General features: G+C 33.3%; 1 long non-coding RNA gene across 1 annotated transcript; it reads right to left on the bottom strand.

The window, feature by feature from the left end:
- Positions 1-23,900: 23,900 nt before the first annotated feature.
- On the bottom strand, positions 23,901-66,190 carry LOC144378980 (uncharacterized). Its single transcript, XR_013440944.1, has 3 exons — positions 65,964-66,190; positions 64,909-64,950; positions 23,901-23,967 (listed from the first exon to the last, which is right to left on the bottom strand). It is a non-coding gene; the product is annotated as an uncharacterized LOC144378980 (long non-coding RNA).
- Between the last annotated feature and the right edge of the window lie 5,899 nt (positions 66,191-72,089).

Here is a 72,089-nt window from a genome sequence, read left to right as displayed (position 1 = left end):
CCTACAGTAGGCACAATTCTATGTGACCATAGGTGATAACTTAATTAGCTACCATGGAATATTATTTTTATATCCCAGAAAATCAATGAGATTACCACTGCATTTTGCCCCATGTCAGCTCAATAACAAATTAAAAGTTGTTCCCATCACTGGGTTTTGTCCATTCTATGTCCTTCATTGCATAGCAATTGCAGACAACACCAATTAACTTTGGCTAGCATATGCATGATAAAGGAAATTCAATAAATCTATAGGGCAGCTCACACAATGAAAGGAAAAACTGAAGAGTTCTGCATCAGAAAGAATAAGAACACTAGTGCAGTTCCCGGGATGTAGTAATTAAGGGACAATTTCTTCATTGTGTTTTCTAACTAAAACCAAATTCCTATAAGAGAGAGACTGATTGCCATAGACTGAAGAAGGTGAGGAACATTAATTGACCCTTAAGTTTAAACTATAAGCAATGGAACAAGGGTAGTTACCCAAAGGAAAATTGAAGTGTCATTACATGAAGAGGGATCTCAGGCAGGCAAAAGCAACTAATGCTGCCATTTTGCACAATAGTTTAAAAATTCAAAAGTTAATGAAAATTTAAATGTCATCAGGGAACTGAGTCAGCAATAACAATAAAGATCAAAAGCGACATTTCAGAAAAATAATTCACTGGTAGGCTTTATTCACCCAGAATTCAGAAGAATGGGGAAAACCAGTATTAGTACAAAGAATAGCAACAGATACTTAATTTAGAATCCATCCGTACCTAACTATTCAAAGTCCAAACAACAAACTGCAGACTAAGCACTCTTGCCTACTTTTATTTATTTACACCCAGTAATGGAAAAGGCATCGTATCCCTAATATAATTAATCCCTTCACCCATATTCTGGATCCAAATCTCTCTGACTTTTCAAAGATCACACTGTATTTATGACATCTCTCTTTTTGATATGGTGTGAGGATACATTTTGTAAATATGGCATCTACTCAATATTTAAGTAGAATAAACTTAAACCCCACAAAATATTAAAATATATTAAAAGGTAAAGCCATTCTGAGGAATACTAATTGGTTAATGAAGCATAAAATAAGTTTACAATCAGACAGAATTATGTGTGTGTATGTCTATGTTTGTGTATGCAGTTACTTCTTGAGGCTTGTAGAATTTCAACTAGTGAGAAAGTGATAGATTATTTCAATAAAGACAGTGACACAATCAGTTAGCCATTTGGAGTATCAGCCTAACACCAAAATTAATTTCAGATAAAATAAGAATAATAAAGTTGAAATGGAAAAATGAATAAGTAAATAAATAAATGGAACCATATCAACAAATGAAAATGAGAAGCTTTATCACATAGCTATAGGTAAGGCTGCCTTGACTATGATGTCAAAGGAAGCTCCAAGAAAAATTTTAATTGAAATTACTAAATAAATTTTAAATGATTTATATAGAAACATATCATGAAGAAAAGTGGTAATTTGAAAATATTTGCTGAAGGAATGAAAAGTAAGACTATTGTTGAGAGATGATTTTCCATGCTTATCTCACATTTCCACTTGGTTCAGATCCTCTGAGAAAGGCATTTATAGTTAAGTGGAAAATGCTTGCATAGGGAAAAATTCCAGGATAGTAATGTTTGAGACATATGTCCCTCCCTGGTCTAGTAGGAAGTATAAAGACATTTCCTTCTCCTCCCTAAAGTAGATTTGCTGTTTTCCAGGATAATAAATCTAGAGATGTCCTGCCCATCTCCCTGGAAGCATTTGCTAGAGTAAAGACAATGTTTTTTGTTTTTTGTTTTTGCTTTTTCTCTCTCCTCTCTGAGTCTCTCTTGAAAAAAAAAAAAAAGGATGGTTGAATAGGTCACTAATAGTCCTATATAATCAGAATTGCCTAATTTTAAAGATCTTCTGTGATATACCCCAAGTAGAAAAGAGAAAGAAAGAAAGAAAAAGAAAGAAGAAAGAAAGAAAGAAAGAGAGAAAGAAAGAAAGAAAGAAAGAAAGAAAGAAAGAAAGAAAGAGAAAGAAAAAGAAAGAAAGAAAGAAAGAAAAAGAAAAGTAAAAAGGTAGGAGAAAGCAAATTAATGAATCAAGAGTCCATATGAAGTCTGTGTGGAATAATTTGCCAAGATCCAGATAATGGAGTAAACAGAGATTATGGATCAGTTGGTAGTTATGAAACAGAAAGATAGATGAATTAATGCTTACTGGCCTCAATTTTCTTTTTAAATTGTGTGCAAATGGTACTGGTTGGTAAAAAAAAAAAAAAAAAAAAAAGAAGGAATAGACACTAAAGATGCTGTATAATATGAAGGAATGAATTTGTCCTGAACACATAAAGGAACTTTACACTAATCCTAAGTTTACAGATCATAAATTTTAACAGTCAGAGGGGTGCTGGGTGGCTCAATGGTTAAGTGACTGACTCTTGATTTTGACTCAGGTCATGATCTCAAGGTCCTGAAATCGAGCCCCACATCTGGCTCTGCACTCAGCAGGGAGGCTGCTTGTCCCTACCCCTCTGCTCCTTCCCCTGCTCACACTCTCTCTAATAAATAAAAATATAAATAAATAAATAAATAAATAAATAAATAAGTTAACATTCACAATATTCTGGTTTATGTAATTTTCTATGAAGCTTCTCAGAAGTTAGAGTATAGCAAAGAGAACCAGACACTTGAATTAATTCAAACTGAAGAATTTTTGTATCTGTGCATCAGAAGGAAAAAAATGATCACATTATTATTTGTAAAAGTGATGGTGAGACTGAGGAGATATAGGTAATTCTCTGCTTGAATAGGAAATAATGCAAAATAAAGGGGAGCAGAAGAGATAGTGGGGTTCCTAGATGACAGTAATTATAAATACAAAAAAAGAGGAAAAATGATATAGTATAGCTTTCAAAATAGAATTTTTTTAAAGATTTTATTTATTTTAGAAGGAGAGAGTGCCCAAGAATAGGGAGGAGCAGAGGGAGAGGGTGAGGGAAATAATCTCCAGCAGACTCCCTGCTGAGCCCAGAACCCAATGCAAGGCTCAATCCCAAGACCCTGAGATCATGACCCTAGCGGAAACCAAGAGTCAGATGCCCTACAGACTGAACCACCCAGGCGTCCCTCAAAATAGAATTTTGAATAAGAACAGTAGTTATTTGAAAGACTGAATAGAAAAGTAGAGAATCTTTAACCTGACTCTAGGATCACTGTATTTACAAGAATGAGCAGTATTTAGTTGATTATTTCATGAGGGAAAGGGAATTCAGAAAGAGAACCAAGTTTAATTTAAAACTCATCAGGACATGATGGTACAGAGAAGTTTGTGAAAAGAATGCTTATGTAGGAGTATTTACAATCGAAAAAGACTTCAGAGGGTACTGGAACAAGTAGAAAAGTTGGGATTGAGGGAGAGGAATGACAGTTAGGAAACAGGAGTACACAAGCGTACTGGAGATAGAGGAACTTGCCTTTGAGAAGCAACAGAGGATGGCAGAGGAAAAAAAAATTTGGATAGACTGACTCTACTAACAAGATGACATAGGCTCATATAGTCCTGGAGCTTATTGAATGTCCCCCTTACCGTTTTAATGGAAAAGATTAACTGATTGATTGAATGCTCAAAAATAGACTATAATAATTAGGTCTGAGTGTAACTACAAGAGCCTGGAGTACTGCTGGGAAAAGTCATAAGGTCAATGAAAATATCATAATACATACCATAATGACTACAATTATTTGTCATTGTATTTTTAAAAAGGAATTAAAATCTGAAAAGCAGCTATAAATATGATACACACCTGGTAAGAGTGTAAATTCATACAATTGTTTGGAAAATGATTTGTCACTGTCTACTGAAGCACAACATAGACAAACTCTGTGACCTGGCAATTCTACTCCTAGTTCCTTACCATAAATGATTACAAATGTTCAACAAAAAACTATATGAGAATGTTTATTATAGCACCAAAGAACAATAAAAGAATTTAAGCTCTCAATATTTCTAATATTTGGGGCAATATTAGAGAAATAGATAAAAAGATACTGTGAGATAAAAATTAAATGTAAAAACCCTCATAAAAACAAACATGACAAGACTATATATATAAATATTTGGTAGCAAGTTATTTCTAAGATAATAAATTCTAAAACTAAAAATTCGAGCATATTATATTTAGAAATTTCTGTATTTCACAACACCAAATAACAATTAAATGTAAGAAGCAAATTACAAATTGTAAATATTAGCTGCACATGTGGCAATTTAAGGATTGATATTTTTAATATATAAAGTTGTCTTAAAAAGTTTAAGAAAAAGGTCGAAAAATAACATACACCTTACACAAACATATAGGAGATATATAGAAAGAGAGAGAGAATCAATATATCTAATGAGAAATGTGTTTCCAAAATTATTCAATTATTCTGAAAATAAAAAATGTTATGTAAAATAATCATATACTATTTTAGTCTTAAAAAGTTAAATATCATTGTAACAAATTATATTGGAGGACATATAAATCTCCATGCCTTACTACTGGCAATACAAATGATGCAATATTTTTGGAAGGTAATTTGACAAATGGATAAAATATCTTGAAAACATACTTAACTTATGACTAAACAAATCCTTTTTATTTCACCTTGTCCAACAAATATGGTCAATGGTTTATTATTACTACATTAATGTGCCATTACTTATAATGGTTAAAAGTAAGAATATATTGCAATATGCATCTGTAGTGGCTAGTGTAATGAAGTATTTGAAGTTTTATAGTGAGTGACTTTCTGGGTATTTTATCCAATGCAAAAAGAAAAAAAAAAAATACATGTATATATCACATATATAATGTAATTGGTGAATCCACAGTGCTTGGAAGATGAAATTAAATTTTCTTAGTAGGGCATATAAAGTACTTCATAACCAAATACCTCCTTGACTCCACCATTAAGTCCAATATTGAATAGCAAGCAATGGCAATCTATTGCTGGGGAATAGGTTGAACCTAGAGTGAGACCACCACCTCTGGTGCAAATGTAAGTAGACTTCCAAGAATTGCAGGCCAAACAAAAACACCGAGAAAAACTTACCAGTACCTCATGCCTACAAGATCCACAGAGCAGAAATATTTGTTCACTAAAAAATATTGAAGCCAGGGTATACTCTGAAGTTAACTCTATCAGTAAGAAAACTCAAACCCTGCTTAACTGACTAGATTGACTCAACATCCCATCCTAATAAACTGACAAGAGGAACAGGTGTGCTTATTCAAATAACATCTATCTTTATCTTGACTTTTCTGTACAAAATATTGAGCACTCGGTCAAAAATTATGAGACAACCCAAAAAAGCAAATGGACAAGAAGACAAAATAGTCCACAGAATCATACCTGCAGATGCCCCAGAAGTTAGAACCACATACACAGAATTTAAAATAACTTTGACTAATATGTAAAGAGATCTAGTCAAAAAGGTAGACAACTATGTAATACGAATACACCTATATAATCATCATCTCAATAAAAATAGGGCATTTTACAAGCATCTTATGAACATTTCTCACGATTCATTTTAGACAATAGCCTTTCAAAGATCACCACTATAGGCTTTATCACCATAGATCGATTTTTGTCTGTTTTTACAATAGATAGATATAGATATATAGACATAGATGTTCATATTATGCAATATTGTGTATCTGGCTCCTTTTGCTTAAATAACATTGGTGATATTCATTATGGTTTTACATTTAGCAGTAGTTTGCTCTTTTTATTGTTATTCAGAGAAAAGAAAATAGATATGAGAGAGGTAAAAAAGAATGGCAAGTCATGAAAACTTTTAAGGCTTCTACTGCAAAAAAAAAAAAAAAATGGATGGTCTCATTAAGCTGGATTGAGAACTCAGGGTGGGAGCTAACAATCCATATAGTCAGCAACAAATAAGTTAAATATGAGATGCCTTCAATACATTCAAGTACAGATTCAAAATCTGTTACTTAAAATCATTGGAGCCAAATGTGTTTTGAAATTCAGACTTTCAAAATATTTTGGCCACAAAATAAATTTCATTTTCATTTTTTCCTTTTCCTAAGTTTTTGTAATAGTGAATAAGAGATTTAGAAAATGAAGCATTTTCACTAGACATACCAAATGACAAGCCCCCAGTAAAATCTGACTGCTGGAAATAGACACTCTGCAGTTTTCAGCATGCATACCATAAATGAAACCACTGAAGTAAGAATTTAGAATGAATACAGGAAATGAGAAACCAAAGATAGATTAGGGAAGAGCCCTAGGGAGCATGTGCTTGACCACATACCTGGGTGCCACGGCATAGCAACATTTACACATAAAATTAACCATCACAATGGTTAAATTGTCAAATGTTTACAAAATCAAAATTAAATAAGACAAACTCTTCTACTGAATTAAATAGTTTTTATTTACTAGTTACACACACCATTTCACTTAAACATAAAAACACACAAATTTTATATAATTGCTTAAGATCCATCATGATACTCTCTTACCTCTTTCTCCTCTTCTCTGAGGGCCTTTATATTCTCTTGACTTTCATTAGAGCTTGTATTTCTATCATTCTTTAATTTGGTTAATTGCATTCTGAATCGCTCAGGGAGAACATTTGACTTCTGCATCACATAACCAATAAATTGTTAAGTTGTTAAAATTCTACCTCTATGTTATTTCTCATATTTATTTATATTCTTCTCTCCATTTCTAATTGTGATTAATTATTTCCCTATAGAACCTCATTATTTCTAATCTAGAGTATGGAAGTAGCATAATAAGCAAGGTCACCACCTACCCTCTCTTCACTTCACAATCTTTTTACATAGGCCCTTCGTACAGCAAAATTCTAATCATGCTGTTACCCCTAATTTTGCAACACTCCTTATTACTATAGTATAAGCTTCTTTGCCATCAGTTCAGAACCTCCCAAGATCTTGCCATATCTAATCTACAACTTATATACTATATAGTTTTGTCACTATTGTAAATCAATAGATCTTATTATATTTAATTTATTAAAGAAACTATTATGTTTTATTTATCATAAACACTATTGTTTTTTGAATATTAATTTTTTTATCTTTCTATTGCTGAAATTGTCTTTTAGTTACCTTAGATTATCTGTAGATTCCTTTGGATTTGCTAAGATGGCAGTCATATAATTTGCCAAAAAATCTAGCTTAGTTTTCTTCACTTATTTTCCATGGTTCTTATGATTCCAGATATAAGACTAGTTGAGAGACACTGAATAAATATGTTGAGTACAAATTATGATATTTTTAATCTTTGTCTTGCACCTCACTTTAATGGGACTGTTATCTACATAGCTCCCATTAACTATGTCAATGTTTGGTAGATATTCTATCAGGTTGAGAGGTATCCTTCTATTCCTAATTTTGAAATTATTTTTATAATAAATTATTATTAAATTATAGAACATTATTTTATTCTTTTTGAGATAAATACTACTTTTCCCTTTTAATCTGTTACAGATTTTCCTATTCTGAACCAAATTTTCATTAGTCTTAATGTGTTAACATTCTATAAATATTTGATTTTGACAATTTTTACTAACAACTTCTTTACTTATGTTGAGAAACAAGATTGCATTTTTCTGAGAGAGCAGGAAGATGACAGAGTAGGAGGATCCTTAGCTCACCTCCTCCCCCAGATACTCCCAAGCAATAACTATGTGTATTGCAACTCACTCTGAACATGACCCAAAGACTGACAGCACAGACATTCATAGCAAATTATAGAGAGAAGGCCACATGAAAAAGAGTAGGAAGGGTGGAGACATGGTCAGGAACCAAACCCCTAGGGTAATTACTCACAAATGGGAGTGGTATCACAAGTACATAGGAGCTAGAGGATCAGGCCCTACACTAGGCATTCCTGGGCCTGGGGACCCACCGTGGGAAGATGTGTCCCCATAATGTTTGTCTTTAAAAATCACTAGGGCTTACTTCGGGAACTTCACAAATCAGTGGAGCTTAACTCAACTTAATTTAGATAGCTGGATGCTTGCAGAAGCCAGTTCTGATATTCTCCATCTACCTTGTGAGCAGCACTTGCTCTGCCTTGGCATTCCCCTGCAGACCCAACCCAGCAGGCATTCCTCCAAAGCAACTACCATCCCACCACAGCCAGTAGGCAGCCCCAGCCAGGACTGGCACCTCCTCCAAAGCAGTTCCTTCCCTGAGGAGGAGAGCTAATCCCCAACACCAGCATACCCATAGTTGCAGCAGCCAGGCCTTTCAGCCAGTTGCACAGAGAACAAGCCCTAATCATCAGTTCACCCTCAGCTGTCAGAGCAGTTGTAGCAACTGTTGGGCTGAGGGAAAACCTCACTCACCAGTGAGCATGCAGCAGCTGTGGCTCAGCCACAACAAAAGGACACATGCAGCCCACACAGGGGACAGACCTAGAATGTCTGGTTCTGGTGACCAGGGAAAATTGCAGTACAGCACCACAGAACCCCTTCTATACAAGGCCACTACTTCAAGACCAGGAGACACAGTTGACTTACTTAATATATAGAAACAAACACGGAGAGACAAAATGAGAAGACAGGGAATATGTCTCAAATGAAAATACAAAACAAAATCACAGATAAGGAGCTTAAATAAAACAGATAAACAGTGTGCCTGATAAAGAGTTCAAAGTAATTGTTATAAAAAGACTCATCAGACTTGAGAGAAGAGTATATGAACTCAGTGATAACTACAACAAAGATATAGGAAAAAAAAAAATATATATATATATCTTACATATATAAGATATATAGAAAATATCTTTATTATATATTATATATTATATGTATATTATAAATAGCTATATATTTATACATAAATATATAACTATATATTATTTATATATATCATCTATAATAACTAAAGAATATAACTAGAGAATACAATAACTAGAAATGAAAAATACACTAGAGAGAATTAGCAGATACAGAAGAACAGATCGGTCATCTAGAAGACAGGATAATGGAAAGCTATCAAGCAGAATAGCAAAAAGAAAAAAATAATAAAAAATGAAGACAGGTTAAGACCTCTGTGATATCATCAAGTATAATAACATTCACATTATAGGGGAGAAGAAACAGAGATAGGGGCTATTATTTGAAGAAATAATAGCTGAAAACTTCCCTAACCCAGGGAAGGAAACAGACATCCAGATCCAGAAGGTGCAGAAAGCCTCAAAATGATGAACCCAAGGAGGTCGACATGAAGACAAATAATTAAAATGCAAAAATTAAAAATAAAGAAAGAATCTTAAAAGTAGCAAATGAAAAAATAGTTACATACAAGGGAAAACCCATAAGGCTATTAGCTGATTTTTCAGCAGAAACTTAACAGGAGAGAAGAAAGTGGCATAATATATTCAAAGTGCTGAAAGGAAAAAACCTACAACCAAGAATACCCAGCAAGATTATCATTCAGATTTGGAGGAGAGATAAAGCTTCCCAGACAAAAGTTAAAGTAGTTCATCATTATTAAACTGGACTTACAAGAAATGTTAAAGATAATTTTTATAGTGGAAAGAAAAGGCCATAGCTAGAAGTAAAAAACAAAAAACAAAACAAAAAACAAAATGTAAAAGGAAAAAAAAAATCACTATTAAGCAAATATATAGTATAGGGGGTAGATCAATTACTTATATAACTAGTATGAAGGGTAAACACCAAAGTGGCAAAATCAATTATACCTCCAATGAGTCAAGGGATATACAATTTTTTTAAAAACAATGTAAAATATGGTATCATATACATAAAATATGGAAGGGGAGTAAAAATGTAGTGCTTCCAAAATTAAAAATTAGCAACTTATTATAGACTGCTATACACATAGGATGTTATATATGAATCCCATGGTAACCACAAACCAAAAATCCTTTAATATACTTGTCTCTCTAGTACAGAAAAAAGAAAAACAAATGTGGATTCTCCCATCACTTTTCAGACTGCAGAGATCCCTTTTCCTCTGTTTATCTTTGCAGAGAAAGAGAATTTCTAGTGGAGCTTTAGCTGCTACCGCTACATACTAATACTGACTGCTCAGCTCTCAACAGAGGGTTGCCTTTGGGATACTGTCATAAGTGCAGAGAGGGAGAGTCTCATATATGTCTAACCCTTACTAGTCATGTCTACAGCTTTTGACTCCCCTTTGCAATCTATGTGCCTTTGATTTAATTTTCACAGTTCTCATAAGTTGTAGTTAACAAGTAGAGATAGAGTGTACTTGGCTTTTTTCATCTGGCCAAATATCTCATAGTAATATGACTATATAAACATTGATACTGGTTTAACATTTTAAAGAACTTAGTTGGCAAAAACTCCCTTTGGTATCACATAAGCATATTGATCTTCTGAAATTATACACTATAAAAATAAATCTAAAATCTGTAATTTACTACCTAAATTATATATGAATTTTCTTTCCATCTCTTCCATTTAAAAAGCACTTAAATATTTTAATGATCCTGGGCGCCTGGGTGGCTCAGTCGTTAAGCGTCTGCCTTCAGCTCAGGTCATGATCCCAGGGTCCTGGGATCGAGTCCCACATCAGGCTCCCTGCTCAGCGGGAAGCCTGCTTCTCCCTCTCCCACTACCCCTGCTTGTGTTCCCTCTCTCGCTGTCTCTCTCTCTGTTGAAAAATAAATAAAATCTTTAAAAAAAAATATATATATATATATATTTTAATGATCCTAATATTATGAATACTGATGCTCTGGTTGGTACATTTCCTACCACTGTACCTTAGTCAATACATACAATCAAGAATTTTAAACATGGAGGTTTCCATATCTACATGAAAGATTTTTTTTCTCTTTGCCACAAATCCTACATGCTCCAATAAGTTTATGAAATATAATCTAAATGCTCTATTCAGTAATTTTAAAATCCAACTCCAATATGTCTTTTGTTTCGGGGTTGCTGCATCTGATTGTTTAATGAGATTTAATGCTTATAGCAGCTTAATTGTAATCACATGGCTGATAGAGAATGAATAAATTATATGATTGCAAGTACTATTTGAAATAGTTCTTGTAAAATATACAGATATATTTAGTTATCATTACCTCCAGCTTTCCTTGTTTTAATGTAAATCTTAACTTAAAGAGTAGAATTCTTTTCCTTGGTTAATCCCAAATTCTAAGAGGTCTTTTCTGAACATGCTGAAAAATACTGCTTAAGAAGATTTCATTAAAAAAAATAAAAATAAAATAAAGCATATGAACAGGGCAGTATTTTCTCCTCCTTGGAAAATTCCTGATAGAAACCAGGCAACATATAAAATTAAGTATGCACATCAGGGAATACCTTTGCATCCCCAAAATAAAATTAAATTAAAATATATTTATGTAATAGAATTCTAAGTTAGATTTTGTGCTAAAAGCTTTATGAAGGAAAAATGTCATCAAGACATTTGGTCATCACATATTATATGAAAAAATATTTTCAAAATATAATTAAAGGTATTTTTCTTCCTTTTATTAAAAGAAGAAAGTGAAATATTGATAACATACTCACTTAACCTTACTCTCACTATATCAAATTACTGCCAGGGATTAAACCTCCAGAACAGCCAATGAAATGATTATTTGAAATATTGTTACAAGAACTGGTAAAGTGAACTACAGATCTTTTCAATCAAATAGTTTCCAACATTTTGCTTCCAACTAATTTAATGAGAACCCATTCTAATATTCTTTATTCTAATTAATGTCACTGATTTCACAAATAAAAACATATTTCAGATATTCAGTAAGATAATTACCTTACTGAATGTATGTGATGAGGTTTTTAGTTTTTTGTTTTTCCTTTTTTGGTAACCTCTGATTTAACATTTGCTGGCTAGTACCCAACAATGCATTTCTGATCAGCATGTTACCATGACTAGCTAACTCCTAGATTATTAATCTTTGATTAAAGCTTAGCTTAATATCTCACTCTATGTGCAGAAATATTTTGGAGTAAATTGCAGATATCGTAAGAAATTTTATATAGGAGCATTACAATATCAATATATCACCATTACATGTCAATCAAAAATCTAGTTTAGCTAAGTTCTTAAGACCTATCACAGGGGACTATTCCTTAAAATGGGTTAAAAAATAAGTACCCAAATATATTTCTTTTTATATCATAGAAAATTTGTAAACAATATAAATATTAAAAAAATTAGGCTTAAGTAATTTTTGGTATTTCTACTTGATGGATTTTTTTATGCATACACGATTCTCAATAGTATTTGGAAAATGCTACTACTTTAAAATGCAAATGTTTTAAAGATTCAGAAAGAAGCAGATATTTTCTTTTTCTTGTTTTTTTAAAGAAGACTTTTTTTTTATTTTTATTTATTTATTTATTTATTTATTTTTAAAGATTTTATTTATTTATTTGAGACAGAATGAGAGAGAGAGAGAGAGCACATGAGAGGGGGGAGGGTCAGAGGGAGAAGCAGGCTCCCCGCCGAGCAGGGAGCCCGATGCGGGACTCGATCCAGGGACTCCAGGATCATGACCTAAGCCGAAGGCAGTCGCTTAACCAACTGAGCCACCCAGGCGCCCCAAGAAGACTTTTTTTTTAAAGATTTTATTTATTTATTTGACAGAGAGACACAGCGAAAGAGGGAACACAAGCAGGGGGAGGGAGAGGGAGAAGCAGGCTTCTGCTGAGCAGGGACCCGGATGCGGGGCTCAATCCCAGGACCCTGGGATCATGACCTGAGCCCAAGGCAGACGCTTAACAACTGAGCCACCCAGACGCCCCGAAGCAGGTATTTTCAAAAATGAAAAAACTCTGGAGATTTCTCCTAGAACCTCTTAGGTTTTTAATGTTAACCTTGATTTCAGTTAGAACATTTTTTACCTCCAAAAAAGGTATATATTATTTCTCTTTCATATTTTAAAAACAATATTTGAAGCTCTCAAATAATTTTCAAAGCAAATTATTTTTTTTTTCCAAAGATTTTATTTATTTATTTGAGACAGAGAGAATGAGAGAGAGAGAGAGCACATGAGAGGGGGGAGGGTCAGAGGGAGAAGCAGGCTCCCTGCCGAGCAGGGAGCCCGATGCGGGACTTGATCCAGGGACTCCAGGATCATGACCTGAGCCAAAGGCAGTCGCTTAACCAACTGAGCCACCCAGGCGCCCTCAAAGCAAATTCTTAATTTTAGGCTTAAAGTTTTATTTTCTTGGTTTAGAAAATCTTGATCATATTTAGAAATTACTTTCATTATTTTACTGAATTTTTAATGAAAGGATAATGATTTTTATCAGAATAATTTTCTACATTTGATATGATGTTTTTCTCTTCCCTATTTTTTTATTAAATGAATTAAAATAATAACTTTCTTAATGATGACTGACTGTTCCTTGCTTTCCAGGTCTGTACCTTACTTGGTCTTTGGACATGATTCCTCTGATATACTGCCAAACTCCACTTCCTGTACTTTATAGTTTTGATCTACATCAATCATCACTCTGTTTTCAGATTATCTTTATCATTTTCAATACTAGTAGTATGCTGGTACCATAAAATGTAAGAAACAGATTTTTTTTTTTTATTTTTCTGGCCTAAAATAGTAGGTAACATTCAGAATTATTTTTATGGAAACAAATTAAAATGACTTAGAAAAGTTCACATTGAAAGAAAAGGGACTAATGTTTGCAGATCTTGGAACAAATAATTATTTCTAATTTTGAATTCCTGCTTTCTCTTCTACTCTGAGATCTCTTTGAAGACACAGAAACTGATCTGCTTTGTTTACTTACCACCATCAGATCATGACAGTTGGCATCTTCCAGAAAGTTTGACTTCACCATAAAGCTTGGAATTCAAGACTTGGGTCAAGCCATGTATGTCATTTGTCAAATGACTTTCACAAGCCATAAAATATACCTAGAAAAAAATCTCAAATTGCCTTCAACTGAGGAATTGAAATAATTATCCTAAAAGAATTAACTCAATAAAGAAATCTTGAGAAATTTCAGAAGAAAATGGGAAAGACTATAATTAAACTTTGTAAAAACTATTACTTATTTGTAATTACAGCACTATAAATTGTATAAATAAAGTAGTCTCAGTAAAATACCATACAGATTATTCAAATAAGTTTGAATGGTGCAGCACTAGTTCAATGAACTACTATGAAAGCATTCTACTTAAATCATCTATTACAATAAGATCTTTTTACAACTAAAATGCATACAGAATTTCCTTTCAAAGTTTTATGGAATTTAATCATGATTAGAATAAAACTTAACAGTCTAAATTAAAATATATACTTATTCTAGTCATAATTGTATTTAATTATTTATTCAATCATTGACATAAATGACCTGGAAAAATATATTTTGTGAGGTAAAGTCTTAAGCAAATAAATCTTATATATTTGATGAATTTAACCACAATTTATTTGACTTAAATGCTCTCATTGCAATTAAGAAAAAAGTCTAAAAACCACAGTGAAGAAGGCTATGTAACCGTTTCTCCTTTGCAAATTAAATGGCACTTCCAGTAACCTCCAGTCGCAGAAAAGTCAAGACAGTGAGTGATTGCTTTTTACTATTCAAATATTCAAGTGTTATATTAAATGTTTCACCAATCCATTGATCTCAGGTGACTTAACCACTGAGGCAGGTCACAGCTTGACGAATTCAATTCCATCATGAAGTTAGCCAAAAAAATCAAATCAGCTTAAGTATGACAAAACATGTATTATTTATTTATTTGGTATTTATATAACAAAATAACTTATAACATTCATGATACAATGAATCTCAGGCAAGAAGCTTAATTTCTAGAATCACCTTATGGTTTGTTTCAACCAGCCAAATCAGCATTTACCTTGGTCAATCTGAAGTGGGTAAATACTAGAACAAGCAAACTTCTTAAACCATTACGAAGCAATAGTTCATGCTACTGGCTCAGTGTCTTTGTTCTTCCCTCCCAGTGAAATGTTATTTTCTATATATATGAAGGATCACCCTCCCTTAATTCATTCAGTTCTGCTTATATATTAATTCCAGAGACGACCATCCCTGTTCTCTCTGTTTTGTACAATACGGTAACCACTACCACTATGTGGCTATTTAAGGTTAAACTAAAATAAAATATTTAGTTCCCCTGTTTCACTAACAACATTTCAAGAGTTCAAACCAAATGTAACTAGTGGTTACTACATTAGATAAAACAGAATATATCTGCCATTACAAAGAATTCTATTGGGTACTTCTGCTCTAGGTCCTTAACATATTTTACTATGCATAGTTTGTATAACTATTTGCTTTCATTTTATAAATCTATTAATTTCTAATTAGTTGCCTTTTTAATGAAAGGGAACCTTGCTTTAGTTACCACTCCCCCTAGCATCTAAAATAATGGCTATACATTATATGTTAAAAAAAAAGAAGATAGTAGGAAGGGAGAAATGAAGGGGGGGAATTGGTGGGGAGACGAACCATGAGAGACGATGGACTCTGAGAAACAAACTGAGGGCTCTAGAGGGGAGGGGGATTGGGGGATGGGTTAGCCTGGTGATGGGTATTAAAGAGGGCACGTACTGAATGGAGCACTGGGTGTTATACGCAAACAATGAATCATTGTTTCATCGATGTAATGTATGGTGATTAACATAACATAATAAAAAAATAAACATTTGTAGAATGAAAAGCAGAAATTCTTCAATTTGCTTGTATTTCCCAGCAACCCGTATGTTACCATTATCTGGTCCTTTAAAAGGTATGAGACATATGCCCTTTGCCATTTTAGTCTATAGCATAGATAAGTAGACATTTTCCTGACTTTTTTTTTCAATTATATTTTCTACTTGACCTTCTAAGCATTATGTTGCATATAGTAAGGGAGAAAATATCTCTGAATGTTAATACTCTATGAGTAATATGAAGTGTTTCAGTAAACAACTGACCTGCAGGGGTGGATCACCATGCTTAGGGTGGTGCCTGAGGCAGAGCAGAGATGAAAAACAAAATAAAATAATCAACAAAACCAATTAGCCAATGCAAATTCCAAAAGAAAGTATGCAAATAGAAAAAAAAAAACACAGTATTTTATAGATTTAAGAGTTTTTAAACTCATTGTTCTTTCCACAGATCATGGTCAAATCGTATGTCCCTTGCATTACCTTTTAATTCTTATCAAAAGTGTAACTAAGAGGAAGGGTAGGAAAGTGGGTAGCCCTTGAGCTCACTAGGCATGAGAGTACATACATTTATTTATATTCCATGAGGAACTTTAGGCCTGCTTTGAAAGAAGTATCATACTGAAAAAGATATATTTTCTCTTACTGATTCCTGTCATAGTAATACATTTTACTTCTCTGTAAGCTATAAACTACACAATGCATTATTATTTTTTGTTTTATTTTTTTTTCTGTGATAGGTGAGTGACCACACATAATCTAAACTATTAGTTACCATTCATGTGCAGCCCTCAAAGAGAAAATTCTTTATTAATTCTGAAAGAGAAGGAGAGAGAGAGCTCTGTTTTACCCACCACTCTGGTCTTTGGGAGAAGTTAGATAAAGGTAATTATTTTATCAAACTTACTTCCAAACTAATTTATTCATATTGGTGAATTGATTATCATAAAGCCTAATAATAATTGTCTTACCAAGCCTCCTGTTACCAGATTATTTTAATAAACTTTATTGAAATATAACTTACATACTCTAAAATGTGTACACTTTATAATTTTATGAGCTTTGACAACACATACACACCAACACAATCAATTACATTTTAAAGAAAAATAACTGAGATTCCAGTTCCAAATGGCAAATGAGCATACACATTTACTTGACATCTCTTCAGAATCCTCAGTAAATTAAAAAAATAGTAAAAGGTAAATAAAAAAAAGGGAGGGGGTGGAATAGGAAAGGGTAGCCACACATGAGAGAAGCCTACTGAGAGCTGCAAACAAAAAAGGATACAGTTATGGGACGCCTGGGTGGCTCAGTCAGTCATGCATCTGCCTTTGGCTCAAGTCATGATCCCAGGATCCTGGGATCAAGTCCCGCATCGGGCTCCCTGCTCCCTCTGCCTCTGCCCCTCTCTCTCTGCCTCTCATGAATAAATAAATAAAATCTTAAAACAAAAGAAAAAAAAGGATACAGTTATGCCATGTGATGATCAGTGTAAGAGTTACGTACCCCTTAGTATATAGAGCAACTCTCTCTTCAGAACCTACTCCTATCAGAACTTAGAAGGGATTTTTTCTAAGATCTTCAGTTTGGAAACCTGGTGGAATTCCTTCAACGAAAACCCATGAAATTGTGGGACTCCTCCTTGGACTACAGACCCCCAGGGGCTTCTCACTCTCATGGTAAACTATACTCTCCGCAGCAATCTATCAAAATTGCCATTCAACTGTTCCTACAAGTGTATGGTTCTAGGGGTGTCTGCTCCATGTAAACAGATCTGGGTTGTATCTCTCTGGTTGCACCTACTCTTCAGAATTTTGGATGGTAGTTCGCCCTGTGACCCCAGTGCACTGAAAAATTCAAGAAAAGTCATTGATCTTCAGTGTGTTCAGATTTTTATTGTTTTAAGGATGAGGTTGAGGACTTCCAATCTCTACATGTCAGAGCTGAAACTTAAAGTAACTTTCTTAATGTTAATCATTTAAAAACTTGTCTAGTTACGTTTATTTATTCCCTTCATTTCTGTATTCCCTTTTGATCTCTATCTTTTTTATTTCACCATCCATTTACTCATAGAAATAATTCTTTAAGTATTTTTAAATTCAAGTATAATTAACATTCAGTATTATATTAGATTCAGGTATACAATATAATGACAATTCTATACATTTCTCAGTTCCTGTTAAGAAAACTGTATGCTTAATTCTATTTCACTGATCCTCCCACCTACCTCTCCTCTGGCAACCACCAATTTGTTCTCTATATTTAAGAGTTTATTTGGTTTGTTTGTCTTTTATTCTTTATTCGTTTGTTTTCATTCTTAAATTCCACATGAGTGAAATCATATGGTATTTGTTTTTTTTCTAACTGACTTATTTCACTTAGCATTATACCCTCTAGGTCTGTCCATGTTGTTGCAAATAGCAACAAATATACATATATGTACATCACAACTTCTTTATCATCTATCAATGGACACTTGGGTTGCTTCCATATCTTGACTATTGTAAATAATGTTGCAATAAATATGGGAGTACATATATGTTTTTGAATTAGTGCTTTCATATTCTTTGAGTAAATATCCAGTAGTGGGATTACTGGATCATATAGTAATTCTACTTTTACTTTTTGAGGAAGCTCCGTACTGTTTTCCACAGTGGCTGCACCAGTTTGCATTCCCACCAACAGTGCATAAGGGTTCCTTTTTCTCCACATCCTTGCCAACACTTGTCATCTTTTGTGTTTTTGATTTTAGTCACTCTGACAGATATAAAGTGATATATCTCATTGTAGTTTTGATTTGCATTGTCCTGATGATGAGTGATGTTGAGCATCTTTTCATGTGTCTGTTGGCCATCTGTATGTCTTCTTTGGAAAAATGTTTATTCAGGTCCTATACTCATTTTTTAGTTACCTAGGAATAAACTTATCCAACGAGGTAAAAGACCTATACTCAGAAAACTGTAAAATATTGATGAAAGAATTTGAAAATGACACAAATCAATGAAAAGATATTCTATGTCATGGATCAGAAGAACCAATATTGTTAAAATATCCATACTACCCAAAGCAACCTACAGATTTAATGCAATCCCTACCAAAATACCAACAACATATTTCACAGAACCAGAACAAATAATCCTAAAATTTCCACAGAACCACAAAAGACCCTGAATAGCCAAAGCAATCTTGAAACTGAAAAACAAAAGTGGAGGTATCACAATCTTAGATTTCAAGATATATTACAAAGCTGTAGTAATGAAAATGGTATGGTACTTGCACAAAAACAGATTCATAGAACAATAGAATAGAGAGTTCAGAAATAAACCCATGTTTTTATGGTCAATTAATCTATGATGAAAGGAGGTAAGAATTATACAATGAGGAAAAGACAGTCTCTTCAACAACTGGGTTTGGGAAAACTGGATAGCTACATGCAAAAGAATGAAACTGGACCACTTTCTTACACCATATACAAAAATAAACTCAAAATGGATTAAATACTCAAATGTGAGACTTGAAACCATAGAATTCTTAGAAGAAAACCTAGACAGTTGTTTCTTTGGCATTGGCCATAGAAACATCTTTCTAGATGTGTCCTCTAAGGCAGGGGAACAAAATAAATATTAAACTATTGAGACTACACCAAAAAAAAAAAAAAAGAAAGAAAGCTTTTCACAGTGAAGGAAACCATCAACAAAAGAAAAACAACCTACTGAATGGAAGGAGATATTTGCAAATGACATATGGATCTAAATATATGAAGAATTTAACACAATTAATTCAACAATAAGAAACCAAATAATCTGATTATTATTTTTGTCTTAAATGGTCAATAATGTTATAGGAATACTTTAAATAAGAAAAAATTACTCTCCATTTACTCAATATTTATTTTTTGTGCACTCCTCATTCTTTTCCAAAAAAAAATCACATTTCCATTGGCTATTATTTTCTTTCATCCTCAATTACCTTCTGGAACATTTCTTGTAGTACTAAATTAATGCAAGAGAATACAGGAAATGAGAGAAACGAGGACTAGGTGGGAAAAGGCAGAAAGCAACAGATAGTAGATTTAAATTCTATTTATTTCTAATTATTTGTCATTATTTTATTATATATAATTAAATGAATAGAAATGGACTAAAGATTCTAATTAAAGGACAGAGACTAAATATAAAAAGAAAGATCAACTACTTGCTGTGTATACAAACTGACTGAAATACAAAGACAGAGAAGACAAAGTAAAATTAGAAAAGATATGCAAAGACAAAGCATGAAAAAGCTGGAGTGGTTATTTTATATCAGACAATATAGTTTTATGAGGTAATAATAAGGAGGGATATTTCACAATGACAGAGGGAACAAGTTAACAAGAGACATAATAATCTTAAAAGTGTGTGTACCCAATAAAGGTGTTCAAAATATAAGAGGTGAAAATTGATAACACTTAAAAGAGAATAAACAAATGCACAATTATAGTTGTATAATACTTATCTTTCCATAATTGATTTAATTGTATAACAAGTAGAAAACCAGCAAAAATGTAGAAGACTGGAACAACACAACGATCCAATTGGACCTATTGGCATTTATAAACATTCCACACAACATCAGAGTTCATATTCTTTTTCCAGTGAACATAGTATATTCAGCAAAACAGAGCATATGATGTGTTATAAATTTCAATAAATTTTAAGTAATTACATTATACAGAATGTGATTTCTGACTCCATTGGATTTCAATTAAGAATTGTTAACAAAATAATATTTATTTAAAAGGCAGCAGTTTAGAAAGTAAACAACGCATCTCGAAGTAACATATGCTTCAAAAGATAAAAAAAGGGAAGATTAAAAAATATTTTGAACTTAATGCAAATTAAATACAGCATATCAAATTAATATTGGAAAGTTCAATATTGAATAAAAATGGAAAGAGAAAACATCTTTTACTTATTGCTTTCAACCCTGAAACTGAGGTCTTTTTCAGTGCAACAAGGCAAGAAAAACTTATAAAATGCAGACAGAATGGAAAAATAGAGGTAAAATTCTATTAGTTCAGAGGAGAAATGATTCTATATGTATATAGTGTGAAGTAATCTATTTAAAAAAACACTAAAACTAAGAAGTGATTTAGCAAGTTCAGAGGATAAAAGGTCAATATTCATCTTTCAATTGTTTTTTTTCATGATTTGGAAATAAAAGCAATTAAGAAGTTAAGGGCGCCTGGGTGGCTCAGTTGGTTAAGCATCTACCTTCAGCTCAGGTCATGATCCCAGAGCCCTGGGATCATGCCCCGCATCAGGCTCCCTGCTCAACAGGGACCTCCTTCTCCCCCGTCCCTCCTCCTCCGCTCTTGTGCACTACTGTGCGCATGCGCGCGCTCTCTCTCTCTCTCTCTCTCTCTCTCTCTCTCTCTCTCTCTCTCGTGCGTGCAAAAATAAATAAAATCTTTTCAAAAAAGAAGTTAAACATAACATACCTTCTATGAGTATAAAAAAATGAAATAAATAGGGTCACATATAACAAAATATGTGCAAGCACTTCTTATTAATGACTTAAAAATATTACTAAGAGAAATGAAATAAGCACAAAAATTAACTGAAATGTGTCATAGACTAAATTTAAAAAGGTAAACTTAAAAAATATATATCTGATAGAAAGTGTTGGAGAATAACCTTGTGGTAAGCAAAGATTTCTTTTTTAGCAACAATGCTGAAACATGAAAGAGAAAAACTGATGAATTAGTCTTTATAAAAAATTAAAAACCTCTATTTTTTTAAAAGACAGAAATTAAAAGTAGGCCACAGACTATGAACTATGAAAACCAGCTTGCCTCTGTACTTTCATTCTCAGATTCATTCCACTCTGCTCCCTGGCATTTATAAATTCTTAAAGGCTTAAAATAGTTGACTTTATCTCAATTTATGCCACTCTCAGATTATTCATGTAGTGATATATGCATATAATGGATAACTGGATATAGCATCTGCCAAAAGATCTGCTTCTTCTTTAAAGTGTAATATAGTAGATAAGAATACATACTTCTTAATAAGAGAAATTAATAGTTTGATTCTTGTTTCTACCACTTACTGATAGAGACAATTAGCAAGACATTTAACCATGTTAGTCTGTTTTATTATTTGTAAATTGGTTATTAAAATAGTCTAATAGGGCTGTAGAGAGGTGTTTTAAAGCACTTAGCAGAATTACCGAAAATATGTTAACTCTTAATAAATATTAGCTAAAAACATTTGAGTTATCTTTAGTTTTTTTCCTTCACTTCTAAATTGTAATCACTAATTTCTCTATTTTGAAAAAAAATACTTTAAATATATTGCTTTCTATTTCAGATATCATTTCCTTAATCTAGATCAGATCACCTCCCTTGGATTACTGAAACAACCTCCAAGTTTACCCTTTGCTAAGTCATTTATAAAGCTGCACCACAATGTTCTTTCTAAGAAGCAAAATTTCCCTTCAGTAAAGAACTGTCCAGTAACTCTTTTGTTAAAACTTAAGCTAAAGCTAATGAACACAGATTGTAAAGTGCATCATAATGTGGCCCCCCCTTTTTTTTTTTAACTTTTCATTCTCTTCTGTCCTTCACTGTCTAATCTTTCTGGGCAGCCATATTAAATGACTGTCACTCCTTTTCTTATGCGTTTTCCTCTCTCTGAAAATTTGTAGTACCTCTTTTTGCCTGAATGACTCCCACTTACTCTGTCACTTCATCTGAGATACCTTATTATTTTATATTAGGTCAAATGTCCAGGCTATGTATCCCATAACACTCTGCATTTCCCCTCAGCGGGCTCGTGAGATTGTAATAATATTACCATTTAGTCTTCTGACACCTCCAGTGGATGCATGATTTATAGGGTCCAAGACCACACCCAACTTCCTACAGAGAGCACTGACCACAGGCCTGTACACAACCCATAGCTAATGTTTCAGAAATACCTGTGAAGCATACTCTTGTTGAATAAGTATAACCCCCATAAGAAGGATTCCAGAAAATTTGGAAATTGTCATTCCATAAAATTGCCTTCTTTACCAGGTGTTTTTTATTTCATGAGATTTTTCCAGGCTCTATCTTTTCTACTTGCTAGAGATTTTTGCTTGCTCACTGCTTCTAATTCTGTTTGGATCTGGAATTTAATATTGGTCTGCTTTTTTGCGCTCATTACATCTAACTTCTCTGTGTTCCTAGAAAGCCTTAGTCTAGGCTCCAGAATCTACTTATCATTGACTCTGTTTTAGCTAAATATTGTTCTGCCACCACTCATGCTAAGCCCCAGTACTAGAAGTGACAGTCTTGCCCAGAGATTGAATTCTTGCCATCTAGGAAGGGAAGTAGGGCAAAATTCTTCAAAGCTGTTATACAGCCTACTGAAAAACAAACTAGAAAGCTGACCATAATAGTTATGGTTACTAATGCATGTAATCCCTGCTACTTTCTGATCATCTTCCATTGCTATCTTTGTGTCTTGATTCTCTTCTCTTTTAACTTACTCTACATCTCATTTTAAAGTTAAAATATTAAAGGTCAAAAGTCTCTGGACATTAAATGCATTAACTTATTATTCCCCGATCTATTTTTTACCCTTACTCAAATTCGGTTTTATTTTTTACAGAAAGAAGTTAATATGTGACCCCAAATAAACATATTTACCTATAATTTACTGATACCTATTGTTTACTGATACTCCTTGTTTGTTCAAAAGATCATACTGTAGATTTCCCTTTAAGCCATTAGATATTTTACTAAACAAAAAATATATGATTTTGGGGATTTAAACAACATATATTTATTTTCTCACAATTTTGAAAGCTGAGAAGTACAAGATGAAGGTTCCAGACAATTCAGTTTCTGGTGAGAACTTTCTTCTTAGCTTGCAGACAGCCATCATCCACCTGCCTGGTCATGTGACTTCTCTGTGCCTCAAAAGAGAGGGGGAGGAAGCTCTCTGTTGTCTCTTCTGATAAGGACACTAATCCACTGGATCGGGGCTCCACCTTGTGGCCTCATTTAACCTTAATTATCTCCTTGTAGGCCCTAAGTCCAAATACAGTCACATTGGGAGTTAGGGAATCAACACAAGAATTTTGGAGGGACCCAACTCAGTCCACAGCAGAGTAGAAGCTATAAGCAGTAGAATGATCTCCCAGAGAAACAGCTGGGATGGCAACTCACCAGAAATAAAAGCTTCTGGGCTGGTCCAGTTCTACAGTATGCTATAGGGAGGATCCCCCTCTGGCCCTTTGGAGATGCAAGGAAGGGAAGGGCAAGCTAAAATTACTAAGCCAAAGTTATGTTTTAAATTAGAAAAAAAAATGAATGTGCATAATGACAACTCTTCAGAAACATATGTAAATCTTAATAATGTAAAATATTTATGGTAATATTTTATAGGCTTTCAACTACACTGAATAACATTTAACAAATCCACATTTTATTTTATATTTTATATTTATTTCAAGTTATATCTTCTATTTTTACTTATGTATTTAATTCACCAAAGAAAATACAGGGTGTTATTTGCTCTATCAGAAATAATACCTTGTCTTGGGGCGCCTGCATGGCTCAGTCAGTTAAGTGGCTGCCTTTGTCTCAGGTGATAATCCCGGGGTCCTGGGATGGAGCTCTGCATCAGGCTCCCTGCTTAGCAGGGAGCTGCTTCTCCCTCTCCCTCTGCCCCTCTCCCTCCTTGTGCTCTCTCTCTCTCTCTCTCTGTCAAATAAATAATAAAATCTTAAAAAAGAAAAAGAGAAAAAGAAATAATACCTGTCTTTGTCCATTCTATTATCACATATATTTGAACAAAATAAATACCAATTCTGTTTGCTCCTCTAGTCCTAGAACACATAATGGTTAATCTTCTATTAAAGCTGTTGAGTTCAGCATTGTAAATTATAAATGTGTTTTTCTTTTTTTGTAACTATTAATAAACATTGCTCTTTTGTTCTTTTTGTCTGATTCAAGTTCATTTTTTAAGTCACTTGAGCCTTGATTTACTAACTTTGTAAGTTAAACAGAGTAAACAGAGGTGATATACAATAAATCAGGTTTATCTGCTTTAATGTGTAAATTTTTCAGTGAATGCATGGCAGTTCAAAGAACACCAATATATCCTGACATTTGAAGCAATTGTTGTTTTAGAGTATAAGATGCTAACAGAGACAATGTTACAATAATTTTGAAGTTCATTTATTATATTATTAACTAACATATCTGTTGTCTTATAAATATAATACTGGAACTTTATATATGTACCATAGTTCTCATTTGCTTTGTTTTTTCTAAAAGTAAATTTTAATTCTTCATCCATACCTATCACCTTTAAGATATTTCTCAATCTTAATCAAAATCTTACTCCAAAACAATGTGCTTTTATTTCTGAATTCTTAATGGGTTTTATTGGATGCTACAGGTTTTTGAGAGTCAAATATCTTACTTGCTTGACCACATGTCTTTCCTGAACCTTCAGTTCTTCTCTCTTGAAGTTATAAGTAGTCTCTAAGTATCTGTCCTTAACCTCCTTAGTAAATGCAAAAAGAAAATATTAATTGCTGAAAGGCTACTCCCAACTCAAGTATAATTACTGTAAGTTTATATGATTACCTCTTTTTCGGAGGGGTGAGGGCCAGAGGGAGAGGTAGAGAGAGAATCTTAAGCAGCCTCCATGCCCAGTATGGGACCCACACGGGGCTTGATCTCACAACACTGAGATCATGACCTGAGCCAAAATCAGGAGTCAGAGACTTAAACAACTGAGCTCCCCAGGCACCCCTATGATTACTTTTTTTTTTTTTTTAAGATTTTATTTATTTATTTGACAGAGAGAGAGAGACAGCGAGAGAGGAAATACAAGCAGGGGGAGTGGGAGAGGGAGAAGCAGGCTTCCCGCTGAGCAGGGAGCCCAATGCAGGATTCGATCCCAGGACACTGGGATCATGACCTGAGCTGAAGGCAGATGCTTAACGACTGAGCCCACCCAGGCGCCCCCTATGATTACTTTTTAAAATAATATAACTTCTCTATGCTTTATAATATATTAATATGCCAATCATTTTATCTATTTTATAAAAATTATCATTCCTTTCAATGTTTAGTCAATAAAAAGGGTTGTATTTCCACCTATTTGTATTATAAATTTAAAGTTGAGATTTTATGTATAATTATTTTTTTTCTCCCATAATTCCCTTGATTTGGATTCAAGGTAGTTTATAACTTGCTTCGAGATACATTATGTAAAAATCTCAAACATTTCTTTGCCTCCATGAATATTAGGGTTGGTATAACAATCATCTTGATCATAATAAAAACTAAATATGTGACTTTCCACCTGTAAGTTTTTAAAATTTGTATAAATACTCTGTGATATAGGTGAAATTTTCATTCTGCATACATATAAAAATTAAAGCTAATAATATAAAGACTTGATTTATAATCATGCAGAATGTAAGGGGTTCAAATCTAAGCCTGATTTACATTTTAGTTAATAAACTAAAGGAAACAACTGATGGTTATACTTTTCTCCTTTGTTGCCAACCTAATCAAAATGGTTGACTTTTTATACATAAAGAAATAACAAATTATACAAATATAATTCACAAAATAAGATTGAACAATTACTTAGAATGCACTTTCCCATACCCCCATATTCTCTTAATATTTCTCAAGACAAATCCTCTAGGTTGTGTGCATTGCTTTTAAGTCAGAGTAACTGCCTCAATGGCAATTGGATGGAACATGAACAATGAATATTGTTTACTCATGTAAATGTCTCTGAGATGCTACTCCACATATTTTAGTCAGGAAAAAAATATATAAAAGAGTTAACTAAGAGACAGATTATTATAAATATACTCTAATAACTAGTGGCTGTGACTCACTAGCTACAGCCATTTTATAAGTCCAATTTACTTCTCTTCACAACCTGACTGGAAAGAATAATAGTCCACAGGACTCCGAGTTTACTCTTTAAATGTTAATGGAAAACAAAACTATTATTTTTAAATATGGTATAGATCTCTATTATGGATGCCTAAAAAGAGCCAAGGGAAATTTACATTTTATTTATTGTAACAAATTTATATAAGAACTGAATTTAAAAGGAATGAACAAGATATACTGGAAGAAACTTACAATATTAGGAAAGATGAGACAAAACTTTGAAGTGGAAAGATGAACTGTATATTTGGAATGATAATTTGTTATTTCAAAGATATCAATTGCACATTTACAATAGTTCCACCAAAATTGTAATATATTTGGAACGTATCAATGTAATGTCTAAGAGAATATATGGGAATTAAAGGCCAATAGGATGCACAGTTAATTTTTAATTAATTACATAAATAGTTGAAAACATACATTTCACAAATAAATCCTAATGACCCTTGACAATCACCACTCCATCCCCTCTCCAGGGATAAATACAACTAAGAGTTTCTGGTTATTTAGAGTGAGAATATAAGATATATATCAACATATATAATGTTGTTTTTTATTCCTTGCTCGTTTTCAAAATAATCCTTTAGCTATTTTAAATGACCTATTTTTGACTCCAGTATTTTTTTCTAATTGTTTGTATGTTCTCATACAAACAAAGTTTTAACTACTGGATATTTCTTAGTAAGCATAATATGTATTTTTCACAAACTCATAAGCGGTTACATTGAATACAATTTTATACTCTAACATAAAATTTTTTCAGTGAACACCCAATGCATGTCTTCTTGTGCAATAGTTCAAATGTTTCTCTCAGATATATGTTTAGTTTTTTTTAATATATACATTTTAAATTGTAGTGGATTTTGTTAAACTGTCATTCCAGGATAGATATGAAAATTCATCTTTTCTCTCTCAACAAAAGTAAGCTTGATTGTCTTCATTTTACATTAAAAAAATGAATTATTGAGTGAATTTTAGAGGATCCCAGTCAAGTCACTGCAAGCAGCAGAACCAGTAACAAGCCATATGACTGACTCTACACATGCACAGGGAATGCTTTCTCTCTCTCCTTTTTCTCTCTCTCTTCTCAGACCTTATTTTTTAGAACAGTTTTAAATTTACAGAAAAATTGAAAAAATAATATAGAGAGTTCTCAGACACTCTATATTCGGTTTTTCTTATTATAAACATCTTATATTAGTATGGTACCTTGGTCATGATTAATGAACGAAAATTGATACCTTATTATGAGGTATCAATTAAGTACATATTTTATTCAGATTAAGTCCATATTTTATTCAGATTTCCACAGCTTTTAGTGTCCTTTTATGTCCCAGGATTCCATCCAGAACACCTCATTACATTTAGTTATTATGCCTCCTTAGGCTCCTCTTGGCTTTGATAGTTTCTTAGACTTTTTAATTATTTTTTTGATAACTTTGGAGTTTTGAGAAATACTGGTTAACTAGGTAATAGAATGTCCTTTAAATAGGATTTGTGTGATGTTTTTCTCATGAATAGACTAGGGCTATACATTATTGACAGCAAGACCGCAGATATAAAGTGCGATTTTCATCACATCACACCAAGGTTACATACTGTTAAAGTGATTTATATTGACCTTGGTCACCTGCCTGAGGTAATGTTTGTTAGGTTTCTCCACTTTAAAGTTACTCTTTGCCACTTTTCCATTCTGTATTCTTTGTAAAGAAGTAAATATGTGCAGGCACCTGGGTGCCTTAGTCGTTAAGCATCTGCCTTCGGCTCAGGTCATGATCCCAGGGTCCTGGAATCGAGCCCCACATCAGGCTCCCTGCTCAGCAGGAAGCAATGCTTCTCCCTCTCCCTCTCGCCCTGCTTGTGTTCCCTCTCTCGCGGTCTCTCTCTCTCTCTTTCTGTCAAATAAATAAATAAAATCTTTAAAAAAAAAAAAAAAGGAAGTAAACGTGCAACCATACTTAAGGCATAGGGAGTTATGCTCCCTTAATTTGAGGGTTATTTGGGATTTATCTGCTTCTCCTTTATTTTGTTTGTTTGTTTGTTTAATCATGTATTTAAATCAGTATGGACTCATAGATATTGATTTTATAGTTTGGGTTACAGCCCTGTGGAAAACAACATTATCAAATAGAATGCAGTGTTTACTTGCTGTTCCTTTCACCTATAATCTGAAAAACTCTACTCATTTCCAAAGTTACTTAGGTCAACAACTTTTCTACACAAACTTCTTTTTTCTTTTCTTTTTTTTTTTTTACAGAATTCCAGATAATTTATTTTATTTTTAAGTTTTTATTTTAATTCCACTTAACATACAGTGTTCTATTAATTTCAAGAGTATAGTACAGTGATTTAACATTCCATACATCACCCAGCTCTCATCACCACAAGTGCTCTCCTTAATCCCCATCACATATTTAACCTATCCCCTACCCTACCCCTTGGTAACCATCAGTTTCTTCTCTATAATTAAGAGTCTGTTTCTTAATTTGTCTCTCTCTCTCATTTTTCCCTTTGCTCATTTGTTTTGTTTCTTAAATTCCACATGAGTGAAATCATATGGTATTTGTCTTTCTCTGACTTATTTTGCTTATCATTATACTCTCTAGTTACATCCATGTCATTACAAATGGCAAGATTTCATTGTTTTATGGCTCAGTAATAATCCTATGTGTGTGTGTAATACAAATAATATATATAGTATATATTGTGTATATATATTGTATATATATACAAATAATATATATTGTATTATATATATTATATATACACTATATATTGTATATATTGTATTGTATTATATATATTATATATTGAATATATAACTATATAATATGATATATTAAAAAATATTTATACTGCATATATTTATATAGATAGTATATTATTTGTGGTATATATACATACCATTTGTGGTGTATATATATATATATATATACACACACCATTTCTTCTTTATCCATTCATCAGTCAATGGACACTTGGGCTGCTTCCATAATTTGGCTATTGTAAATAATGCTGCTATAAACATAGGAGTGCACGTATCCCTTAGAATTAGTCTTCTTGTATTCTTTGGGTAAAGGCCCAGAAGTACAAATGTTGGATTATAGGTAGATCTATTTTTAATTTTTTGAGGAACCTCCATACTGTTTTCCACAGTGGCTCATCAACAACACAAGATGATTCCTTTTCTCCACACCCTTGCCAACACTTGTCGTTTCTTGTGATTTTTATTTTAGCTATTCTGTCAGGTGTGAGATGATATTTCACTGTAGTTTTCGTTTGTGTTTCTCTGATTATGGGTGATGTCAAGCATCTTTTCATGTGTCCATTGACCATCTATCTTCTTTGGATGCATGTCTGTTCGTGGCTTCCGCACATTTTTTTTAAATTGGATTATTTGGTTTTTTGGGTGTTGAGTTTTATAGGTTCTTTATATATTTTGGATACTAACCTTTTATCAGATATGTCATTTACAAATATCTTCTTCTTTTTCATAGGTTACCTTTTCATTTTGATTTTTTCCTTGGCTGTGCAGAAGATGTTTATTTAGATGTAGTCCCAATAGCTTATTTTTGTTCTTGTTTTCCTTGCCTCAAAGGAGACATATTTGATTTTTGTTTCCTTGCCCAGGAGACATATCTAGAAAAAAGTTGCTACAGCTGATGTGAAAGAGGTTACTGCATGTGTTCTCTTCTAGGATTTTTATGGTCTCAAGTTTCACATTTAGGTCTTTAATACATTTTTAAAAATCCATTTTGAATTTATTTTGTGTGTGATGTATGAAAGTGGTCCAGTTTCTTTCTTTTGCATGTTGCTGCCCAGTTTTCCTAACACCATGTGTTGAAGAGACTGTCCTTTTCCCATTGGATATTCTTTCTCACTTTGTCAAAGATTAATTGACCATGTAATGGTGGGTTTATTTCTGGGTTTTCTATTCTGTTCCATTGATCTATGTGTCTGTTTTTGTGTCACTACCATACTATTTTGATTATTACAGCTTTGTAATATAACTTGAAGTCTGGAATTGTGATGCCTCCAACTTCGCTTTTCTTTATCAAGATTGCTTTGGCTATTCAGGGTATTTTGTGGTTCCATACAAATTTTAGAATTGTTTGTTCTAGTTCTGTGAAAAAAATGCTGTTGGTATTTTGATAGGGATTGCATTAAATGTGTAGATTGGTTTGAGTAGTATAGACATTTTACTAATATTTGTTCTTCCAATCTATGAACATGGAATGTCTTTCCATTTCCTTGTGTCATCTTCAATTTATTTCATCAATGTTTTATAGTTTTAAGAGTCCTGGTCTCAGTTCCATGGTTAGCTTTATTCCCAAATATCATTATTTTTGGTGCCATTATAAATGGGATTGTTTTCTTAATTTCTCTTTCTGCTACTTCATTATTGGTATATAGAAATGCAGCAGATTCCTGCAAATGATTTTGTATCTTGCAACTTTATTGAATTTGTTTATCAGTTCTAGCAGATTTTTGGTGGATTCTCAGGTTTTCTCTCTCATCATGTCATCCACAAATAGTGAAAGTTTTACTTCTTCCTTACTGATTTGGATGCCTTTTATTTCTTTTTGTTGTCTGATTGGCGTGGCTAGGACCTCCAGTACTTCACTGAATAAAAATGGTGACCGTGGACATCCTCGTCTTGTTCCTGACTTTAGGGGGAAAGCTGAGGGAGTATCTTGTTAGTTATGGATTTTTCATATATGGCTTTTATTATGTTGAGGTATGTTCCCTCTAAACCTACTTTGTTGGGGCACCTGAGTGGCTCAGTTGGTTAAGTGTCTGCCTTCCGCTCAGGTCATGATCCCAGAATCCTGGGATCGAGCCCCTCATTGCGCTCCCTGTTCAGTGGGGAGCCTGCTTCTCCCTCTTCCTCTGCCTGCCTCTCTGCCTGCATGTGTTCTCTCTCTTGCTCACTCGCGCTCTCTCTCAAATAAATAAAATCTTAAAAAAATAAAAAAAATAAACCTACTTCTTTGAGGGTTTTTATCATGAATGTTGTACTTTCTCAAATGCTTTTTCTTCATCTATTGAAATGGTTATATGATTTTTATCCTTTCTCTTATTGATGTGATGTATCACAGATTGATTTGTGAATAATGAACCATTCTTGCAACCCAGGAATAAATCCCGCTTGATCGTGGCAAATGATGTTTTTAATGGACTGTTTAATTCAGTTTGCTAGTATTTAATGAGGATTTTTGCATCCATGTTCATCAGGAATATTGGCCTGTAGTTTTCCTTTTTAGTGGTGTCATTATCTGGTTTTGGTATCAGGATAATACTGGCCCCATAGAATGAATTTTGAAGTTTCCTTCCTTTTCTCTATTTTGGAATACTTTGAGAAGCATAGGTATTAACTCTTCTTTAAATGTTCAGTAGAATTCACCTGTGAAGCCATCTGGTCCTAGACTTTTGTTTGTTGGGAGTTTTTTTGATTACTGATTCCATTTCTTTGCTGGCTATTTGTCTGTTCAAGTTTTCTATTTCTTCCTGTTTCAGTTTTGGTAGTTTATATGTTTCTAGAAATTTATCAATATCTTCTAGACTGTCCAATTTGTTGGCATATACTCTTTCATAATATTCTCTTATAATTGTTTGTATTTCTGTGGTATTGGTTGTTGTTTCTCCTCTCTCATTTGTGATTGTGATTTTATTGATTTGAGTCTTTCCTTTTTTTTTTTTTTTCTTGATAAGTTTGGCTAGAGTTTGATCAATTTTATTGATTTTTCCAAAGAACCAGCTTCTGGTTTCATTCATCTGTTCTACTGTTTAGTTTCTATATCATTTATTTCTCCTAATCTTTATTATTTTCTTCCTTCTGCCAGAGTTAAGGATTTTTTTTTTGTTTTTTCCTAGATCCTTTAGATATAAGTTTAGGTTGTTTATTTGAGATTTTTATTGCTTCTTGAGGTAGGCCTGTATTGTTATAACTTCCCTCTTAGAACCACTTTTGCCACCTCACAAAGATTTTGGACCATTGTGTTTTCATTTTCATTTGTTTCCATTTACTTTTTTATTTCTTCATTCCTGGTTATTTAGTAGCATGTTATTTTACCTCCATGTATTTGTAGTCATTCCAGATTTTTTCTTGTGGTTGACTTCTAGTTTCATAGTTTTGTGGTCAGAAATGATGCATGGTATGACTTCGATCTTCTTGAATTTGTTGAGGCTGGTTTTGTGGGCTAATATGTGATCTATTTTGGAGAATGCTCCATATGCATTTGAAAAGAATGTGTATTATACTGTTTAGGATGGAATGTTCTGAATATTACTGTTAAATTCCTCTGGTCCAGTGTGTCATTCAAAGACATTGTTTCCTTGTTGATTTTTTGTTTAGATGTTATGTCCATTGATGTATATAGGGTATTAAAGTCCCCTACTATTATTGTATTATTATCAATATTGATTAGTTCCTTTATGCTTGTGTTTAACTCTTTTATGTATTTGGGTGATCCTATGTTGGGTGCATAAATATTTACATTTGTAATATCTTTTTGTTGGATTGTCCCCTTTGTTATTATATAGCGTCCTTCTTTGTCTCTTGCTACAGTCTTTGTTTTAAAGTCTATCTTGTTGGATATAAATATTGCTACTCCAGCTTTCTTTTGACATCCATTTGCATGATAGATGTTTCTCTATCCCCTCACTTTCAATTTGCAGATGCCTTTGGGTCTACAATGAGTCTCCTGTAGGTAGCATTTTGTTTTTATCCGTTCTGTTACCCTATGTCTTTGATTGGAGTATTTATTCCATTTACATTTAAAGTAATGATAGATATGTATTTATTCTCATTTTATTGTTTGTTTTGTGGTTGTTTCTGAAGATTTTCTCTAATCCTTTCTTGTCTTTCTTTTATGTTTTGCTGATTTTCTTTGGTGATACATATGGATTTCTCTTTATTCTTTGCATATTTATTAGTGTTTTTTGATATATAGTCACCATTTGGTCTGTATATAATCTCTTTTGCATATATCAGTCTATATTAAGTTGATGGTTGTTTAAGTTTGAATCTATTCTTTATTCCTCTCTTCTCCATATTTTAGGTATATGTTGTTATATTTCATGTCCTTTTATTTTGTAAGTTCCTTGACTCATTTTTTTACAGAAATATTCATTTTCACTGCTTTTGTGTTTCCTATATTTATATTGACACTTTTCATTTCTCCTTTCCTCTCAAGAGTCCCCTTTAATATTTCTTGAAAGGCTGGTTTAGTGGTCATGAACTTCTTTATTTCTTTTTAAAGATTTTATTTATTTATTTGAGAGAAAGAGAGTGAGAGAGAGTATAAACAGGGGCTAGAGGGAGAAGCAGGCTCCCTGCTGAGTAGGGAGCCCAATGTAGGGCTCGATCCCAGGGTCTTGGGATCATGACCTGAGCTGAAGGCAGACGCTCAACTGATTGAGACACCCAGGTGCCCCATGAACTCCTTTAGTTTTTGTTTGCCTGGAAAACTTTTTCTCTCTCCTTCTATTCTGAATGATAGTCTTGCTGGATGGAGTATTCTTGGCTGCAGATTTTCCTCATTCATCACTTTGACCACATTATTCCACTCCCTTCTGGCTTGCAGAGTTTCTGTTGAAAAAAAATCTCTTGCTAGCCTTATGGGGTTTCCAGTGAGAGTTACTGTCTTCTTTTGTCTTGCTGCTTTTATTTTTTCCTTTATCACTACATTTTGCTAATTTAATTATAATATGTCTTGATGTGGGTCTGCTTTTGTTGATTTTGATGGGAATTCTCTGGCCTCTTGGAGCTGGATTTTTTTCCTTCCCCAGATTAGGGAATTTTTCAGCTATTATTTTTTTCAAATAAGTTTTCTGCCCCCTTTTCTCTCTCCTCTTCTTCTGGAAATTCTATAATACAAATGTTATTATGTTGATCTCCACAACACTCTTAAGTTTGTTTCACAGATTTGTAATACAGTTAGATTTTCGTTCTGTCATAATCTGCATTACTTCTTGGCATTCCCCAAACTCCTAAATAATATTATGTTAATTTGCATATATTAAAGTTCATCCTTTGTGCTGTAAAGTTCTATGGGTTTTGACAAATGCATAATGCCTTGTGTCCACCATTACCATATCATATGGAATATTATACAGCCAAAAATATACCCTGTATTTTACCTATTCAACATGCTCCTCATTCCTCTTAGCAAGAATCATTGATCTTTTTAATTATATTTACAGTTTTGCTTTCTCCACAATGTCATATAATTGGAACCATACAATATGTAGCCCTTTCACTGAATTCTAACACTTAACAACATGCATTTAAGGTTCATCCATGTCTTTTTGTGTTTGATAACTCATTTTCTTAATCACTGAATAAAATTCCCTTCATGGATTTACCCCAATTTATCAATTTACCTGTTGAAGGACACCATGTTTACTTCTAGCTTTTTGTAATTATAAATAAATCTACTATAAATATTTATGTGCAGGTTTTTGTGTGGACATACTTTTCAAATCAATGGAGTAAATATTTAGGAATGTGATTATTGGATAATATGATAAAGCTACATGTAGTACAGTAAGAATCTGCAAATTTGTCTTCCAGAAAGCTCTACAATTTTTTTTTAAATTTTATTTTATTAAGTTATGTTAATCACCAATAATTGACATCTTAACATTGCATTTTCCTATCCATAAACAAAGAACATGTCTCCATTTATTTATATCTTCTTCAATTTGTTCAAGGTTATTATAGCTTTCTTCATACACCTCTTGTGCTTATTTTTTTAAATTTACACATAAGCGTTTTTCTTTTTTTCAAGCTAATATAAATTGCACTTTTTAAAAATTTCCAATCCCAAACTTTCATTTCTTGTATCTAGAAAAGAAATTGAGGGGTGCCTGGGTGGCTCAGTCGTTAAGCATCTGCCTTTAGCTCATGTCTTGATCTCAGGGTCCTGGGATCGAGCCCTGCATCAGGCTCCCTGCTTGGCAGGAAGCCTGCTTCTCCCTCTCCCACTCCCCATTGCTTGTGTTCCCTCTCTCACTGTGTCTCTCTCTGTCAAATAAATAAATAAAATCTTAAAAAAAAAGAAAAGAAATTGAATTTGCATATTAAACTTGTATCCTATGACCCTATAATAATGCTTTTTAATTCCAGGACTTTATTTATTTGTCATCCTTTTGGATTTTCTGCATAGACAATGCCATCTGTGAAGAATAGTTTTAACTTTCATTATTTAGTCTATATACTTTTATATCCTTTATGGAGTAGCTAGGCTTTCCAGTATGATGTTGAATAATAATGATGAGAAGGGACATCCTTGCCTTTTTCCCAGTCTTAGGGGAAAAAAACCCAGTTTGATATCATTAAGTATGATGTGAACTGTAAGATTTTTGTGGATATTCTCTATCAAGTTGAAATTCCCCGCTATTATTTTCTAGGTGTCAGATTTTGTAAAATGTTTTCTGTAACATTTGATAGGAGCATATGAATTTCCTAGTCTGTAGATGTGATGGATTACTTACATAGATTAATTTCACTTGTTGAAACTGCCTTGCATACCTGAATAAATTATTTGTAAAATTATTTTTAAACATATTGGATTTGATTTGCTAATATTTTGCTAAGGGGTTGACATCTATATACATGAGAGATTTTGGTATGTAGTTTTCCTATCTGGTAATATCTTTTCTGCTCTTTGGCTTTAAGCCCTTTCTGGTCACATTGAATGAGTTAGGGTAAGGTCTCTCTTATTTTCCAAAGAGACTATAAAAGTTTGGTATCATTCCTTCCTTAAATGTTTGTCAAAATTCACCAATAAAACCATCAGTGACAGATTATTTCTTTTTTTGGAAGGGTAGTGATTACATATGTCTTATTTAGACTACTTCTCATTGTGTGAGTTATGATAGTTTGTGTCTTTCATGAAACTGATCCATTTCATCTCAGTTATCAAATTTTGTAACATAGAGTTGTTTATAGTTTTCCTTCAGTATCCTTTTTATTTTCATGGGATCAGAGTGATGATCTTCCATTTCTAATGTTGGAATTTGTGTCTTCTTTCTTTTTCCTGGTTAACCTAGATAAAGATTTACCAATTTTTTTATCCGTTCAAAAGAACCAGCTCTGGGTTATGTTGCTTTTCTCTACTGATTTCCTAATTCTTATTCCATTGATTTCTTCACTATTTTTTTTTTTATACTATTGATTGCTTCTGTTTGCTTTAGGCTTTACTTGTTTTTCTTTTTTAGGATGTTGAGGTAAAATCATAGATTACCGACTTTAGAGATTTTTTCTAATATTATATCTTTAATAGTATGCATTTCCATCTAAGCACTGCTTTCCCAGCATCTCACCAATATCTATATTTATACTATCCTTTAAGTTTGTTTATTCCATCTATCTGGTAGTTAGTACTCCCAGTCAAATCACCATCCCTCACAGGATATTTGAAAATCTTATTTTACCTTCATATCATCATCTGTCCTCTTTACACTATTCTGTAGATAGCATAAAATGCATTATCATTCAAATCACTTTACTCACTTGTTTAAAGATCGGTTATTTAATGATTTTCTATTTTTCCTTGAGCTATAACCATATCTCCTTAACAGAGATTTTGAGACCACTAATGAGCAGATTTTTATATATTTGCAACAACTCATCTTTAAGTACATTGAACTCTTTTTATTTTCTTTAATGTGTTATGATCATATTTGCTTGGGAGTTTTGTTACAGGATATGCTTTCCACTTGGAATCTTCTATAGAAGATTTTCTTGTAAAAACATTAAAACTCTTCCATCTCACAACTTAGACATCTAGTTAGATGCTTATCTCATGTGATCTGAAAGCACTGTGTGTTTTCCTTATATTATACAGAATTAATGCAGGGGCTTAACTATCTACTTATTGAGAATATAAGTTTCATGAAAGTGGAGTTAAGATCTCTGTTTATTATCATTGTAGGACTAACATCTAGGACAGTGCCAGACACACAGAAGGGATTCAAAAGAAGAAGAAAATTTAACCATTATTTAATATCTTTCCAGACAGCCCATTCTCACAATACCTCAGAAGACAATACACATTAAATTCACACCATAATTTTAATAAATCATTTAAGTGAGCTTCAGAACTTGTTAGCTCATTTTCCTGGATAATTCTTTTTTTTAAGTGTACTAATGAAATTTAAACATGGACACTATCTAAATAAAAATTTGTATGGAACCAGAAAAGACCCCATATAGCCAAAGCAATCCTGAAAAAGAAAAGCAAAGCTGGAGGCATCACAATTCCAGACTTCAAGTTATATTACAAAGCTATAGACATCAAGGCAGTATGGTACTGGCATAAAAACAGACACATAGATCAATGGAACAGAATAGAAAACCCAGAAATGGACCCACAACTACATGGTCAACTGATCTTAGACAAAACAGGAAAGGATATCCAATGGAAAAAAGACAGTCTCTTCAACAAACGGTGTTGGGAAAACTGGACGACAACATACAGAGAATGAAACTGGACCAATTTCTTACACCATACATAAAAATAAATGCAAAATGCATGAAAGATCTAAATATGAGACAGAAATCCATCAAAATCATGGAGGAAAACACAGGCAGCAACCTCTCTGACCTCGGCCTTAGCAATTTCTTACTAGACACATCTCTTGAGGCTAGGGAAACAAAAGCAGAAATGAACTATGGGACTTCAACAAGACAAAAAAAAAAAAAAACAAAACTTCTGCACAGCAATGGAAACAATCAACAAAACTAAAGGCAGCCTATGGAATGGGAAAACATATTTGCAAAAGACATATTTGATAAAGGGTTACTATCCAAAATCTACAAAGAACTTATCAAACTCAACACCCCTAAAAACCCAAATAATCCGATTAAGAAATGGGCAGATGACATGAGCAGACATTTTTTCAAAGAAGACATCCAGATGGCTAACAGCTACATTAAAAGATGTTCAACATCACTCATCATCAGGGAAGTACAAATCAAAACCACGATGAGGTATTACCTCACATCTGTCTAAAGGGCCAAAATTAACAACACAGGAAACAACAGATGTTGGCAGGGATGCAGAAAAAGGGGAACCCTCTTACACTGTTAATGGGAATGCAAACTGGTGCAGCCACTCTGGAAAACAGTATGGAGGTTTCTGAAAAAGTTAAAAATAGAACTACCCTATGACCCAGCAATTGCACTACTAGGTATTTACCCAAAGGATACAAAAATACAGACCTGAAGGGGCACATGCACCCTGATGTTTATAACAGTATTATCAACAATAGCCAAACTATGGAAAAGCCCAAGTGTCCATCAATTGATGAATGGATAAAGTACATGTGGGGAAAGACAAATACCATATAATTTCACTTATGTGCAATTTAAAAAACAAAACAGATAAACATATGGGAAGGGGGAAAAATAGAGAGAGAGAGGTAAGCAAACCATAAGAGACTCTTAACTGTAGAGAACAAACAGGATTGATGGAGGGAGGTGGGTGGGGGATGGGCTAAATGGGTGATGGGTATTAAGGAGGGCACTTATTGTGAAGAGCACTGGGTGATGTATGTAAGTAATGGATCACTAAATTCTACTCCTGAAACCAATATTATACTATATGTTACCTAACTACAATTTAAATAAAAATTTGGGAAAAAATAAATAAAAACAAATTTCTAAGCAGCAGCACATTGATTCTCCACTAGGCTTTCCAAGTTTGAGGGAAAACCCAAAATACAAATTCAGCCCATCTTAACTGGATCCACATTTGAAATGAGTTAGAACTGAACTATGGCTGGAACTCCCTTGGTTATTAATTAATACTTATAATACTGATTTGCTTCTCCAAATAACATACTTTTCTATAGAATTAGCTCAGCAGATGAACAGTATGACAAGATGTTTTCTTTGTTTTTCTGCCACTTCATTTAATTTTGTCTTTAAATGGATCTTTGGGTGACTTATGAAGAAGTTCAGACTCCAAGAACTAAACTGAAAAGTCTCTTCATAAACCTAAGAGTACTAAGCCACACAACTTCTTGACATCTTTCCCAATAATGGATTTTGACTTTCAATATTGATTTTATTTTTTAAAAAATTTACTTGGCTCTCAAAGATTCAAGTTTCATGGACCTTAAGATGAAGTCAAAGTAGTAATTACATGATTATATTACACAGATACATGTTGAATATTTTTCTTGTTTGTATCTCCTCCTATACCTTTGGTACAATTATCTTTGATAATTTTCTTAAGAGAATCTTCAATTATTTTAATGTGATAATATTCATCACTTTGTTTATTCTTTCTCTACTTAACAAACCTATTTTTTTTCAGATACTGTTCTAGGAACTAGGAAAATAACAGTGAAATAAGGAGATATAACTTTTCCTCCAAATGAACCTTATAATCTAGAATAATGATACCAAGGAAGTGATTAAAATAAAATATTTAAACCTAGTGAAACATATTTGTAACTCCTCCATTTATGAAATAATGAAAGACAGAGATTTTAAAAAACAAAGAAGAGAGAAAGAGAAAACAAGAAAAGGTGAGTTTTATGGAAATTTTAGTCTTCCTTTCTTGAGTTCAGTGATAACTAAAAATGTAGTGAACCTGACACAATTAGACTTAAACATTTCTGAAAGGTTGACTTGTCACTGAAATAAAATGTTAAATTCCTGATTTTAAATAAATTATATGTCTAACAGAACATTTTTCTATTTGATATAACCAAAAATATTATATTAAGATAGTTCTATTTTTGATTGCCACATAATAATAGGTTAAGGAATAACAGCTTTTTCATCATCTAGCTAAATCATTTTATACTAAACCCCATTGATCAACCAAAACAGCAATAGAAGAAAATTAGTTTAGATCTCTACTCGTAACTCTAAGGACTAATATATAACTTTATTATTTTAATTCTCTGTTGGGTAGACTACATTTGTGCAGTCATTTGACTTAAACTTCAGTTGCCACGTGCCTAATTCCAAACTACATAACTCTAAATCCTTTTACTCATCACACATGCTTTTAAATTTCTTTACTTGTTTCTGATAGGCTTTTGAATTGGTTTTGAGAAGGATTACATTTGTTATAATATTAATGTTATTCTTGAATACCATGGTTTTATGTTAAGTGCCTCATAAAATATTTGACTGTCATTAATTAAGAAATAAAAAAATATGAGCCCTTTGTTGGAAAGAATAGCAAAAGTTACAGTCAGGCAGTGTGGAGAATATTGATAATTTTTGCTATTGTTGCTATGTTTTTAAAGTCACTTGAAAGTGATTTATTTTGCTCTACATGGAATTAACTTCTTACTGAAATAGTTTGTGGAATTACTTCTCATAGTTTTTGTAGCAATAGATAAGTATGCACTGAAGCAAATGCAAAAAAAATTATTTGTCGAATATAATCCACACTTCAAAATACACTGGGATTGCTTCAAGCCTGGGGAACTTCCTCAACTTTGAGGCCATTTCTTAGCAACAACAACAAAAAATTGAGATGTGCTGAATCCCTTCAGGAGTCTGGAGAGTGGACACTGTACTCTAAAGCCTACTGATACTGATTTATAAACACATCAGGTTCAACTTTTGGCCCCGCTGCTTCTACAAGGCAGGAAATTAAAACAGCAAACTGATATTTCCAATCTTTTTATATAATCCATAAATGACATTATTATTAGAGCAATCTATTGGATCCTCTTCAAAAGGGAGGTTTTTCTTTTTTTTTTTTTAAAGATTTGTTTATTTGTTTTAGAGAGAGAGCAGAGAGGAGGGGTAGAGGGAGAGAGAGAATCTCAAGCAGAGTCCCCGCTGAGCACAGAGTGAGATGTGGGGTTCAATCTCACAGCCCTAAGATCATGACCTGAGCTGAAATCAAGAGTTGAACACTCAACCAACTGAACCACCCAGGTGCCCCTCCAAAAAGGAGTTTTTAGTTGTTGAGTCTCTTTATTATTCACTGTTGAAAAATCAGGGGTAATTATTTTTCACTGGGTGACTGGCTGGTCAGCATTTCTTTATCTATTTTTCTATATAAACTGTCAGAAAGAATCTGTGGATTAAAGACATTTACAGAAGAGTTCTAATAGTTTGATGTGGGAATTTGAAAATCCAACTCTTCCACATAAACAAGGAATTAAAATAGATACTTGTTTTGTCATATTTATGCCTGAATGCCTAAAAACATATTCTACTATCTATTCTTTAAAAACAAAGTGTCCTCCAAGGGATAAATGGATAAAGAAGGTATGGCACACAATACACACACACACACGACACACACACACAATGGAAAGCCATGAGAAAGAAGGAAATCCTGCCATTTGCACAGTTTTTTCTTGTCTGTAAATTTCCCCACAACCTATGTCCAAACTACTAAAATCAGTTGACCATCTAAAACTAGTGATGAGCGTTAATAGCTACTTCAAATACACTGTTGTCATGTTGCTACCAGTTCATCAATGGCTTGGCTCACTGGTTAAGAGCACAGGCTCTTGGTCAGGTTGCTTTGGTTTGAATTCTGACTCAGCCAGTTAATAGCTGTGAGATCTAGGGCAAATCACTTACACTTGTAAGAAGCTTCAGTTCTCTCATCTTTGAAAGGAGGGTAATGATACTTAATTCAAAGGATTTTTGAAGATTAAATGCAATAATGCATGAATAGTATTCTGTATAGCATGAGGATAATATGTAAGTATTTAACAATTGTGAGCAATTATTGTTATTAAGTATCATCCAATACACAATTAACAATAACTAAACCACTGAGAGAAATGTTCTCTGTACTAAGAGTGATTAAGTCTCCAGGTAACTTTATGTCCCTCGTATATACAGATTAATCAAAATAATTTCAAAACACTGTATTTTTTACCCATATGAATAAACACTGACCATTAGTCATGCAATCAACTTTTAGATTTTAATATAATTAGATTTTAATGTAGTATATTTTAATTATATTTTGTCATGGGCAAGACTTTTTCTAATTTTTAGAATTTGTTTGCATTTTAAGATAGATGCTGCCTTTGTTTACTTCTGTTGCTAGAGTTCTAATTTTTATAGATGTATCTATAACTCAAATGAACATGTAAAATGAATCAGTGGAAAATGGGGAAGCAAAATTGACAGTGGTGAGATACTTACAATGTGTGAATCACCGAATTAAATCATAAGCCTGTATTATTTCAATGAATTTCAAAACCATCTAGGTCTTATTGTTATTCTCCTCATGCTACAGATGAGCAAAATGAAGTCTGGACTGGATATGAGGCTCACTGACAATCACAAACTGGTATCAACTGCTTTGAATGAAAATATTTACTATTTAAGTGTTGGGGAAAAAATGTGGGGACACAGTTAAGACTCACAATAGAGCCTGAAGGTTTTTATAATCTTTATGTTAATTGTATAAAAATAATAAATTTTTTGGTAAACTTTAGGACACTGAGCATGGGATGTGGTGAATTTGAATTTAATTGTAGAAAGAGGTTGGCAAACATTTTTCTTTAAAGGGTCAGATAATAAATATTTTAGGCTTTGCATGTGATATGTTTTTGTGGCATATTCTCTAATTTTTTGTTTTGTTTTGTTCTTGTTTTTACAATGCTTCAAATATGTAAATACCATTTTTTTTAAAGATTTTATTTATTTATTTGACAGAATGAGAGCGCAGAGGGAGAGGGAGAGCACTAGCAGTAGAAGTGGCAGAGGGAGAGGGAGAAGCAGGCCCCTCACCAAGCAGGGAGCCCGATGTGGGGCTCGATCCCAGGACCCTGGGATCATGACCTGAGTTGAAGGCAGTCATTTAACCAACTGAGCAACTGAGTGGCTTAACCAACTGAGCTGAAGGCAGTAGCTTAGCCAACAGCTGCCCCTGTAAATACCATTCTTAGCTGTAGACCACATGAAAAGAATCTGCTAGCTAGATTAACCTTGTGGGACATTGTTTGCCGACTCCTGGTCTAGAACAAAAATAATTTTTAACCATTTATTACAATGCAAGTGCTTGGATGAATAGGCAGATACATGAAATAGTCTGAAATAGAAGCATGAAATAATAATGACTAAATTATATAACAGTTTAGTATTGAATTCAAAGTGCATTAAGATATACATTATGCATATTTTGTACATGAAGTAAATAAGTAAAATGGTTTTTAATTCTGTCCTATACAAGGGGCACTGTTCTTTTGAATATGCATATTTGGAAAAAGTCACATATACTTAGCAACTGATGCCACAATGTTAGAAAAATGTTATCTTGATTTTCTGTCATATTGCGCTTTTTTTACCAAATGGTTTTGCTTTAAGGATCATTATAAATTAATGCAAACAAAGATATTGTCCTTCATATTATCTCGTGCTAACAAATAACAATTTAAAGAAAATTTAACAAATTGCTCAATGTATTTAAATGTTTTAAAATTCTATAGGAATCTGATATGTTTCTTTCTTGGAATAATGCTGATTTTGTTATTGATAATATGACCTCTTTTATTTATGACACAGGAAGCTCCAAGTCAGATTGGCAGATCACTACTAGTTATTGTTAAGAACACATTTGTATACTTATTTTATCTATTCATACATTCAAAAATAGTTTTTGAGAAAATATTTCATATCAAATTTTATGCCAGCCACTGTACAAGGCAATGGGTATAATATATTACAGTGGGAGAGATAAACAATTAAATAAATACATTTTATTGCACTGTGAAAGAAAATACAGGAATTAAGATAATGCTATCTATATTTCAGGAACATGTGGGGTCAATGAGTTGTAAAAAGCTGAAACTGGCCAGATAACAAGCCTCCAGATAAAGGAGTACCTTAATAATGAATTGTGCTTTGCACCAAGAAAAACGATCCAATAGTTGGTATTAAAAGAAGCTGTGGACAACATAATATTTGTTGCAGTGAATAGAGGAGATCTTAAGAAAATTGCCCAGTTTATTAGAGTGGTCATCTGTACGGATTGGTGCAATTCATTGAAACTGGGAACACGGAAGAAAAATACTGTTTTGATGTTAATTATGTTGATTTTTTTTTTTTTTAAGACGTTGAGCTTTAAGTGTCTGTGGGGTATCCAAAGGAGGAGGCCTGGAGGACAGCCACATATTCATGTCTGATACTCACCACAGAAATATTTCAAGGAAGATAGATGTTAGGGAAAACCAGCATATGGTGGCTATTAGAATCACGAATTGGTGAATTATCCCTCTGATAATGGAGCATAGGACTGAACCCTGGGAAATAATAGTATCTTACATAAAGGTCTTATACAATTAACATATGTATATTTTTATCCTTTTTCAAGGATAAAATTGTTTTACATGCTGTTGCATATATTTTGGTAAGATGGTCTCTATCTTGATGAATTTTATACAAAATAAGAAAATAGGAAAACAGCAATACACTGTATGTAGAGTATTTAATCACAAGAGTTTCATGAACTGCTTGGAGAGAGCATTTATGCTGTTCTAAAGCCCTAGAGATATATGTAGGGGAACATGCAGGGATCTACCAAATTAAAATAATCATATATATCAAAACAGTGCTTGGTTTTAAAAACCAGACACTTTGGGCGCCTGGGTGGCTCAGTTGGTTAAGCGACTGCCTTCGGCTCAGGTCATGATCCTGGAGTCCCGGGATCGAGTCCCACATCAGACTCCCTGCTCGGCGGGGAGTCTGCTTCTCCCTCTGACCCTCCTCCCTCTCATGCTCTCTGTCTCTCGTTCTCTCTCTCTCAAATAAATAAATAAAATCTTAAAAAAAAAAATAAAATAAAATAAAAACCAGACACTTTATCAAGTTGAAGTGATATTTATATAATTTCATTGCTTTGAGTAAGAATCAAAATAAATAACAGTCCAGGACTTAAAAAATCATAAATGAAAGTTAAAAAGAAATGTCAATATTTTAATAAGACCTATGCCATAGAAAACAATATGAAAGAAGCCAGAATGAGATCATTGTAAGGAAAATGTCATAGTAAGATGAGTGTTTGTTCTACATTCCAACTCCTTAAATTAGCTTACAGGAGCCAATCAATAAAAGACCAAATTCTAATGAAAAACACAGTATAAAACATAATTATAAAATCAAAGCCAAGAGTTTGTATGAAGTTTTATGTATATTTATAACTTATGAGAATATGAACCTACAATTTTCCCTCCTATAATTGAGAGCTACATTTTCTTTCAGTTTTCTTTACGTATTTGGCTTTCCTTTTTTTTATAAAAATAGTAAGATTATTTTCATAAATTAATTGATAGAATAGAAAACTGCATTGAATTCGACAAAGTACAGCATCCTTTCTTGATTAAAACTCTTCAGAGTGTAGGCATAGAGAGTACATACCTCAATATCATAAAAGCCATCTATGAAAAACCCACAGCAAATATCATTCTCAATGGGAAAAACTGAGAGCTTTTCCCCTAAGGTCAGTAACATGGCAGGGATGTCCACTATCACCACTGCCATTCAACATAGTACTAGAAGTCCTAGCCTCAGCAATCAGGCAACCAAAAGAAATAAAAGGCATCCAAATCGGCAAAGAAGAAGTCAAACTCTCACTCTTTGCAGATGATATGATACTTTATGTGGAAAACCCCAAAGACTCCACCCCAAAACTGCTAGAAGTCATACAGGAATTCAGTCAAGTGGCAGGATATAAAATCAATGCACAGAAATCAGTGGCATTTCTATACACCAACAACAAGACAGAAGAAAGAGGAATTAAGGAGTCAATCCCATTTACAATTGCACCCAAAACCATAAGATACCTAGGAATAAATCTAACCAAAGAGGCAAAGAATCTGGACTCAGAAAACTATAAAATACTCATGAAAGAAATTGACGAGGACAGAAAGAAATGGAAAAACGTTCCATGCTCATGGATTGGAAGAACAAATATTGTGAAAATGTCTATGCTACCTAGAGCAATCTACACATTCAGTGCAATCCCTATCAAAATACCATCAAGTTTTTTCACAGAAATGGAACAAATAATCCTAAAATTTGTATGGAACCAGAAAAGACCCCGAATAGCCAGAGGAATGTTGAAAAAGAAAAGCAAAGCTGGCGGCATCACAATTCCGGACTTCCAGCTCTATTACAAAGCTGTCATCAAGACAGTATGGTACTGGCACAAAAACAGACACACAGATCAATAGAACAGAATAGAGAGCCCAGAAATGGACCCTCAACTCTAGGGTCAACTAATCTTCGACAAAGCAGGAAAGAATGTCCAATGGAAAAAAGACAGTCTCTTCAACAAATGGTGTTGGGAAAATTGGACAGCCACATGCAGAAGAATGAAACTGGACCATTTCCTTACACCACACACAAAAATAGACTCAAAATGGTGAAAGACCTAAATGTGAGACAGGAATCTATCAAAATCCTTGATGAGAACACAGGCAGCAACCTCTTTGACCTCAGCCACAGCAACTTCTTAGAAACATCGCCAAAGGCAAGGGAAGCAAGGACAAAAATGAACTATTGGGACTTCATCAAGATAAAAAGCTTTTGCACAGCAAAGGAAACAGTCAACAAAACCAAAAGACATCCGACAGAATGGGAGAAGATATTTGCAAATGGCATATCAGATGAAGGGCTAGTATCCAAAATCTATAAAGAACTTCTTAAACTCAACACCCAAAGAACAAATGATCCAATCAAGAAATGGGCAGAAGACATGAACAGATATTTTTCCAAAGAAGACATCCAAATGGCCAACAGACACATGAAAAAGTGTTCAACATCGCTCGGCATCAGGGAAATCCAAATCAAAACCTCAATGAGATACCACCTCACACCAGTCAGAATGGCTAAAATTAACAAGTCAGGAAATGACAGATGTTGGCAGGGATGCGGAGAAAGGGGAACCCTCCTACACCGTTGGTCGGATTGCAAGCTGGTTTAGCCACTCTGGAAAACAGTACGGAGGTTCCTCAAAAAGTTGAAAATGGAGCTACCCTACGATCCAGCAATTGCTCTACTGGGTATTTACCCCAAAGATACAAATGTAGTGATCGGAAGGGTAGCCAAACTATGGAAACAGCCAAAGATGTCCATCAACAGATAAATGGATAAAGAAGATATATATAGGGGCGTCTGGGTGGCTCAGTTGGTTAAGCGGCTGCCTTCGGCTCAGGTCATGATCCTGGGGTCCTGGGATCGAGCCCCACGTCTGGCTCCCTGCTCAGCAGAGAGCCTGCTTCTCCCTCTCCCTCTGCCTGCCACTCTGCCTACTTGTGCTCTCTCTTTATCTCTCTGTCAAATAAATAAATAAAATCTTTAAAAAAAAAAAAAAGAAGATACACACACACACACACACACACACACACACACACACACACACTGGAATATTATGCAGCCATCATAAAAAAACGAAATCTTGCCACTTGCAATGACGTGGATGGAACTAGAAGGTATTATGCTAAATGAAATAAGTCAGTCAGAGAAAGACAAGTATCATATGATCTCACTAATATGAGGAATTTGAGAAACAAGACAGAGGATCATAGGGGAAGGGAGGAAAAAATGAAACAAGATGAAACCAGAGAGGAAGACAAACCATAAGAGACTCTTAATCTCAGGAAACAAACTGAGGTTTGCTGGAGTGGTGGGGGGTGGGAGGGATGGGGGGGTCTGGGTGATGGACATTGGGGAGGGTATGTACTATGGTGAGCGCTGTGAATTGTGCAAGACTGATGAATTACAGACCTGTACCTCTGAAACAAATAATACATTATATGTTAAAAAAAAAAAAAAGAAGATAGTAGGAAGGGAAAAATGAAGGGGGAGGAAATCGGGGGGGTGACGAACCATGAGAGACTATGGACTCTGAGAAACAAACTGAGGGTTTTAGAGGGGAGGGGGGTGGGAGGATGTGTTAGCCCGATGATGGGTATTAAGGAGGGCACGTATTTCATGGACCACTGGGTGTTATAGGCAAACAATGAATCATGGAACACTACATGAAAAACTAATGATGTAATGTATGGTGACTAACATAATAAAATTAATAATTAAAAAAAAAGAAAACTGCATTGACAAAGTTAATTTCTGTTCGTTCTTTCTATTATAACCACCAGAGGTGATCATTATTAAAAAATATGTAAACATTTCTGGTGTTTTCTATGACTATACCACCATATAGGTTTTGAGCTTATTATATTTATTCTGGTTTTCATATGTTTAAAAATTATAATCATACTACATAGGATGACTTGTACCACTGTATTTTTTCAATGTGTATTTATTTCAAAGGAAGTATTTTTGATGAGTATACTTAATAATCAATTAATAACTGTCTTTTAAAATTTTTAGTAGCTTGGGGGCTCCTGGGTGGCTCAGCCAGTTAAGCGTCTGCCTTCAGCTCAGGTCATGATCCCAGGGTCCTGGGATTGAGCCCCATGTCAGGCTCTCTGCTCAGCGGGGAGCCTGCTTCTCTCTTTCCCTCTGCAGCTCTCCCTGTTTGTGCACCAGCTCTCTCTCTCTCTCTCCCTGTCAAATAAATAAAATCTTAAAAAAAATTAGTAGCTGAATAATATTTCATAGCATGGAGAATCAACAATTGATGGAACTATCTCCTATAATGGATATTTTTTCTAGGTTTGTTTAAATATTGTAAATAGTGATAAAATAAATATTATTAAACATATCTTATTTTTTGGTGCATTTGTTTATATAAGAGGGATACCAAAAGTTAACTTTTACAATCAAAAATTCATAATTTTTTAAAAATGTTATTTAGTTGAGAGCGAGTGAGAGAGTGCATGAGCAGAGGGGCAAAGGGAGATGGAGAAGCAGACTCCCTTCTGAGCAGAGAGCCCAATATGGGGCTGGATCCCAGGACCCTGGGATCAGGACCTGAGCCAAAGGCAGATGGTTAACTGACTGAGCCACTCAGGTGCCCCTAGATTAATAATTTTTAAAGTATAATTAATACTGTAAAATAATATTCCAAGAACATTATAGCAATAAATAATCCTCCTAGCAATATACAAACATGACTGTATCTATATGCTCTCACCCTCATTAGTTATTAACTCACCTTAAAATATTTGATTATTTAACCAATGAAAACAATTTTTACATGGAAATATAAAATATATTCCAAATGGTTTGAGTCAACCTTGGATGCAAATATAATTGAAAGTATATGTTGAGTTTCTATTCATGTAACTCCATTGCAGTTCTGAGTAACAATCAAAGCTTATTGTAGTTATTGAGATATTTTTACTAGAAAGATTGTTGACAAAAAGCACTTGGTTAAACATAATGGATAAGTTTAATACAGATTCACTTTGCTAGCAGTATAAATGGACTAGCCAAATAAGGTAAAAGTTCTGTTATCTTTGCACATTCCATATCTCACCAAGAATTGAGATTCCTGGGCCATTTGTTTGCAAATATTCTCCTGTGAACTTTACTTGCAATGGATTTATTGTAATCCACTATGCAAAGCAATTCTTAGATTTGAGATTATGATTACTACAATAGCTATATACACGTTTGCATTGAACTTTTTAGAGAAAATTGAATTATTCATCAATGTTGTTATATTAAACCTACTAACAATGACTGATTTTTTATAATTTATTCACTGGTATTCAAACTATGTAGATATCTTTAGAGTAGAAAAATCATTTTTAAGCTTTTCTTTATTACTAGATTTCTGAAAGATAAAGTATGTTTGGAATAAAATTATTTTACATAAAGTAAAATATCACTTTTTGATAATATAAATGAGGCAATGTTTACCTTTTAGTTTTTTAAATATTTTCATTTGTTTCTAATAATTGTCTGTTTAACATTTTGCCTACATTTTATGTAATATTTTTTGTGTGGATATTAATTTTTGTATTGGGATATTAACCCTTTGTCCAGGTTATATATCATAATAATTTCCTTTGGAGTATAATCTATTTACTGATTTTGTTTTGGTCTTCTTCCATGCAGAAAAAAAATCAATAATGTATTCTTTTATGGCTTTTATATTTCTTGCATCCCTTAACTGGGCCTTCACTGGAAACAGTCACATAAAGTCTTCTCAATTTTTTTCTAAAAGGTTACAGTTTTGCAAATAGTCTTATAAATGAAACTATGAAATATTAGAAAAATTAAGAAGAATTTATGTAACTAGGTCCAGTGAAAACTAGAATATCAGTGGAAAATAATGTTAGCTGAATTAGTCACAATTGATGAAATTATGGAAAAAAAACTAAGGTATACACAGTTATGTATATGAAATATGTTTAGGGTTACCTTGATTTTATAATGGGAATTAATGTTATTACACTAGCATTATTTTGAATCTAAATATATTTTGTTTTATTTAAAAAATCAATTGAAAATTCTCAGAAATGTATTCTTCCTTTTGAACTTATGAATCATTTTTACCAATTCCAAGAAACCATTTGAGAATTATGATTGTAGTTTCCATAAATTTCTATAATTTAAAATAATTTCTATTTCTATATTGTCTTTAAATCCAAGAAAATTGCATACCTCTTCATATAATTCAAGGATCCCTAGTTATTTTAATAAGTTTTATAGTTGTGTATAGAGGCCCTGAATATATAATTTTTCCTATTTTACATTTTTCCACTATCGTAGAAGGGATTTAAAAATTATTTCTAGTTGTTGGTACTATCATAAAGTAGAATGCTTGTGTTTTGTAACATGTTATTTTCTGTTTCCTATATTTGGCTACTAGGACACAAGACTGAAGTTAAAGACACAGTAATTACCCTACATCTTGAAGAGAGCCCATTCATGTGGGAACTACCCTCCTCCACACTTATTAAAAGTGTTTCCCTAAACATCATCATCCTTGAAGGATTTAGTTAAATGATAGCCAAAATAATAGTCATCCCTCTACTTTTTCTGATTTTAATCATTGGGACTTTATTGTTTTATTAATTACTAGACTGATTTGGGCTGAAATAACTAGTTTTATTATATTTAGTTTGTTTATTTCTTGTTCACTTAAATTGAGATTAGGAATGACTACCAATTATTTTGTAGGATTTGTTAGCATCCTGTGGAACAACCATACAGTTTTATATACTTTGTGTATTTGTGTATTTGTGTATACTCTGTGTATTTCCTAAATTGAAACAGCCTTGCTCTGCTGTAATGAAAATTACTTGATCATAACGCATATTCTAAGAATATGCTTTTGAATTTAAATCTTATTTAATCATGTCTTCTTTATAACTATTATATCTAGGAAAATTTTTATCAACATATCATGTTTAGATGTTTTGACATTAAATGTAATATTTACCTTTGTTTTTCACATCAGCTAAGAAGGAGCCATCTTTTTTCCAACTCAATAGAAATTTTTAAAAAAAGTTTTAAATAATGAAAGAATTTTTGTGTTAGGTCTAAAGAAAGATGTCTTAAGGTGAAACACTATATATGTCATGGGCTAATTTATATCATCCCCAAAATTCATATGTTGAAGTACTAACCTTCAGTATCTCAGAATGTAACTGTATCTGGAGATAGAGTCTTTAATAAGGTAATTAGGTTAACATGAGGTTATTAGAGTAGGTCCTCATCCGGGATGACTAGCACCCTCATAGATTAGGACACAGATTGGGACACAGACACACAGGCAAGACCATGTGAAGACACAGGGAAAGAAAAACAATCTACAAAGGGGAGATACATCAGAAGAAACCAACCCTTGTCATACCTTGATCTCTGACTTTTAGCCTTCCAGAATCACGAGAAAATATATTAAAGTTGTTTAAGCTTCATGGTCTGTGGTATTTTTTTGTGGCAGCCCTAGAAAAATAATACAATATAATACACTGTTTAAATTTAAACATTAATTTAAATTTAAGCATTAATTTATTTTTGATCCATTGGATATCTAAAATGACAATTTTTGGGGCGCCTGGGTGGCTCAGTCGTTAAGTGTCTGCTTTCGGCTCAGGTCATGATCCCGGGGTCCTGGGATCGAGCCCCGCATCGGGCTCCCTGCTCAGCAGGAAGCCTGCTTCTCCCTCTCCCACTGCCCCTGCTTGTGTTCTCTCTCTCGCTGTGTCTCTCTCTGTCAAATAAATAAAATCTTAAAAAAAAAAAAAAAGACAATTTTTATCAAAAATGTATGATTTTTTGAAAAGTTTTATTTTTTATTTTTTTTAAGATTTTATTTATTTATTTGAGACAGAGAGAAAGAGAGAGAGCACATGAGAGGGGGGAGGGTCAGAGGGAGAAGCAGGCTCCTTGCTGAGCAGGGAGCCGGATGCGGGACTCCATCCAGGGACTCCAGGATCATGACCTGAGCCGAAGGCAGTTGCTTAACCAACTGAGCCACCCAGGCGCCCCCAAAAAAGTTTTAGATTCATAACAAAATTAAGGGGATGACACAGAGATTTCCATATAATCTCTGCCCCCTACATGCATAATTTCCTCAATAATCAACATCTCCTATCAGAATGGTACAATTGATGAAACTATATTGACAAATCGTGATCCCTAAAAGTCCATAGTTCTCATTAAAGTTTATGCTTGGTTTCATATATGGATTTGGACAAATGTATAATGACATGTATTCATCATTATGATATCATATACAGTATTTTCAGTCTTAAAAACCCTCTGTGTTCTGTTTATTCATCTCTCCCCCTGCTCCAACCCCTGTCAATCACTGATGTTTTCACAGTCTCCAAAGTTTGCCTTTTCTAGAATGTCATATAGTTGGAATCATACAATACGTAGATTTTAAGATTAGCTTCTTTCCCTTAGCATATGAATTTAAGTTTCTTCCATGTTTTTCATGGCTTGCTAGCTTATTTCTTTTTAGCCCTGAATGATATGCCATTGTCTGAATGTAGCATAGTTTATTTATCCATTCACCTACTGAAGGGCATCTTGGTAGTTTCCAAGTTTCTCCAATTATGAATAAAGCTACTATAAACATCCATGTGCTGGTTTGTTTGTAGACATTAAGTTATCAAGCCCTTTGAGTAAATACCAAGGACCATGATTACTAGATCATATGGCAAGAGTATGATTAGTTTTGTAAGAAACCATCAAACTGTCTTCCAAAAAGTGGCTTGTACAATTCTGCAACCCCACCACCAATGAGTGAGGGTTCCTGTCACTTTACATCCTCAACAGCTTTCGGTGTTGTCAGTGTTCTCGAATTTGGCCATTCTAACAGGTGTGTAGCAGTATCTCATAACTGTTTTAATTTGCATTTCCTTGATGACATATGATATGGGGCATCTTTTTATATCCTTATTTGCATCTTAACCAAACAAAGCCATTTTAAAAACCATAGCCAACACATAGGCCATGATAACACAACTCAACTCCACTGTGCTGTATCACAATTTTCTAAGACTCAACAGCAGAAATAAATGCGGTCTATAAATTAAAGAATTTCAAAGTCCTCACCTCACACTTTTGCACAGCAGAAAAGACAAAGGATGATCCTATTTTGTAGAGAATTTCTGCTACTCTCTACCACTTTTTCCTTGTTTTCATTGGCATGGCACCAACCTCATTTTCTGTTTCAAAAGGGCCTTAAGTTGACTGTCTCCAATTACCCCAGAAGTAACCATTCTTCTTAACATCTTCCCCATTCTGCTAAACCAATGAGTTTTCATTTTTCAAGCGAGTAATTTAGAAAAAAATAAAATGTAATCTGGAAAATATGAAACTCATGTGAGAATCTCTGGCTTTTAGAGTTGCCTTTTAATTTTTTTTATTGCAACTCTCTCATGGATTTGTTTCCTTTAACAACAACAACAAAAAATCAAATTAGCTTATTGAACCAGTTCCTATGATTTACTTTTTGGGAGAAGCAATAGATAACCAGTTTTAAAAAATATGGCTAATACCTTGAAAACTATAATAGCAATTCAAGAAAGATATCTGCAGCTAATTTTGAAGATAACAACTACAAGCTTAAATGGTTGCTTACATTTTCTTTATAGAATGTTGGGCAGAGACCTTGTCTTTTTCATCTTGTCTTCTTAACTGATTCTAATGCAGTGGCTTGCACATTGTAATTGCCCAATAAATATTTCTAGAATTAAATTGAAAATTTTATCACTTTAAATGACTCTTCTTGACACATTCTGGCCAGTGCTGAGTTTAATAAACTAAACATTACCTCAAACATAAATGTTGGAAATAACATTTCAAACTTAAACTGAATTTGACATATTGAGATACTGTTTTTAGAATTGTGTTTACAACATCATAACTTTGTTATAGGCAATCAATCTTATGACTTTTATGAAAGAACATATTTATCATCTAAATGCTGTTTAATCAGAAATATCCTGGTTTGGCATCAGACTGGTTCACAGAATGATTGAGCAGTTGTTAGGATTCTGTCAAGCCAAATAAAATAAATAAATTCTTAAAAATATGAAATACTTAAAATATTAATGTATCTTATGCTTTTAATTTGGAGTATTCAGAGTTTAAACTGCACTTCAAAAGCTACTTAAAGCATATGTGATGATTTGACTGTTCAGATATAAGTAGAAGATAGCCGATGGCAATAACACCAAGATGTGTGACTCTGGTGCACTTAAATTTATTTCATTCTTATTTATTGAAATGATTTTTATCATTTGATTTAGTGTATATAAATTATGTTTAAAGTCACATTTATCCATCTAAAATAAATAAGCAAAAAAGTGTGTTTGGATAAGTCTATTTTGAATTTCTATACTATTTTTTCTCTAAGGGAAGAAGCTGCTTTACCTTAAATAAAATAACAAATGAAAAATATCTGCTCTGGTGAATTAAGTAATGAGGTCTAGGAAATCATTTAATTCTTATCTATTTCAGCAATGATTCTCAAATACTGGGAGGAACTTATCTAAGATCTGCTCATCAAAATCATTTGAAGGCATTATTTTCTTTCAAATTATACATAGAATATTCTGATCTATCTTCTCTTTCTTCAGGGAGAAAATGAAACACAGGCTTATCTTTGAAAACCCAAAGTGTTCTCTGGAAAGTCTCCAATACCTAAGACAGAGCATTTCTCTGGGGCTTCTTGCTCCTTCCTATCTATCTCTTCCTCCTTTTTCTCTTAACCATCTCCGTTTGTTTAGGTATTTTACTTTTAGCCCAACACTGCCCATCCGTGATTCTTCATTATGACCTATTTGGTCCATCCACAGCTCACTGCTGATGGTAAGCCTCTTTGTGTTGCTTAGTTTAAATTCTCAGGAGATAGGATCTGGTGGGTTGTCTTCTGCTATGCCGTAGGTTATTATGGAATGCCTAAGATGTATTTGCCAAAGGCGAGGTCTAATCATCTGTGTCTGGAGAGCGTTCATATGGTATGCAGGACAACCTCTTTTTTTTTTTTTTTTCTTTTTCAAGTTTTTATTGAGTTCCAGTTAGTTCACACACAGTGTAATATTAGTTTCAGGTGTAGAATTTAGTGATTCATCACTTACATACAACAACCAGTGCTCATCACAACAAGTGCCCTCCTTAAAGCTTCTTTGGGCAGGGCACATGTCACAAACTACATCTATTACAATCCAAGTATTTTGAGTTTGGTCAGCAAAAATTTACCAAGTGCCTACTACATATAATATACTCTGCTGAGGGATGGTAAATAAAGAGTATAATATATAAGGTCTCTATTGTGAGATTACAGTAAAATTGGGAGGACTGAATGCATCTATAAAATCCTGGAGAGTGACAGAAAATATTATATTTAAATATATAATATTTTTACATATTTGATGACTAAATGATTTAGGGATTCAGAAGTGAAAATTATGTCATTGTAGACAGTGTATGCTCAGGAAAGACCTATTTGAAGGGGTAAGATGTAGGCTGAAACTTTATCAATCAGAGATAGTTGCCTTTCATTCAGAGTAACTGATGGAGCAAAGGTTCTGAAGAGTCTTTAAAATGCACCCTTTTTCTTTAGGACTTCCATTGTATGTCTTATATGACAAAAATTCCATGAACTGTTCACTTAAACTATGATTTGATTTTGCATGTTTTTTTTTTTTTTTCCTTTTCCCGTTCCATTAACATCACAAACTCCTTATTAAGGGATTAATTCCGTGCTTCTTTAAGATCTCAAAGTAATCAGCTTGGTACCAAGAACCGCACCTGTATTCAGTCAGTATTGAAGTATTTTCTCACTAGTGCAATTTAACACAGAATCAAGAAATGTACTTAAAATATATAAAGCTTAAAAAAAGTGTTTTAGGGATGCCTGGGTGGCTCAGTCGGTTAAACATCTTCCTTCAGCTCAGGTCATGATCCCAGAGTCTCCTGAGATAGAGCCCTCTGCATCAGGCTCCCTGTTCAGCGGGGAGTCTGCTTTTCCCTCTCCTTCTGCTCTTCCCAGTCCCCAGCCCCTCTCCTGCTCTCTCTCTCTGGCTCACTCTCCCTCTCAAATACATAAATAAAATCTTTTAAAAAAAGTGTTCTAACTTCACATTTTCTGACTTTACCTACCTGACTCATAAAACAGGGACCTAAAAGTCCAGTCAGTTATAATGAATCTAACATCCCGTAAGAAATAAGCCTAGTACTTTTCTATGTCAACATATTTGAACTAAACAGTATTCTATTTCCTGTCCCCTCAGCAGAATTTGTTGTATAAGCTCTCAACAGAGGATATTTTTTTGAATTTTAAATATAAAGCATTTTTCTTAAATATGATATAGACTTAATTTTGTGACATTTCAATGTTAAGTCACATTTGAAAGACAAAAACCTGCATATTTTCCAGCTTGAGAAAAGCCTTTTACTTTATCTATTTTATAAAATAGGTTTAATTAATAAAGCCAACTTCTTTTTTGTTTCTCCATCCCATAATTTTGAAAGGATATAAAGTATATATAGATGTCTTTGTTATTTCCTCAATGTTGCCATTTTAATGATATCATTTTTTTACCCTTCAAAATTTACTTTTTCCCTAGAATAAATATTGAAATATGAAATGCTGATGTTACTATATTGCCAAAAAGGCCCAGCAGATCTGGGAAGCAGTCCAAAGTGCTTCAGAATGACTTTTGTGCCAAACTAAGGCTTTTTACCTGAAGCCATCAGTTTCTGGAGAAGAAAAAAAAATTCATCTTTGAAGATAATTCGGGTACATTATGAAATGATTAAACTCTTGTGGGTACAATTGAATATGCCACCTCAGTTTTATCACCACCAAAAACATCATTCTACCACTCCCTGAATATTCAGGCAATTGTGATTCAGGACCACTTCTCAGAAATTCGCAAATTCTTACAGAGCTTGCCCCACTCTCTCCTTGTGGCTAAGACAGCACCACACAAAGGAAGGGAAAAATTGAGGCAATTGATTTAAAATCAGAAAGGCTGATTCCTAGTCAGTGTATGGGAATTAATTGGCAAAGGTTAAAAAATGAAATTATGGGGTAGAGGTTAATTACTCTTAAATTAAGTCCAGTACATCCTGAAGTCCAGCTGACTGCAATCATGGACAATTGTTATTTAACTTGATTATAATTTTTAAAATGCTTCAAAGTGGCACAGATTTCAAATGGCAAAAGAGAAATCATTGAAAAATAAGATTAATTCTATCTCTGAGTGTACATGAATACAATAAGTTCAGTTGCATTCCTAATATGAGTAGCTTGTAGCTCTTGACTGTTCAGTTCTTTTCCCATTTATGTTACATTTTCTTTTGGTAGGGATATTGTCCTTCCTTTCACAAATCAAACATCTATTTTATCAATTTTTTAGTGAAATTTTCCTTTTTAAGATCTTCGGAACTCCAGAAGCTGTCAATAACTATATCATCTGAGCCTTTTACTTCTTTAGTGAAATTGAAATGCTCAATGACTTTTGACATCCAGGTAGGATTAGGAATGCCTTTAAATGGCACCAGAGTTTATAATAGTATATTGCCAATTAAAATCCAGTAAAAGTCAAATCATGCCTTAAGGATTTGTTAAGGGGGTATTTATGAAAAGTGCAAAAAATATATTTCCCAACCTTGCCACTGAAATCAGGTGCCCCTGAATAAATACCGTTTTGGTAAATATCATGTCTCAGGACATTGCTGAACAAAGACTAATTAATTGCATTTACATAGGACAGGCCTCTCCAGAGTGGTGCAGTCAGCACCACTGAATAGTTCTATCTTGCAGGACAGGAATTAACTTGAACAAATGATCAACTATGAATGGCTGGCACCAAGATTCTGAGGCCAAATATGAACAATAGCATTTTACATTGAGAAACTACACAAAGAAACTGAATCAGGGTTTAGATGACAATAATAAACGATTGTGACCTGGAATATAAAGGCAAGGCTGTAAACCGAGAAGCATGCTTAGGAACTAGAAAAATAAGAATTAGATTAAATACTGTATGATAAATAGATAAGGAGAGCACTTCAGAATGAACATCATGAGTTGTAAGAGAAAACTGGGGTGGTGCTGGCACACTAAAACACACATGTACAATATCCAGTTGAAGGACTAAAAACTGGAAGGAAAGCATAAATGAGTGAAGTTTTTAAACAAATTCCAGGACTTTCAAAAGCCTGTGGGATTGTATCAAAAAAGAAAGGGTAAAAAAAAAAAAAAAGACAATTCCCCAGAGATAAGTAAGATTCTTCATAAGGGGAACACCAAAGGTATTTTAAATGAGGGACCATTCACCATAAAGAAAGTCAGAACTTAGACATTACAAAATCCTTAGAGTAATTCATCAAGGGACCAAATTTCAATTTGATGACAATATGTTCTTCCAAAAAAAAGTGGGAGAAAGAAAAGCAAGGCAAAGTAGTACAACTCTATTCAACAGTAAATACCCAGTATTTCACAATTCCTAGAGAAATGTCCTTTTCACTATACAAGGGGTTCCAGAGTTCCGTCTATTCTCTGTTGAAGCCACCTGCCAGCAAGCCTGGTCTTATCCACATCTTCCTGAAGGCACTGCCCACGCTTGACAGAAAAAATCTCCTTCAGATATCTAAATAAATTGGGTTTGTGTTTTTATCTGTAAATGTGAAGGGACAATCCAGAAATACTAGACAATTTAAGAAACCCAAAAACATAAAGAAGGATCAAGATGAAGCAATGGAACAGCTGGATTTGATATCCATCATAAAAGATCAGGGTGCTATAAAAAAAGAAGGGAGTAGAAAAATTTTCCATGAAAGAGAGCATGGATTAATAAAATTAATAAAATGATACTGAAATAAATAATCCAGGAATGAGCTAACTAATAGATTAAGATAAAGATTAAAGATGTCTTACCAAAAATATGATATTTTGAACATAAAGTCTAGAAAATTTCTCAGGACATAGAGGACATACACAGGAGGTACAATAATATCCTAACCAATGTTTTGAATGTTTGAAGAAAAGATTTAACAATCTTTTATTCTCTATCGCTTTCATGATGTATGAATTTACATATATATATGTATGTATGTGTACATATATGTATATGTATGTATGTGTACATATATATAACTATATATGCATATGTCAGGTATATAGTTACTTTCAATCACTGCCTAATATCTATTGGTCATATTAGAATCCATTCTCAGGGGCGCCTTGGTGGCTCAGTTGGTTAATCATCTGCCTTCGGCTCAGATGATCTCGGAGTCCCAGGATCCAGCTCTGTGTTGGGCTCCCTGCTCAGTGGGGAGTCTGCTTCTCCCTCTCCCTCTGCCCCCCGCATTCATACTCTTTCTCTCTGGCACATGCAAGCTCTCTTTTTCTCTCTGAAGTAAATAAATAAAATCTTAAATACATATATATATAGTTTCTCTTTTTGTTTTATTTTTCCCCTTACAAATTAACCTGCCATGAATATTTTGTGCAGGTATTGATTCTGTTCGTTCTTGTAAGAAGGATTTCCAAATTTTTCAAGTAGGAATAAAATGACAAAGAGGCATTTAAAATATAATTTGAATAAATATTGTCAGGTTATCCTTTAAAAACGTGCTTTGTTTCCACCAATATCAATCAGAGCTGAATATCATTACTATTTATGTTTTTAATTATTGACCATTTAAAAGGTGGAAAAATAATTTCCCATTGTATTTTATGCACACTCAAAATCATTGTTTTATTTTTCTTTCTAAAACAATTAGTGAGGTAATATGTCATTTAACATGTTGATGACAATTACTTTCTCCTTTTGTTTACCTTGTTCATAAATGTTGCTTATTTTTTCTCCTCATACTTTTGTCTTCATCATTTTATCTTTTTGTAGCGGCAATCTGTATCATAGTGATAGCAAGCCTTTTTTATAAGACTGGTAAATAAATAAACTCAGTCTATCATGTAACTTTTTCAACATTTTATGATATGTTTTTTATCAGTAACTGTCTAGTAGGTTTGGAATCACATTCATGCAAAATAGTCAAACTTTAATTTGAGCGGTTTTTCCCCTATACATAATGTCTAATAAATCAGAGGTGAACCTATTTGCTAAATTGGTCATATATGTAGTGTTAGAGCTAAAGAAAAGTGCATATCCTTCATTCAACGAATTCTCAACAAACCTCAGGTGTTTGTAATACCTGGACTTCTCCAAGAAAAACAAACAAAATATTCATCTAAATTTCAGATTCTTGTATAAATAAATTCTTTTAAATAGGAAAAGTCAATTGTGCATCAAGTAAACATTTTTGTTATTTTAGTATTTATTTCTAGTACTAAAGATAGAAGGAAAAAAGTTCTATTAATAGCACACATTTTGTCATGTGTGAGAAGGTTAAAACATTAAACTATTTCCAGTTTTTAAGGAATGTCATCATCTGTTGTTTCTATTTCAAAGTAACTTATTTCACCACAAGCGAAGTGCTAGAAATTATAGCAGAACATTTAGGAACAGATTCTGGCTAACTTCTTTTAAATAAAAAGCTAGCCAAAGGCAAATTGAATGCTTGATGGGTTTAAAATAATAAAGTTTTAGAGGAAATATATTTTGATACTTGAGAGCATTGTTTACAGTACAGTCTATAGACCAACAGCACCAATATGACCTGAGAAATTTTTAGAAATGCAAATTCATTTTTTTAAAGGTTTATTTATTTATTTTTACAGAAAAAGAGTGTGTGGGGGAGAGGGGCAACGGGAGAGGGACAGAGAGTTTCAAGCTGACGCCATGCTGAGCACTGAGCAGACATGGGGGCTCTATCCTATGACCCTGAGATCACAACCTGAGATGAAACCAAGAGTTGGACACCTAGCTGACTATGCCACGCAGGCACCAGCCCCCCTTCTTTTTTAGAAATGCAAATTTTGGGACAACACTTCAGGTGCGCAGAGTCAACTAGGGGTAGAGTCCATCAATCTGTAAATTAACAAATCCTCCAGGAGTTTCTCATGCAGTTTAATTTTTGACAACCACTGCGCTACACCTCTTAGGAGTTTTCAATTGGCCTAGAACTCAGGGATTGTGTGTGTGTGTATTATATATACTATTTTTATTATAAGTAGCTAGTTTATATGAGCAATTTATGTGACTACATAATTTTATTATAATATCTGCTGTAGCATGAGTGACGAGTTAAAAAGAATAGAAGAAAACTAATAAAGCAGCTATTATACTAGTATGAGGGAAATTGTGGAAGTGAATGGAAAGGAGATAACAGATTTTTGAGATATTTAAAAATTTTAGACTCATCTTAAAATTAGATCTATTTCCTAAGCTTTAACAGTCCTTAATGGAAACTAAGATAACCAAAGTCCAAATATGATTTTCTCAAGAAAAGCCATATATAATGTGCGTATATATAATTTTCATTTACTTCTTTTTTTTTTAAAGACTTTTAAAGATTTTATTTATTTATTTATTTGAGAGAGTGAGAATGAGAGAGAGAGAGAGAGAGAGAGCACATGAGAGGGGGAAGGTCAGAGGGAGAAGCAGACGCCCTGCTGAGCAGGGAGCCCGACGTGGGACTCAATCCCGGGACTCCAGGATCATGACCTGAGCTGAAGGCAGTCGCTTAACCGACTGAGCCACCCAGGCACCCCCATTTATTTTTTTTATTTTTTTATTTTTTTAAAGATTTTATTTACTTATTTGACAGAGTGAGAGATAGCGAGAGCAGGAACACAAGCAGGGGGAGCGGGAGAGGGAGAAGCAGGCTTCCCGCCGAGCAGGGAGCCTGATGTGGGACTCGATCCCAGGACCCCGGGATCATGACCTGAGCCGAAGGCAGACGCTTAACGACTGAGCCACCCAGGCGCCCCAGGCACCCCCATTTACTTCTAATGTTTATATAAGCAGCATTCTGTTCCTCCTTACTTATCATACCATGTCCAGCTATCCACGTGTGGTCTTAGTTTTTCTTATAAAACTGTAAATACTGCTTAATAAATTTGTAAGAATTGCAACATTTTAACCTGCATATCTTAATTTTTCACAAATATTCAATATGAAAGTAGTTATTCCCTTACAGAGTTGTTGGAATTTTGATAGGAGATAATGCAGGCAAAGATGCACTCGATTCCTGAATTCTTCACTTTTCCTCATCTCCCTGACCCCCTTTACTGAAAGCTAATATATTGTATATATAATTACATGATAAAAGATAAAAGCATGTGAAAACTAATTGATTCACTTACTGACATGCAGGGAATATAAACTTTCATAACTAATGCCAAAACAGAAAATAAACACATGCCAAAGGTAACTAAATTTATTAAGTTCATTGCAGAGCCATACTTTATCTTGAGCGAGGTAGGGTATGCTGGACAGGTACAACTGAACAACAAATACATCCTGGCCTCAGTTGTTGTATCAATACTTTTTTATGGAAATTTCTCAACCTGGCTTTTAAACAGCTATTGGAAAGTTATTGATCCCACCTATATATTATTAAATATATTTCAGAGAAACAAAAAAGTTCTACAAAGCCAAAAACCAATTATTTAATGAGGAAATATTCATGACAAATATTCAGTAAGAAAATTATAAATTAGAACAAACATTCCACATTATAGTAGATCTGTATTATATCTCATTTAAAATTTTTGAAAACATTATGATTTGGAAGACATGGAGTTATTTTAATGTTTTTTAATGAATTCTAATGTCTTTAAATCTAATGTGTCTTTATCATTGTATATTGCCATGAGAAAAGTGTCTGGCAAGCAGTCGACAGAGATTTTTATGCTATAGTATGAAAGAAGCAAAGAAGCCAAGAAAAACGTGCCTAATAAGCTCAGCAGAGCTTAATCAGTCTCAAATAACTGAAGGAAAATGTAGTTTAAGGTCTGCCATGAAGGAGGATCCCTAGTAAAAATATTATGCTCCCAGAGTGGAAGCCCACATGGCTACACCTTGAGGGTAGGGAGGAACTAAACAGGGATAGACCAAGCATCATATCTAGACATAGTCTGCAAGTCTAAAGGAACTAATCTTTTACTTATTGAGATTATTATTGTAAAACTTAAAACACTAGCAAAAGAAACATAAATAATATTATTAATGACTCATTCGTGTGGTAAGGAAAAGTAATCAACTGAAAATATTAAATTGTATTTCACTTTGATTGCTGTACCAGATTTTGTATTATTCTTGAAATGATAATTATTTTTAGTTGGCATCTTTTTTCCTTGTGAAAGTAAAACAGAAGATATTTGTTCTGAGGAGAATGACTTAAGGCACTAAGAAAATAAGTTTATTGTCAAAATTATAAAATATAGAGTTTTATAGTTTAATCTGGCCTATATCAGTCTCTTGTTATGAAATAGACCGCCTTCTTTTTTCCTGTTATTATAGTAATGTGAAACAAGTTCTTTAAAATTGAATGGGTGTTATACACAAACAATGAATCATGGAACACTGCATCTAAAACTAATGATGTAATGTATGGGGATTAACATAACAATAAAAAAACTAATGATGTGATGTATGGTGATTAACATGACATAATAATTAAAAAAATTGAATGAACAGTCCATATAACAGATAAATGGAAACATTCCCTGTACTTTTAATTTATAGATTTCATTTATCATTTGATTAATCAAGCTTTTTAAAAGTTTTGATTATGTTTATTCAATTGCAGGAGGAAAATTAAATATATGAATCCCATCTCCTTTCCCCATAGTATTTCCTCATCATAAGGGGTAAATTTTTGTTCAATATAAGTGCAATCACACCACTGTGCCCATTAAAATAGTGGAAATTGCTCATCCAATTTGCCATTGACCAATTGAAAATTTTCCCCATAAGGGTAATGAAATACATAAAACTTACCATAGGAGATAAACTCAGTCTGCATTTCTAGACATTTGGCACCTGAAAGAAAGAAAGAAAGAAAGAAAGAAAGAAAGAAAGAAAAATGATCTTTTAAAACCATTTAACGTATAACTTGAATATTCCAAGAGAGTATTTAATAAAATGTTATGCAGATAGAAAAGGAAGAAAAGTAAAGTTTGAAACACAGAATAATGTAGATAAAAAAAGAAATAAATTATCAAACCTCGGAGTAAAAAACAACATAAAATTGCCAAATCACATGCACAAGATCATTTATTTTATAATTTCCTTGGCTGGAGCTTTCCAACTTAATGTATTTTTTTTCCTTATTCAAAGAAAGAATGGAATGTCTAGAATAAAAGTACTGTAAGACATTACCCATACACACAGGGATTGCAGGATTTAAAAAAATGATATAATACTTTATTTAGAGACAATACAAAAACAATTGCAATTGTTTATAGATTTCTTCAAATTCATCTGTCTCAAAAACTGAGCATTTCCTATTTAGTTTCCTAGCACAATACAATAAAACATTAAAATGATAACCAGAATTTTAATTAGTTACCATTATCTGGAAATGAGTTAAAATTTAAAGTAAGTGGAGCCAGTTTTTTTCCTCAAACTTCTGTTAGCTCTCCTTGTCCCTTCTAACTTTTTTTCCAAAAATGAAAGTTTATATATTTATACCTTAAAGATACACAGCTTTTTGTCTGTCAATTATACCTCAATAAAGCCTTAAAAAATAAAAAGGAATATATTTGGAGCAAAAATTATCTATATTTTACCTAATTTCATGCATATTATAGTTTAAAAATGTCAAGGAAGTACAATTTGTTCCACTTTTTATCGACCTTCTGCTCAACTATTGTCATTTATTTTTGTTGTTATTGCTAGTATTGAGGGCCTCATGTATTTCCAATAACTCAGCATTTGTTTGTATGTTTGTTTCCTCAAATTTCTAAATGTGTGGTGTCATTTGAATACTTCTCCTTTGCAACCTCACTGACACTAAGTGAGTCCAGAATCTCATCTTGTCACACCTATTATACCTGTTAACAGAATTGCCTCTGTGCATGTTCTTGTTTTTCCAACCATCTTTTCCATCAAAATCAATTAACTTTTAAAGCACAGTGTAAATCACTGAGTCTTTCCTGTTGGGAAAAAAAAAAAAAAAAACTTCATTATACTATATGACCTACAATTTATGTAAATACACCTCAGTTGGGCCTTGCAATCTACTTTTCAAACTCATTTTCTACTATGAATTCCCATGCACATCCCCACCCCAGGTTTTCCATTTTCTACTAAAATTCATGACTGTGTTGGAATCCAAGATTCATTCTTTTCCTCAGCCTGAGATGTTCTTCCTTTATTTTTCCTCAGAATTATACACATCTTTAATAGCCATGTTACAAGTTCTATAAAATGTTTTTTAAAGAACTTAGTACTTAAAAAGAGAAAGGCTACTTCAGAGAGTTAAGCTTTTCTGTGCCTATGGAGAACAGAACTGTGTTTTATGGCATGCAAGAGCATTACATACCACCATCTACCAATACCCCCAAGGAAGAAATACTTCACTGGCTATCTTATCAATTAAAACTCCAGTTTCATAAATGTTTTTAACCTTTAGAATATGTTCTCCTTTCAGAAATGAAGATTAAAAAATAAAACATTGTCTTCCTAAATGTCATTCAATTTTGCCATACCAATTACATATGATAATCAAATATAAGATAGTAAGTATAATTAATGCCTTCTCATTCAACCTTTAGTAATTATTTTTATAACTAGAGGCTTTGACTTCCTTATGTATGCTTAAGAGATGTCAAGAATATATTTTAATATTAATTAGAGCCAACAAAAAAATCAAAATAAGCTCAATTTAATTAAGCTGACTCTACAACCTAATCCAATGGAGTTACCATTAAAAAGTAAATTTTACCCTGATTAAACATGTGGTACTAAACTGTATCATTAGTCCTATGTGTATGTTCCTTGAGAATAGGTGTGATGTGTGCTACTCATTAATTATACAGTAAGCCAATTTTGAAAATGAGGAGACAGACAGGAGTGAGAACATATTCTGAATAAGAAAAATCCTTTTTCCATCAGTCTAAGAAACAATATAGCATTAGTATCAACCATAACCTTTCTTGGCTTACTATCAATGCATTACATGTTAAGAGTTTCATGGCATATACAATGCATTTTTATGTATCCTAAAAGCATTCGCTTTGAAGTTATCTTCAAATCATCATGATTATAATATATTAAGGTCAACAAACAAAGCAAGTTATAACAAAATTATTTCATTTTTTACAGGTTAACAAGTATATAGATTTATATATTTATAATAATAAGTGCATTATAAATAATATATTAGATCTAATATTTTCTTGTAGTTTTCTTCTAAAAAGTCATTCTTTAAAAATAATTGAACATCAATTATTCTGCTCATTTTATTCATGAGGACTAATGGGACTTTGATCCTATAATTTTGTTTCTGAAAGGAACTTTTTATCATCTTTTTATATCATCAGCTATACTGACTGTATAATAGAGATTATTATTAAACTCAGTATTTCCTGAGATCACTTATTCTCTAAAAGTTTTCCAAAACTGCCTTCATCTTAAGAAGTAAAGCATTTCATTCTAAATCCCCTGATGAGTCTCCTTCTTGGGTATAATCATCAACAACTGACACCTCAGTGGTTCTTCTGTTGCCTTAATAATATTATTTCATTTCCAGCATTGGTATCAGAGAACAACTTTTGCAGCATTTGATGCCATTTTTATTATATTTAGCTGCAATGAAGAGCCTCTTGGATTTTTGTGAGTTCTTTACATTGAGTCTAAGTCTAAGCAAAACAAAAACAAAAAACTTCTTAAACATGTTTTTGGATTCTAAAACCTTTCTATTCATTTGAACTCTTTTGATATTAAAAATAATATCATGGCCTATATTGTCCAAGACTATAACCACAAGCCATATTTGGCTACTTAATTGAAATTTAAAAAGCAGATCAAATAAAATTTAAAAATTTGTTCCTTGGGGCGCCTGGGTGGCTCAGTTGGTTAAGTGTCTGCCTTCGGCTCAGGTCATGATCCCAGGGTCCTGGGATCGAGCCCCGCATCAGGCTCCCTGCTCGGTGGGAAGCCTGCTTCTCCCTCTCCCACTCCCCCTGCTTGTGTTCCCTCTCTCGCTGTCTCTCTCTGTCAAATAAATAAATAAAATCTTTAAAAAAAAAAAAAAAATTCGTTCCTTGATGACCTTAGCCACATCTGAAATGCTTAGTAGTTAACATGTGACTAACAGCTATTATAAGACAGCACAGAATGTAAAGCATTTCCATCAGGGCACAAAGTTCTACTGAAGAGAGCAGATACCAGTTAAATGAGAATGTGTAAATCTTCAATTTAGCATCTCCTTACACTCAGATACTCATACTTACCTTTCTTTTTAGTTAATTTTTTAAAAAGAAAAATATCCCCCATGGGAAACACAGAATAAATGGTAACAAAGATAACAAGCTCCCACATGCAATGAGCATCACTTAAGGGCCTTGTTCTTTGCTACTTATGAAGTCTACAGTTAAATGTTTCAAACAAATTTCACAACATTTTGCCAGTCTCCCAGCTTTCTTACCCAAAGCTGGTATGACTGGCCTTTGCATATGGGTTGCAGAATTTTCTTTTCCATTATCTGTAAACATATCTTCATTCAGCATCTATTTGTCATCAACTTGCTTCTATATGAAGGAGAGAAAGGGAAAAGCCAGTCCTTACCCACTGCTCTATCTCCAACATAATACCTCGAGGCTGAACACTAGTAAATCTCACTAGGAAGTTTTGGTGAAAGAATGAGATGGATTGGGTGTATCTTTGGGAAATTTGATGTTCTAATTCTTTTTCGTCTCTACCAAATGGTAAGGTGTGAGTTTGAGAAAGTTTCTGTACTGCTCAATGCCAAGCTGTCAGCTTTAACTTCTCAATGCTGTCAGAACACATTTAACCACCACTTCTTCCTAAATCCTCCCACGTTGTTTGTTGCTTCTAATCTGCAATAAAATGAAAAAAATAGATAATCCAACTCTTCAAGATTTACAGTGCAAATGGAGCTCAGAGTGAGAGCTTCTTAATTGTAGGTTTCTGTGGTCTCATTTAAGCTATTCTGATGCTTTATACACTTTCACATTTCCTACTATATTCCAGAAAGTTTAAGGGGATAGACCTCTAACCTAGAGTCCAATCCATGCTTTACATTCCATGATATCCAAGCAAGTGCCTTTAAAAAATCTCCTGAAAGTCCACAAGGTTCTTAGACTTTGATCTTTTAGAAATATTACTCCAGAATCTCAAATATTCTTAATTATCAAAGAAGGAAACCTGCCATGAACACCAGTGAACAACTCCTCCATCACATAATCAGTCAATCTGATTATGTTTGTAGCTATTATATCGAACATTATAAAGTGATTTCCCTTACTCTTGTATGACCTGCACTGAAAACTAATTATGTAAGTGAAACTGGAGTTTACAGATGTGAACACTCAACCTCAAAGAGACTTCATTGCCCAAAGTCACACACTTTAAGGGATGGAACTTGAATTCATATCCAAATTTTTAGTACATTAGGACCTGTATATTTTTATAATCACAACTTGTTTCAGAATAAAATTCTGGAAGAAGCAGGAAGATTAGAAGGAATTTTTATCATGAAATCACATTTTATTTAAGTGAATATTCTAGATGAACAAACTTTGTCTCATCAGGTGCCAATGATTTAACTTCTTTTTTTGATAGCAATTTTTCCAAAAGGCGGAAAGTACATTTCACTTCCTTCCTCAAGAGAGGACACAGCACATAATGTAGTCGTTTTCTTGAGGACTCATCATCATCATTATGTATCTCCATTCCTGCTCTCTGTTAAAACACTCAGCACATTTCTGCATATGCTTGGGAGTTTCTGTATTCTTCAATGTCAGGCTGTCAGCTGTAACTTCTCAATGCTGTCAGAATGCCTTCAACCAACACCCCTCACTACCACCTCCCACGTCTAATTTGTTGCTTGTAATCTAACTGCAACTTCTAATCTGCAGTAAACTAGAAAAATAAATAACCCAGCTTTTTAAGATTTACAGGCCAAATACAGCTCAGAATGGGAGGCGGATGGCCGGCTTTAATTTCGGAGGTTCTGTAGTTCCTTTGCATTGTTCATAGTTCATACACTTGTCATGTTTCTGTCTTTCATAGAGTTTAAGATGATGGAAGTCTAACCCGTAATCAGATAGAGGTGATTTATGGTTCTCTCCTTATGCAAGGTGTCTATAAGTATACACAGACATTTGTAAAAATATTTTGCAACTGTTATGTTTGTAGCTATCATATCAAACATTATAAAGTGAAGAATATTGTATTTAATCTGCCAGTAAACCAGTTAAGAGAGCACAATTTCATTGACCCCACCTCCTGCAATCTGAAATGAAGAAAACACCTCTTTGGAATAATATACTTGTCCTGTAATTTAAATTATCTTCCAGATGAGTAAGTCCTCTGACATGAATCTGCCCTTAAAAGCATATATGCTTTAAGAATGACCTATGGATTAAGTCTTCTTGGGAAACTATCCATGCCAATTTGTCCTTTTCAGAGTCTGCCAAATTTATGTAATTCATGAGCATCTTCTAAAATATCCATTTTATGTCTTTTTTTATTCACTTTTACTGGAATATCCAATTAAAAAGTAATTTTAAATTTTCTGTAAAAAATCAAGTATTAATGACATAAATAACTTAAAAATGGAAGTGCTATGTATTCCATATTGAAGGGACAATCAAGCATTATAATATTTTAATGCCTACTTTCTACACATTTAAAACTAAACAAGAATGCTTCTGACTATAATTATAATTTCTCATTTATTTTTGTCTGTTGCATAAGAACAGAAAAAAAAGTTTTAAAAAAGCAAAACAAAACACTATGCTCCGTTTAAGACAACATCAAGAATCCACCTGTGCTTATTTATTTAAAAGGAATGGACTTTCATTTTAATTGAAGGAGCGAAATCTTTGTGTAGGGTTGTATCACTTATCATATTGGACACTTAGGCAAGACTTTCTTTGTATTGGGCCATGATTTCTATCTTTAGGCCTACAAAATGAGATTTATATAAACTGATTGAAAGGCTTATTCCAAAATGTACTATTTAGATACAAGACTTGATCACCTACCCTGTTACACAGGGTGAAGTAATGGGTAGGTACTTGACCTGGAGGAGGCAACGGTGGAGAATAGGGGAGGAGTAGCAAAAAATCAGGGGCCTTTTAATACCAATCTCAGAGCCACCCTCCAAATTAAAGCCTGTGACTTATTTTATGCCAGGAAAAGGAAGGCTTTGAAGCAATTAATATCTGCTATTTAGTAGGAAAAAACAAGGAGAATAGAGAGCAAGAAGTGTTTAGCAAACATTGTCCTTGTTTTATCCATTCACTCTAAATGACCATTTTACTAACTAGTTTTGCCTGTGAAAGACAATGTGTAAGTTCATCACTGTTTAGCACACATGGTCATCAATCAATGCTGAATGCATATATAACTAGATTCTTTAAATCAAGGTTGAAGCAAATATTTAGAAGCATCTTAATTGTTAGGCTGTCTATGGGGACATTTTTTTACTTCTCTTCTATCAGCTTTAGGAACCTGTCATGTGTTGCATGTGGTGAGGTCTCTCTCTTTCTAGGAGCAGCATACTGAACAACTCTGAAAAAGTTAACATTAAGTCATCAGTCAACTCAATCCGAAGTTCAAGAATAATTTTGACTGAAGCTGAGAAGGAAGGAATAAGGTACTGTAATTTCTTTTGCTATGATGCTCAATCACACACACAAATCAATTCTTTAAAATGAACTTTAAGTATTAATAATTAGCCCAAATATTCTTCTATTATAAAAACAGGCAGAAATATACCATGAGCATATAATAAATGAGCACCAACATTCAGTAGCAGTATTTATGTATGTTTTATAAGTTTGGATAAACAAATCACCTATAAATTATTTTGATTTTTGTATTGCTTCGTCTTTTGGCTAAGATTAAGTGTAGTATAAATTATTTTGGGTTATTTATATCAGTAACATCTGCATAAGTGGTTCAATGTAATTTTTTTATTAAAATGT

The sequence above is a fragment of the Halichoerus grypus genome, chromosome 9 (genome assembly GCF_964656455.1).
Source record: "Halichoerus grypus chromosome 9, mHalGry1.hap1.1, whole genome shotgun sequence".
Classification (NCBI taxonomy): Eukaryota; Metazoa; Chordata; class Mammalia; order Carnivora; family Phocidae; genus Halichoerus; species Halichoerus grypus.
Note: the sequence above shows the minus strand (reverse complement) of the source record. Positions and strands in the feature narration are given on the sequence as shown.